The sequence below is a fragment of the Rhinopithecus roxellana genome, chromosome 6 (assembly GCF_007565055.1).
Source record: "Rhinopithecus roxellana isolate Shanxi Qingling chromosome 6, ASM756505v1, whole genome shotgun sequence".
NCBI lineage: Eukaryota > Metazoa > Chordata > Mammalia > Primates > Cercopithecidae > Rhinopithecus > Rhinopithecus roxellana.
In genome coordinates, this window is record NC_044554.1 from 99,936,076 (window position 1) to 100,006,224 (window position 70,149).

General features: G+C 47.4%; 2 protein-coding genes, 1 non-coding gene and 1 pseudogene across 9 annotated transcripts; 2 read left to right on the forward strand and 2 right to left on the reverse strand.

The window, feature by feature from the left end:
- Positions 1–22,204: 22,204 nt before the first annotated feature.
- Positions 22,205–22,276, reverse strand: TRNAE-UUC. Its single transcript has one exon. It is a non-coding gene; the product is annotated as a tRNA-Glu (tRNA).
- Positions 22,277–23,370: 1,094 nt separating this feature from the next.
- On the reverse strand, positions 23,371–27,720 carry LOC104677326 (coiled-coil domain-containing protein 115). Of its 2 annotated transcripts, none has more exons than XM_030932099.1 (4): positions 27,145–27,720; positions 26,929–27,032; positions 26,000–26,841; positions 23,371–24,307 (listed from the first exon to the last, which is right to left on the reverse strand). In XM_030932099.1, exons 1-3 carry the CDS (start codon positions 27,298–27,300, stop codon positions 26,763–26,765), a joined length of 339 nt encoding a protein of 112 aa, XP_030787959.1. In that variant the 5' UTR covers positions 27,301–27,720; the 3' UTR covers positions 23,371–24,307; positions 26,000–26,762. The 2 variants fall into 2 exon arrangements, with proteins under 2 accessions (XP_030787959.1, XP_030787958.1); XM_030932098.1 differs by having other exon boundaries at positions 27,103–27,720.
- Positions 27,721–28,026: 306 nt separating this feature from the next.
- On the forward strand, positions 28,027–31,658 carry LOC104668144 (annotated as a pseudogene). The gene is made up of 9 exons (XR_748776.2): positions 28,027–28,044; positions 28,179–28,286; positions 29,708–29,791; positions 30,449–30,558; positions 30,640–30,772; positions 30,850–31,004; positions 31,079–31,173; positions 31,262–31,335; positions 31,418–31,658. The product of XR_748776.2 is annotated as a U3 small nucleolar ribonucleoprotein protein IMP4-like (transcript).
- Positions 31,659–40,150: 8,492 nt separating this feature from the next.
- Positions 40,151–59,243, forward strand: LOC104678509 (tyrosine-protein phosphatase non-receptor type 18-like). 5 transcript variants are annotated; one of them, XM_030932095.1, is made up of 16 exons: positions 40,157–40,387; positions 42,634–42,742; positions 43,001–43,077; positions 43,165–43,260; positions 43,375–43,413; positions 52,837–52,905; positions 53,769–53,831; positions 54,052–54,194; positions 54,560–54,626; positions 54,708–54,785; positions 54,875–54,964; positions 55,199–55,287; positions 55,725–55,727; positions 56,236–56,447; positions 56,826–56,900; positions 57,094–58,477. In XM_030932095.1, exons 1-16 carry the CDS (start codon positions 40,298–40,300, stop codon positions 57,159–57,161), a joined length of 1,368 nt encoding a protein of 455 aa, XP_030787955.1. In that variant the 5' UTR covers positions 40,157–40,297; the 3' UTR covers positions 57,162–58,477. The 5 variants fall into 5 exon arrangements, 2 of the variants coding, with proteins under 2 accessions (XP_030787955.1, XP_030787957.1); XR_004057919.1 differs by lacking the exon at positions 55,725–55,727 and having other exon boundaries at positions 40,154–40,387; positions 56,032–56,900; positions 57,094–59,243; XR_004057917.1 differs by lacking the exon at positions 55,725–55,727 and having other exon boundaries at positions 40,151–40,387; positions 54,875–55,287; positions 56,032–56,900; positions 57,094–59,243.
- Positions 59,244–70,149: the final 10,906 nt, after the last annotated feature.

The following is a 70,149-nucleotide window of genomic DNA, read 5'->3' on the forward strand; positions in this document are numbered from 1 at the left end:
AATGAGATACCATCTCATGCCAGTTAGAATGGCAATCATTAAAAAGTCAGGAAACAACAGGTGCTAGAGAGGATATGGAGAAATAGGAACACCTTTACACTGTTGGTGGGAGTATAAATTAGCTCAACCATTGTGGAAGACAGTGTGGCGACTCCTCAAGGATCTAGAACCAGAAATACCATTTGACTCAACAATTCCATTACTGGGTTATAAGGATTTAAATTTCCAAAGGATTGTAAATCATTCTACTATAAAGACACATGCACATGTTTATTGCAGTGCTATTCACAATAGCAAAGACTTGGAACCAACCCAAATGCCCATCAATGATAGACTGGATAAAGAAAATGTGGCACATACACACCATGGAATACTCTGCAGCCATATAAAACGATGAGTTCATGTCCTTTGCAGGGACATGGATGAAGCTGGAAACCATCATTCTCAGCAAACTAACACAGGAACAGAAAACCAAAAGCCACATGTTCTCAATCATAAGTGGGAGTTGAACAATGAGAACACATGGGCACAGGGAGGAGAACATCACACACCGGGGCCTGTCAAGGGGTAGGGGGCTAGGGGAGGGATAGCACTGGGAGAAATACCTAATGTAGATGACGGGTTGATGGATGCAGCAAACCACCATGGCACACGTATACCTATGTAACAAACCTGCATGTTCTGCACATGTATCTCAGAACTTAAAGGATAATTTTTAAAAAATCAAATTAAGATATTACAAAGTTTTTAGATGTTTGTCTTACTTTAATATTTGTTTTCTTTAGTTTAGCATGCAACCATCCAAAACTAAATCATCCCCAACCTCAGGCATCTTAGCATAGTGTAGTTACTCAGAAGTCTCAGCTTTGTTTCCTCTTCCAGTACAACCCACTTTTAGAATGTCAGCAAGTCCTCTCCTGGTTTTCTTTTCTCCATTCCTATATCTTAGTTAAAGCTTTTACATCTTCACCATGCAGACCACAAAGACCACTAAAAATGAGACAGATAATAGACATGGGCTCCCATTTCTGGGTTCTGGGACCAAAGTTTAAATAAGAGGCTCGACATAATGCTATTAATTGGTAGTGGACTTAGACTTTATTGAAAGAGCATAACTCAAGTCTTGAGACAGAAATTGAAAACAATTATACAGGAAAATACTGTAGAGTTCAGTAGTCTAGAAAGCTCTGTTACAGGCCAGGCACCGTGGCTTATGTCTGTAATCCCAGCACTTCGGGAGGCTGAGGCAGGTGGATCATCTGAGGTCAGGAGTTCAAGACCAGCCTGGCCAACATGGTGAAACCCCATCTCCACTAAAAACTGAAAAAATCAAGCCAGGCATGATGGTGTGCACCTGTAATCCCAGTTACTCGGGAGAGTAATCAGTTACTCGGGAGAGGCAGGAGAATCACTTGAACCCGGGAGATTGAGGTTGCAGTGAGCCTAGATAGCACCACTGTACTTAAGTTTGGTTGACAGAATGAGATGAAAGAAAAGAAAAGGAAAAAAGAAAGAGAAAGAAAAGGAAAGAAGAAAGAAAGAAAAAGAAAGAAAGAAAGAGAAAGAAGAGACACAGAAAGAGAAAGAAAGCAAGAAAGAAAGAAAGAGAAAGAAAGAAAGAGAAAGAAAGGAAGGAGGGAGGGAAGGAAGGAAGGAAGGAAGGAAGGAAGGAAGGAAGGAAGGAAGGAAGGGAGGGAGGGAAAGAAGGGAAGGAAAGGTAGGAAAGGAAAAAGAGAAAGAAAGAAAGAAAGAAAGCTCTATTTCAGAAAGCAATGTGAATTGGAATTGCTTTATGGTCATAAAGGAAATATGTTGGCCACTCTGAGGCCACACTTCCAGGCACTAGTTTTAGTCTTACTCCGGCTATATAACCCTTTCAGGTCAGCACAAGGGTCAAAAAAACCAGCCAGTGTTCAGAATGAACACGCATTTGAGAATTGTAAGAAGGAGAACTCACATCTAAAGTCTAGAAGAACAAGTCCTAGGTCTTCTGGCCGTAATTCATTTGTTACTGATACCATATGATGGCAATGACATTCTATGTTGTAAGAGCAATGCTTGCTGCCAAGACACAAAACCTTGTATAAAGCTTTCTGGTTTTGGCCCCTCGTGTAACAAATATATAATTCTGGTTATTTTCATTTATTTATTTATTTATTTATTTATTTATTTATTTATTTATTTTTATACCTCCCACAGCCTTGCCAATTCTCCCTTTATTTATTTATTTATTTATTTTTTAATTTTATTATATTATTTATTTATTTATTTATTTATTTTATTTATTTTTTTTTTTTTGAGACGGAGTCTCGCTCTGTTGCCCAGGCTGGAGTGCAGTGGCCAGATCTCAGCTCACTGCAAGCTCCGCCTCCCGGGTTCACGCCATTCTCCTGCCTCAGCCTCCCCAGTAGCTGGGACTACAGGCGCCCGCCACCTCGCCTGGCTAGTTTTTTGTATTTTTTAGTAGAGACAGGGTTTCACCGTGTTAGCCAGGATGGTCTCGATCTCCTGACCTCGTGATCTGCCCGTCTCGGCCTCCCAAAGTGCTGGGATTACAGGCTTGAGCCACCGCGCCCGGCCTATTTATTTATTTTTGAGTCCGAGTCTTGCTCTGTTGCCCAGGCTGGAGTGCAGTGGCGCGATCTCAGCTCACTGCAAGTTCCGCCTCCCGGGTTTATGCCATTCTCCTGCCTCAGCCTCCCGAGTAGCTGGGACTACAGGCGCCGCCACCTCACCTGGCTAGTTTTTTTTGTATTTTTTAGTAGAGACGGGGTTTCACCGTGTTAGCCAGGATGGTCTTGATCTCCTGACCTCGTGATCCCCCCTTGTCGGCCTCCCAAAGTGCTGGGATTACAGGCTTGAGCCACCATGCCCTGCCTATTTTTTTTTTTTTTTTTTTTAGATAGAGTCTCACTCTGTCACCAGGCTGGAGTACAGTGGTGTGATCTTGGCTCACTGCAACCTCTGACTCCCTGGTTCAAGCGATTCTCCTGCCTCAGCCTCCTGAGTAGCTAAGATTACAGGCATGCGCCACCATGCCCAGCTCATTTTTGTATTTTTAGTAGAGATGGGGTTTCACCGTGTTAGCCAGTATGGTCTCAATCTCCTGACCTCGGGATCCGCGGCCCCAGCCTCCCAAAGTGCTGGGATTACAGGCGTAAGCCACTGCGCCCGGCGGCCATTGCTCCCTTTAATCTCCAGCTATTCATCCCAAGATGGTCAAGACAACTATTTAAAAAGATGTTTAGAGACTATCTCCTTTAATATTGCAAGAAGACAGAAAGTAACGATTTGTCCTCTAATTTATCTCATAGGTGAAACTTTACTTCTGTCTTTTTTCTAAGAAGTACCACCAGAATACAGTCCTAAAACTTAATGGTTGAGAGACATGACTATAGAATTTGCTTTATGTTGATGTTATGGGGGCTTCCTTCTAACTCAGATGAATTTACTCAGAAAATGGCAAATGGCTTCCCCACCCACCCAAGCATGGAAGAATAAGTTATAAGTTGCATTCACTTGCTGAGGATAACTTAAGTATTTAGAATTGCAATGATGTGCTGAACTCAAATAGTTGAAACAAGTAACTTCTGGCACAGCAGGTACTTATGTCAGCAATTGGCTTATTCCTTGACGCCAATGTTTTGGCTTTGTTTGGTGAACTGGTGGTTGAATTGATCCTTACTTGCTATTCAGACTGCCTCTGATCTTTCTGAGAGCCAGAACCATCTGATGGCTCATTTTACATTCATCAGAAAGGTCCTTAATCTTTAAATACACCAGTTCAAGCACAGAGTCAGAAGATTAGATGGGGAGATGAAAGGTGGATCACTTTGGGAGGCTGAAGTGGGTGGACAGCTTGAGCTCGGGAGTTTGAGACCAGCCTGGGCAACATAGGGAAACCCCGTGTCTATGAAAAACTACAAAAAATTAGGCAGACTTTGCGGTGCACGCTTGTATTCCCAGCTACCCAGGAGGCTGAGGTGGGAGGATCTGAGCCCAGAAGGTCGAGGCATCAGTGAGCTGTGGTTGCATCACTGCACTACAGCCTGGGCAACAGAGTGAGACCCTGTCTCAAAAAAAGGTCCCTCCCAGGATCAACCATTTGTCTACAAGGAGTAAGGAGACTTCTACATCTTGGCAGTACTTGAAGATGGTAGGAAATTATCATATCACATTCTGTTACAGTTTGGGGGCTACTTCAAAAGAAATTTCTTAATGCAATACTTTCACAAGAAAAGATAATGTGCTACCAGTGCTATCATTATATGAGTGAGAGAAGGGGAGTGATTAATGTGCTACAGACTCTTCTCACTAGCATCTAAGGACATGGAACCTGTGCAGCACACCCTTCCCTCTCCCAGCCACATGGAATCAGTCCTTCGCCATGTCCTTATTGACTTCACAAATTATCCATATGCATTGTGGTTACATTAGAAAGTATAGATAAGAAAAGATACTTTACTAATCTCATAACTCATATAATTTCAAGTGTCTTACAGGGTCAAGTGTTCTTCCAGTTATAATTGCTGCATAACAAACCACCCCAATCTCAGTGCCATACAATTGTATTACAATTGCAACATTTGTATTCCCAGATTTTACAGGTCAGGAGTTTAGTCTGGACACAGGGCAGACTGCTTGTATGTCTGCTATGCCACATCTGGGGCATTTGCTTGGAAGACTGAAAGTTTAGATGTGACAGCAGCTGGGAGCAGGAATCACCTGTGTGCATCTTCATTCACATGCCTGGTTGTTGATGCTGATTATTGGCTGGGACCCCAGATGGACTACTGATCAAACTGCCTCTGCACAGCCTCTGCACATGGGTTATTCTGTCCTCCTCACAGCGTGTATAGCAGATGGGTTCTAAGAACAAATGTCCTAAGTAGGCAAGGCAGAAGTGCAAGGCATTCTTACCATCTAGCTTGGAAGGCACCATGGCATTACTTCCATTCTGCTCTGTTGGTCAAAATAGTCACAAAATTCTGCCCAGCATGACACTACAGGTTTTTCTTTGGGGGCTCAGAATAAAAACACAGAATAGCCTCTGCCTGTTTATCTCTTATTTTTTGGAGGAGTTTTGTGTTACAAACAAAAATTTAGAGATATTGTCCTATTTCCCAGCTACCAAAGTCAACTGCGAAGAAGAGGCATTTACATCCCTCTATAGCAGTACCAAGAAGACAGGTATCCTTGACTAAATAAGCAAGGCAAAATTACTCTTTCCAGACTTTGATTTGGGAGTTAGCAGATAGAATTCAGGCAAAAGTTCTTCTGTTGGTGTTACCTACAAAGCAACAAGTTTGAGAACTCTGTGTTCCAACTTGGGAGCTAGTCAGTCTCCCAGATGTGGGGATATTTGGAGAGCAAGCTTGTGAAGAAGGCCAAGGAAACAGAAAGGACAGCCCTTAAGATACACTTTACCGAAGATATATCACTCAGACAAGATGCCCAGAAAGTTCAGGATTAACAGAGGTCTGGAGTCTTGTAACTCACTTCCTATGGAAGTTTATTGTTCACAACAAACTTCACAATTGTTGTGTCACTGTTGTTCACAACGGTAACCAAGCAGCCTCAATTCTCCAATCCTGCAGAGGGCTAAAGAACACCTATTACTCCCTGGAGCTTAATAGAGATGAAATCTTAGGATACAACTGTGGTATACGTGCTTAGGATGACCAGGAAGATGGTTATAATTGTTATGCCCTAGTTTAGGTGAAAACTACATGTAAGATATTGTGAGGTCCTTGAGTGGTTAGATGACTAAGGTATTAGTCATCCTGGAAGAAAATCTGGATCGATTACATGTCAGATGAATTAGATGCATTAAAATAAAAAGAGAAGCCGGAAAGTTGTCCTAGCAACCTAGCAAATCAGTCCATCCTTGCTTAGCACAGCTCCAATATTACACAGATTTCAGTTACCACAGTTTAGTCCAATGACACCAGTCCCCCAACAACACAGTTCTGATATCAGTTGCTATGGTCAATTAACTATGAATAATTGCATAAAGGAGAAACTCCACTGCTAGACCTTCAACCCATAAATTGCTACATATATACCAGAGGCACATTATGATCAGTGACCAATCATGTCACTTCTTTCAACTGGTGATTGGTCACCACACATCCGTTTCTTTTTTTTTTTTTTTGAGACAGAGTCTTGTGTCTCACTCTGTCACCAGGCTGGAGTGCAGTGGTGCGATCTCGGCGCACTGCAACCTCTGCCTCCCAGGTTCAAGTGATTATCCTGCCTCAGCCTCCCGAGTAGCTGGGACTACAGGCGGGTGCCACCACGCCCAGCTAATTTTTGTATTTTTACTAGAGACAGAGTTTCACCGCGTTGGCCAGGATGGTCTTGATCTCTTGACCTCGTGATCCGCCCACCTCGGCCTCCCCAAGTGCTGGGATTACAGGTGTGAGCCACCGTGCTCAGCCCCACATCTTTTATTCAATTCACACACTGGCAGCAAACCATGTACCTGTGTTTTTTCCTTTTCTTCCAGTGATAAACCTGCATAACATTTCCAAAAACGGTTAATCAAAAGAGAAAATTGGCCAACAGTGAAGTGTCACAAAGATGAAAATACAGCAAATAAACAAAACTACAGAACTCTGAATGCTAGTTAATTTTATGCATCCACTTGGCTAAGCTAAGGGATGTCCAGACAGCTGGTAAAACATTATTTCTGGTGTGTCTGTGAGGGTGTTTGCAGAAGACATTACCACGTAAACAAGTAGACTGAGTACAGATCAGATCACCCTCACCAATGTGGGCAGGCATCATCTGAAAGAACAAGAAGGTGGAGGAAGGGCAAATTCGCTCTGTTGGAGCTGGGACATCCATCTTCTCCAGCACTTGGACATTGGCACTGTGGTTCTCCAGCCTTTGGACTTGGACTTTGGACTGAATTATTCCACTGGTTTTCTTGGTTCTCCAGAATGCAGATGGTGGAACTTCTCAGCTTCTGTAATTGTGTAAGCCAATTTCCATAGTAAAATAAATCTTCATATATACATAATCGAAATCTTTATATATCTTATAAATCTTCATATTTGTAAGATAAAATAAATCTTTATGTTTCTCTCTGTGTGTACTGTTTTCTGGAGAACACTGACTAATACACTCTGAAAGTGAAATTCAAATTGAGTGTAAATGGAGTTATGGAAGAAATAGTTATCGGTGGGAATACTGCCACTGTTTGAGACATTCCAAAGGAACTTAGGGAAGGCAGACTTAACAACATAAATGATGAAATAGATGTGTTCATTCATTTAAGGATAAAGATGTCCCAGGAAATTGACACTGGCAAAACGAAACAAACAAAACTCACATTAAAGGAATCCTCAGTGGTGTTTCGTGACATTGAAAGCACAAAGGCTAGGCGGGGCGCGGTGGCTCACGCCTGTAATCCCAGCACTTTGGGAGGCCAAGGCAGGCAGATCACGAGGTCAGGAGATCGAGAACATCCTTGCAAACACGGTGAAACCCCGTCTCTACTAAAAATACAGAAAAATTAGCCAGGCTTGGTGGCGGGCACCTGTAGTCCCAGCTACTCGAGGCTGAGGCAGGAGAATGGCATGAACCCGGTAGGTGGAGCTTGCAGTGAGCTGAGATCGCGCCACTGCACTCCAGCCTGGGCGACACAGCAAGACTCCACCTCAGAAGATAAATAAATAAATAAATAAAATAAAAAAATAAAGCACAAAGAATAAATAGTTGGAAGCTGATTCAAACTTAGAAAGGAGAGTGACAGTTTGTCGAGGTGTAGCTCACTCTGCACTGTAAGTACTAGGAGAAGAGGAGGGCCAGCATCATTCAAACTATACTCCATATGATTTTTACAAAGAAATAAAATATTGATTCGTATTTCTGATGTTTTAAATTACAGTATACGAAATATTAGTTTAGTATTTTTGAAAATGTTCCTGTACCTTTATAACCTACAACAGTTTGTAATGTTTTGACAAAATATTTTTATAAGTCACAGAACAGTTGGAACTTTCCCCTTTAATGCATGAGATCATGTTCCATTTTCTGTTTGCACAGTCAATTCTGTGGTCCCTCATTAGCAGGCAAAGCAGGGCCTCCCTATATATCTGTTCCAGGAAGTGACTGTGGGAAGGGAAATGAAATGGTATGTATGGAGTGAAGCAAAACTGCAAGGACCACAATTGAGCGGCTGGGAAGAACAAGGCTGGAGATGGTAGTCATTGTGCCTAGCAGAGAGAAAGGTAAAAAAGGTCTGAATCTTAGATTGTGCTGGTTTATGCACGATCGTTTAAAGATTTTTAAAAACAGATTAATCCTCACAAAGGAACAGTATAATTATTTAAGAAAAATCAGGCCAGGTGCAGTGGCTCAAGCCTGTAATCCCAGCACTTTGGGAGGCCGAGACGGGCGGATCACGAGGTCAGGAGATTGAGACTATCCTGGCTAACACGGTGAAACCCCGTCTCTACTAAAAAAATACAAAAAACTAGCCGGGCGAGGTGGCGGGCGCCTGTAGTCCCAGCTACTTGGGAGGCTGAGGCAGGAGAATGGCGTAAACCCGGGAGGTGGAGCTTGCAGTGAGCTGAGATCCTGCCACTGCACTCCAGCCCGGGCGACAGAGCAAGACTCTGTCTCAAAAAGAAAAAGAAGAAAAATCAGATGTGTGAAATACGGGATGTGATGGTGCACCAAGATTTGATAATTGGTGATATGATCAAGGAGAGAAGCACACAGACCACTGTGGGTCTATCTCAAAGGACACTTCTTAGTCTCATGCCATCTCGTATGCCAGTTACTCGTGATCTTTTAAGGACAGGTTAATCCTCATTGAGGATTTGCCTCTGATGACAAATATCTTCTTTAGGAGATGTTAGTTCAGTGATGTTATTTCAGCATTCAGGCCAACAAAGGCAGTCAGAAGAGGAATGCATGCCAAGTGTCCTAGAGGTCAGAAAAAAAGAAGAACTTGGTCTACAGGAAGAATTATGAATGACAGACTGCAGCAGAGCAAGAAGATGGTGCCCAGCAGAAGAGAATTGGAACAGATAGATTCCTGCTCTCTTAGAGCTTCAACGATGAAGTCTGTTGTTCTGTGGTTTGAGGAACACTCATCATTCGCCTTAGCTGGTTAACGTAATTTATTAAGTTGAATCAAGCACAAAAGGAAAAAGTTCTTTATAACAGGCCAGATTCCATGAGTGAAAATTGCTTGGAGTCAAACAGGGAGAAAATATGCCTCAGTGTTAAAGACTTTCCAGAGACTTCTTCCATTCCACTTTCCACCCCTCCTGAAATCACTCGCCAAAGAACTGCTTTGCTGGACACTAAAGTGGCCACAAACGTGTTTATAAGAAAACATTAGAATATAAAATTAATCATTGTCTCTTTTAGTTAACTTTTTTGGAGTGTGTGTGCAGGGTTAAAGGACAGATGCTATTAAGATGATAGACATCAGCCAGGTGCGGTGGCTCACATCTGTAATCTCAGCACTTTGGGAGGCCGAGGCGGATGGATCACCTGACGTTGGGAGTTTGAGACCAACCTGAACAACAAGGAGAAACCCCATCTCTACTAAAAATACAGTATTAGCTGGGTGTGGTGGCGCATGCCTGTAATCCCAGCTACTCCAGAGGCTGAGGCAGGAGAATTGCTTGAACCTGGGAGGCAGAGGTTGTGGTGAGCCAAGATCGCGCCATTGCACTCCAGCCTGGGCAACAAGAGCAAAACACCATCTCAAAAAAAAAAAAAAAAAAAAGAAAGAAAGAAAGAAAAGATGATAAACATCACTGAAAAGTTTGGAAGTACTACCATTTTCTATGACTAAGAGCTTTCCAAACAGCTGTAATTATCTGAAGGTCAATGAACTAAAAATGTCCATGTATCGGCTTTAGGCATAAAGGTCATTAATGCTTTAGGGGACTTTAAGTCTGGAAGAGGCTAACCTGACTCTCAGCTTCTGCAGTTCTCTATCTGATCACCCTGAGATCCTCTTCAACTGCCAGGCTCCTGGAAGGTCAGAGTCAAGTCAGTGACTGACTCCCTGACCAGCCACGCAGAGCCTAAAGTTACACCCTAGCTGGATTGGCATGGTCTTCTATGACTTATGTAGCCCCATCCGTGGATGAGGTCGCCACCCACCCAATCCCCCTCAAAAGATCAGTCTTCTATACTAGCTATGAAAAAAGAGAGGCAATGACAGTATTTTATTCCACCAGTGTTTGAAAAAAGTCTGCAACTTCTATGCAGGTATCCTAAAGCACCTAGGATTGCAGGGATGGATAGAAAGTCCTTCAATCACAACAGAATTCCTGTTTTGCTCTTTACAAAAGGAGAGAGGACAGGCTGACAGATGCTACGGGTGCCTTAGACTCACACACTGTCCATGAAGTGGGGACTGTCCTCTAATTCTAAAGGAATAGCTTTGGTGACCATTTTGCCATTGGTGCTATCTCTCAGGAAACTGACATTAACTACAATGTTTTAAACTTGTGCTATATCCAGAAGATATGCAGACATATAAAATATTTTGTTATTTAAATTCCACAAGCGTATAATGTAGGTATTATTTTCATTGCACAAATATGATAAATGAGACAATAATTTTCTCAAAGACACCCAATTAAGCTGCCTGACTGCAAAGAGTTTCAGGCAATAAGATTTAGATTCCTTTAGTTCATCATCTTCTAAAGACGATGCTTTAATCATTGTTCAGCTGGTTACTGATTGTACTGTTCTTTAAGCTCTTCCCCATGGGATCTGAAAAACCTGCTTCTAAGCATATCTGAAACGTTGTTTAATTTTCCATGTTATTTAGAGATGGGGTCTCACTATGCCGCCCGGGCCGGAGTGCCGTGGCCGTTCACAGGAAGGATCGTGGTGCACACTGTAGCATCAGACTCCTCACCTCACGACATCCTCCTGCCTCAGCCTCCTGAGTACAGGCTACAGGCATGTGCCACCGTGCCCAGCCATAGCTTGAAGTTTTCACCTACAATAACTGAAGTTCTTACCTTGCAACTTCAGACCATCTACTAAGAAATCATAGATATTACTTTGGGGAAAGAAATGCCTGGCTGCAAATAATTCCCTTAACGGACTTGAAGATAGTTCTGTTAGTGTCTTCCAAGCATAGTTTTCAACTCAGATCCAGTGCTCATGCAATACTCCTTATCTACTGTGTCTTTGTTTTCAAAAGTAATAATATATGAACTTGGAATAAATATGCTGTCCTTTTAAGAATTTACAGCCGGGTGCGGTGGCTCATGCCTGTAACCCCAGCACTTTGGGAGGCTGAGGTGGGCAGATCATGAGGTCAGGAGTTCAAGACCAGCCTGACCAACATGGTGAAACCCCGTCTCTACTAAAAATACAAAATTAGCTGGGTGTGGTGGTAGACACCTGTAATCCCAGCTACTCAGGAGGCTGAGGCAGGAGAATCACTTGAACATGGGAGCGGAGGTTGCAGTGAGTCGAGATCGCACCACTGCACTCATCTGGGTGACAGAGCGAGACTCCATCTCATAAAAAAAAAAAAAAAAGAAAGAAAAGGAAAAAGAAAGAATACATATATAAAAGACTCGTTTAACTCTGTGTCCCATAAGGTTGAATTCTAAGTCACTTTCATTAGTAATAAACGTGTGCAATATATATGATTTCGAACCTAAATAACAGTAACTGGTTGAGCAAGGATAAAATGCATCTCTGTGAAATCAATCTAGAATACCTTAGAATTTCACATGCTAGAGATCTTAAATTAAATGTCAACTCATTTGACAGATCCTTCTATGTGACAGGTTATCCTGTCACAATCTTGCCTTATATATTTGTCTCTTCTTAAAAAGAAACCAGACTTTCCCTACAGGAAGGCATTCCACCAGTCTTTTTGAGATGGAGTCTCACTCTGTCCCCCGGGCTGGAGTGCAGAGTGCAATGGCACGAACACATCTCGCTGCAACCTCCTCCTCCCATGTTCAAGCCATTCTCCTTTCTCAGCCTCCCAAGTAGCTGGGATTACAGGTGCACGTCCCCCTGCCCAGGAGAAGCCCTTTTAGTGGAGACAGGGCTTCAGCATGTTGGCCAGGCTGGTATTGAACCCCTGACCTCAACTGATCGTCCGCCTCGGCCTCCCAGAGTGCTGGGGTTACAGGTGTAAGCCATCACGCCTGGCCCATCAGTCTTTTTACTACAATATTCTCCAGGATATTTTCACAGGTGAAAAAGGCACTTAATACTCCTATTCTCTGCAGCATTTTTTAGCCCTCCTCAGAGAGTCTGATCCACCTGTTCTAATGCTCTGCCTGATGCTGAGAGAATGAGGAAATTTCATCTATTGAATGCCTATTAAAATGTATTAGGTACCTACCTATAAAGCACTCCATTTAGCTTTAGAGATGCAAAGGTGTTCAAAAGAAACTTGCTGGAACTCGGTAGGTGGGGAAGGCAGAAATAGACACAATAAATTATAGAACAGTTTATTACAATAAATTATAGAACAGTTTATTACAAAATTACAAATCAAACACTGAAGAAGCAGAGAAAGCAGCTGGAAATACATCCTAAACAGAAAAAATCTAGAGGGATGGTCTTTCCCTTGCACTAAGGTGCAACAGCATATAGAGGAGAGAAATACAGAGAGACGCTAAACAAAAACAAGGTTATAACCTGAGTTAACCAAGATGAGAGGAAGAGCAAAGAGTGAGGATCTCCCAAGGTCATTCCTGAGTTTTAACATAATCATACAGGAAAGCTTTCAACAGAATGCAAGGGGAATCAGAAGGCAACACCATCTCCCACTATCACCTACCAATTATATATGTACCTGTTCTTCGGCCCAGGCTGAAAACATGATTCTCAAGGAATATAAAAAACACAATGCTGCCTCAATTGACAAAGCACTGAAACAGAATGTCCCTCCCCATGTAATGATAAAAATGCCCCAAAGTCGGCCGGGCACGGTGGCCCACGCCTATAATCCCAGCACTTTGGGAAGCCGAGGCAGGCGGATCATGAGGTCAGGAGATCCAGAGCATCCTGGCTAACACGGTGAAATCCCGTCGCTACTAAAAACACAAAAAATTAGCCAGGCGAGGTGGCGGCGCCTGTAGTCCCAGCTACTCGGGAGGCTGAGGCAGGAGAATGGCGTGAACCCGGGAGGCGGAGCTTGCAGTGAGCCAAGATCGTACCACTGCACTCCATCCAGCCTGGGCGACAGAGCCAGACTCCGTCTCTCAAAAAAAAAAAAAAAAAAGCCCCAAAGTCAAGAGTCAATCAGCTAGGGCCTGTTGCAGTCTGTCCAAATGCAATAAAGGTAAGAGGCAGGCACAGTTCTTTACTTCTTCCCTAATTCCATTCACCCTCCCTCAGCTACCAAATTATGGTTTCTGATCCTGCAAGAGACAAATTTGCAAAGGGTGGTTGAGTTCCTATCTGACTGACACAGTTGTAAGATAATTGCCAGCAATCTTTATATGGCATTGAAAGGTGACAACGTGCTAGCAGCCCTTGCTCTCTCTGGGCGCCTCCTCAGTCTCCGTGTGCGTTCTGGCCGCGCTCTAGGAGTCCTTCGCCGCAGCTGCGCTGTGGGGGCCCCTCTCTGGGCCTGGCGAGGCCACAGCCCCGCTCCCTCTGCTAGCCGGGAGGTGAGGAGGGAGAGGCGCGGGTGGGAGCCGGAAACTGCAGACACATCGGAACATCTGAAGGCACAAACTCCGGACACACTATCTTTAAGAACGGTAACACTCACAGCAAGGGTCCAGGGCTTCATCCTCGAAGTGAGCGAGACCAAGAACCCACCAATTGCAGACACAGCATTTATTTTAAAACCAACTCCCTCAGGAGTACTTCTCTGCCCATAGCTGTCCTCACCTGTAATTGCTTTAACCTGAATGAACGCACTCCTTCCTGGCCTTTATTTTCTCATAGCTTGTGAGGAATCCAGAGATTCACTTTGAATTATACTCTTCTGAGGCCTCTTCACACCTTTAGGAGGCCCTTTCACACGGGATCTAAAGTGGATCCTGACTCCCCACAATGGCTCACTGTCTTGTGCCTTTGACCAACATGTGGGCCTCTGTAAACACTCAAGCATTCTTTGTCAAAACAAATTCGGAGAGTGCAGGCCAGGCTCAACACAGTAACAATTCTCCCTTTCTCAGACAAAGCAGCTCACCAGCCCTTCTCTCAGGCTTGATTTCCTGGATGAGTCAAGCTCCTGCTTCCAGAAACGCAGAACATTCACGTTAAGCTTTCAGAAGTAGAATTTGTTTAAGGAGTAAGTGTCCTCCCACCCTCCGTTTGGCAAGTTAGCAATTTTTTTTAATGAAATGCATTCTAACATTCATAACAGATTAGCCACCCATTATATTGTCATGCTGATGGAAGATGGAAATAGTTCAGAAAAAAATCACTTTTATATATAATTTTTCTGTTGTGAAAGGGGAGGAAAGATTATATTCCTGACTGAAATAAGGATTCATGGGTAACTGAGTGGGGACAGAAAGGTATTTGCATAGAAATAAAATATTTGTTTCGAAGGTACCAACTCTCCAAATCTTCATGTCCACTGCACAGTATTGTTTTTTCAACCCAAAGATCAAGTCTGTATTTCAACATATTTTATTAAAACATGACATTAAAATTAAGAAATATGCTCATAACTAAATGGATGTGGTTTTCAAAGTGACTGTAGAATTTTGTTTTCTAACAAGCAATGTATGAAGGTTATAGTTTCTCCACATCTTTTACATTACTTCTTATGGTCTGCCTCTTTATGTCCATTTTAAAATGTTATAACCATTTAAATTCTGATCGTAACTGAATTACAACTCTCTACTCTTAGATTTAAACATTGTATATGCAATTAATCTGAGGCATAATTACTGCATCTTAATTGTTTTCACTGATGTACATAAAATTATGATTTACCAACAACCAAATATTTTAGTATAAAAGATAAATGTTACTATCAAGAGATAATGGATATCCTTCAACAATTTTAGCTTACAAATTAAAAATGCTTCCCAAGAGCTAAGGAACAATTTTTATTCGCATCTGGTAGAGTCACCAACCATAGGATCATTACTTTCAACTTTACGACTGACATTTCTCAAGTACGCTGTTCTAAATCCTGGTTGTTCTTTTTTTAAATATGTGTGCTACTAGGTTGCTAATTTGCAATAGGTGTCATCACGGCAATAGACTGACAAAGTATCTCACACCCTTAATTCAAGAATGGATGGGAAAGCACTGCTGAAAGACTAGTGCTTCCATTCTTCGATGAAACTAGCAATGCATTCCTACCAAGAAGAGAGTTATTATCTCACTTCCAGTTTCTTTCTTCCCCTCAAGAACAACTTGAATCTCTTTGGCATCCAAAGTCTCAGAGGCCAATAAAGCCTCTGTTAGATTCTTAACACTCTTTTGCATGAGTGTTCAATATATGTTTTGCTCATTCATATGAGTCCTGAAATAGAAAAGCAGATACATAAAAAGCAGAAAATGTCGGCTGGGCGTGGTGACTCATGCTTGTAATCCTGGTATTTTGGGAGGCTAAGGCAGGTGGATCTCTTGACCCTCAGGAGTAGAGACCAGCCTGGGCAACATGGCGAAACCCCATCTCTACAAAAAATGCAAAAACAAATTAGCCAGGCATGGTATCACACTCCTGTAGTCCCAGCTACTCAGGAGGCTGAGGCAGGAGGATCACTCAAACCTGGAAGGCAGAGGTTGCAGTAAGATGAGATTGTGCCACTGCACTCCAGTCCAAGTGACAGAGGGCAGACCTTGTCTCAAAAAAGGAGGGGAGGGAGGGAGGGAGGGAGGGAAGAAAAAGAAAGAAAAGAAAGAAGGGAGGGGAAAGAAAGAGAAAGAAATGTAGGGGAAACAAAAACCAAACTCAGTGGGGAAAGCAATAAAAAATTTATCCTTAAAAATGTGAAATCTGTATATATAAAGCTTGGTTCTGTAGTGTAAATAATTTGTGCATCATAACATAAGTAGTAAGGAAAAGAGAATATGCATTCTGGAAAGGCCGAGACCGCCTCTTCTGAAAGTCTCTAAACCTTTCCATTATACAAACTTCCATATCCTTAACTAGTCTAAAGCATTTCTTGGACCTCCTCAAATTAAAACCTGGCTCTCTCCTGCCAAGACTACCTTTCCTAAGTGCTCTCAAGTGTTATTTCTTCACTTGAGGGTGAAACAGTCAGCTCTTTGTACCCATCAGTGTTTCCAGACTGTTACTAACCCATTCTCTTGTAGAAAGCAGTCTTCCTGTGAAGAGACCAAACCATTCAACCAAAGTTCTATCCAGTCCCCTTTGTTGTGCCATCTAAAAAATACCCTAATTACATTCTTCATTCACTAGGGACTCTGGCACTTAGCTCAGTATTCCTTTTCATTCCAAGACCTCCCTGAAAGGTAACTTCAACATCCAGATGGAACACATAGCCAACCTCTCCACTGAGCTACAGACCCACATAACCATTTCTACCTTGAAATCTTTAACCAAGATGGCTAAAATTCAACATGTATAAAACTAAACTCATGAAGCTGGGCACAGCACACACCTGTAGTCCCAGCTACTCAGGAGGCTGAGGTGGGAGGATGGGATCCTTTCAGCCTAGGAATTCAAGTCCAGGGTGGCAAGCATAGCAAAACCCTATCTCCAAAACACAAAAATCTACCCACTTCCAGCCCAGTTTAGTCTCCAGTTTCTGCAGTGAAAGGCACAAACAGTTGCATGAGGCAGAAATCTGGAAAACAGCTTTAATTGCTCTTTGACCCCTCACATCCAAACATTGCAAAGACACACTAATTCCACTACATCAGTCTCTCTTGAACTCACCCACATTTCTTCATTTCTACTTTCACCAACCTAACCTAACCATCACTGCTCTACAAGGCCAGCCTTCAGGGCTTCCCATTCCTGAATCAACGGCATGACCTCCTTGTTGGGGGTCTGGGGCAGGGCAGGAAGAAGGGTTCCCTCCCCTTTCATTTATTTTTTATTTTATTTTGTTTTTTGTTTTTGTTTTTGAGATGGAGCCTCGCTCTGTCGCCCAGGCTGGAGTGCGGTGGCGCGATCTCGGCTCACTGCAAGCTCCGCCTCCCGGGTTCCCGCCATTCTCCTGCCTCAGCCTCCCGTGTAGCCTGGACTACAGGCGCCGCCACCTCGCCCGGCTGATTTTTTGAATTTTTAGTAGAGACGGGGTTTCACCGTGTTGGCCGGGATGGTCTCGATCTCCGGACCTCGTGATCCACCTGCTTCGGCCTCCCAAAGTGCTGGGATTCCAGGCTGAGCAGCCGCGCCCGGCCTTCATTTTTCAGGAAGCACCGCGCCAGCGGCCTCCGCGGGTGTGAGCCCTTGTCCTGCACGGGGTGCGAGGGACACGCTGCGACAGCATCAAGGCAGACAACACCAGAGCAGTCCATAAATACTATCAAGGACTCGAGGGATGCCCTGGATCCGGGAAGAGGCTGCAGGCGCCCCAACCCCGTGAGCGACCAGGCCCCGGGCGGTGCTGGCAGCGCAGCCGCCGGCTGTACTGTGCGGTGGAATGGGCCGTAAAAAGTCACTGTGTTTCCAGCCATGTGTCCGCGTCCCCTGATGAGCCACTCAGCCGGCTCCATGGCACCTGGACGAGAGCCACAGCCCCTCACTCCTTGCCCGCCTCTGTAAGCCCGTGGAGTCTTTTGACAACCAGAAGTAGCCAATTTGAGCTGCCCGAAGCGCTTGATACCTTGGTTTAGGAGAAACTCGGGATGACTCAAAGTTTCACAATTTGGGAATGAGATTCCCCAGAAACCCTGTAGACAGCAAAAAATAGCTGCGTCCCGGACTGGTGCTGCCACGGGGTGGGGCCAGTCTGTAAGCAAGGGCGGCCTAGTGGCTGTCATTGTAGCCCACCAAACCACTCTGCTTGCTGGGCCCACTGCTTCAGTAGATTTTATTATTATTTAGGTAACATTATTCAGATTAGGAAATGACTGATACTGAAAAGATAGGATATGAGTGACCCTGAAACATTTTACCCACAGTTCCCGAGAGAGCATGTGTTATGGGGTGGGGAGGGAGTTGATTAGGGCAGGTGTGCAGAACTCAGAGTGAGAGAGTCCAGTGGTTGCAAGTATGAACTGAATTGGGTGCCCAAGAAGGGAAACTGGCCTCTAGCCAGGGCCTCAAAAGTGGGTCAAGGCAGCATTTTAAAAACTTTGTTATAGGAATCCACTGGTTTTGCAGTTTGTCCCTCCAAGTGCTCTGTCTTGGGTTGAACAGTGTCAAAAAGAAAAAAAAAATCGTGTCTACCCACAGCCTCAGAATATGATTTTATTTGGGAATAGAATCTTGCAGATGTGATTAAGATGATTTGTACTGGATTACAGCAGGTTCTTCTTTCTGTTGTTGTTGGTGGTGGTGGTGTTGTTGTTGTTGTTTCACCCTTGTTGCCCAGGCTGGAGTGCAGTGGCGCTATCTCGGCTCACAGCAACTTCCGCCTCCCGGGTTCAAGTGATTCTTCTGCCTCAGCCTCCGGAGTAGCTGGGATTACAGGCATGCACCACCATGCCCAGCTAATTTTGTATTTTCAGTAGAGACGGGGTTTCTCCATGTTGGTCAGGCTGGTCTCCAACTCTCGACCTCAGGTGATCCACCTGACTCGGCCTCCCAAATTGCTGAGATTATAGGCGTGAGCCACTACGCCCAGCTTAGAGTAGGTTCTATATCTAGTGACTGCTGTTCTTGCAGGAGGAAGAGAGGACACATGGATACATATGGAGAAGAAGGCCTCGTGAAGGATGGGGCCAGAGATCAGAGTGCTGTAGCTACAACTCAAGGAACGCCAAGGACTTTCAGAACCACCAGAAGCTAGGACAAGCAGAAAAGGGCTTCTTCTCTAGAGCCTTCAGAGGACACATGGGTCTGCCAGCACCTGGATTCCAGACTTCTGACTTTCAGAACTGTGAGAGGATAAATTACAAAGTTTGTGTTAAATTACTGTGGCAGCCTAGGAAAGTAATACAGACATTGGTGCCAGGAAGTAGGATGTTTCTGTAACTAATACTTAAAATGTGGAAGGAGCTTTGGAATCAGGGAGAGGCTGGAAGAAGTGTGAGGCACGTGATAGAAAAAGCCTAGAATCCATTGAGGAAACAGCTGGTTGAGATGTGAACAGTAATTCCAATGAAAACTCAGAAGGAAGTGAGAAGACCCGTAGAGAAGCTTCTATTCTCTTAGCAGGGGTCTCCAACCCCCAGGCCAAGGACTGGTGCAGGTCCCTGGCCTATTAGGAACCAGGCCACACAGCAGGAGGTGAGCGGCCAGCAATCTAGCATTACCGTCTGAGCTCCGCCTCTTGTCAAACCAGCAAGGCATTAGATTCTCATAGGAGCACGAACACTACTGGGAAGTGTGCATGCCAGGGATTGAAGCTGTGCAGTCCTTATGAGAATCTAACTAATGCCTGATGATCTAAGGTGGAATAGTTTCATCCTGAAACCAGCCTGTCATCCCCCCAACCCCCCAGCCCCTGTCCCTGGTGCCAAAAAGGTTGGGGACTGATGCTCTTAGAGAATATATATATTGTCATGAACAGAATGTTGGTAGAAACATAATGTTGAAGGTGCTTCTGGTGAGGTCTTAGAAAGAAATGAGGAACATGTTCTTTGACATTTGAGTAAAAGAGGTCTTTGTTATAAAGTGGTAGAGAACTTGACTAAATTGTGTTCTGTTGTTATATGGAAAGTAGACATAAATAATAAGCTTAGATATTAAAAGCTTGGATATTTAGTTGAGGAGATTTCTAAGGGCAGTGTCAAAGGTGCACCTGCTTGTTGCTAGTAGGAACTGTGAGAGGAAAAAGGTACATTGAGTAAAGAACAGTCAAGCAGAAAGGAGCTGGCACTTAATGATTTAGGGGCTCTCAGGATGTCCAGATTACAAAGACTACAAAAATCAGGAAACTCACCGTTAGAAAGTGTACTCTGGAAAGAGGACCAAGGGTGTGGCTGGATAACATTTTGCTAAAGAGATTGGACATGTGACTCACGGAACCACTCCACCATCTCAGCAGAAGCCAGAAATAGAGATGGGGTTACCAAGGAAAGATCTGTGGAAGGCCCGTTTGTCTGTTGGCTGAAACCCCAAGAATTATGCAGGAGACAAAGGTTTTGAGACTCTGATAGCAATAGAAACATGGCAGCCTTGACTCTAAGGGGCAGAGATGGAATGGAATAAAGGAAGGCCATGGGGCTTCCAAAATTCCACAGGCAGGCAAGTGACTGATGGAGGCATTCTGCTGCAGAAATGTTTGATCTCCCATCTTGTAATTTTCTGTTGAAAGCCAAACATGCACTGAGGTGAGAGGAACTGAGGTAAATAGGCTTTTACTGTGATGTTTGATATTTATCTGACTAAGGAGCAAGACTGTTTCTTGTTTGCTGTAGTTTTAATGTCAGAGGCTAAAATTTCCTCTAGTGTCCTTGTTTTTGCATCCCCTGTTGCCTTTGGGTTTCCCTAGAGTCTTACATAAATTCTGGGCCTTTGCAGTTCTTTCAGCTGTAATCCCCTGTTAATGTATCGGAGCCGTAAGTGATGTGGCAGTGAGATGTGGGGACAGTGGGGAGTGGTCTATAAACCCATGATCAGGGCCCAGTCTTGTTGTGAACCAGTGGTCCCTAGGCTGTGCCCCTCACAAGTGCTTCTCAGCTTTTTTTATTTGAGATTGGAAGACTAGAGAGGACTGGAGGTGGATATTTTCCTTCCCTTGGGTTGGGTGGGCTCTGGTAGTTGCTCTGACTTTAAGCCTTTGTTAAGGAGAACAGGACATGTTCTGCTGTGCATTTCAAAGTGGTTACACTTCCCTCCCCTTGCCAGAAGCTCCAGCAGATTTTTCTCTGATTTTCACCCAAGAACCTAATAGAATTCCTGGAGATAAAACCCATGAGAATGTGGGGGCCCCTCAAGGCTAGGTCCCCAGCATTTTCCTCTCTCATGCTTACATGCCCAGGCTCCGGCAGTTAGTCAGCTACCCTTTAAGCTTCCCTACAAGTTGCTGGCTGCAGCAGTAGCTTCTGCACCTGGCAAGCTGTGGCTTTGTATTTGCCTTTCCTTCTAATTTTCAGGGTAGTGGTTTGCCACGTGACCTCAATTTTCTGAGGGATCTGAGAGTTGTTGATTTTCCAGTTCGGCTTTTTTCTTGTAAGAATGAAAGTGATGATTTTGAAGCTCTTTATGTGCCCAGAACAATAATTTTCATTGGTATGCTTACTAGCGATAATTATAAAAATAATTATAAAAAACAAAGGCAGGAATGAATGAATGAATGTGGCAGTAATTCCTGAAGACATGACCTCAGCCCTACATATAATCTCCCTGAATTAATTGAGCAAGCAAGCCGAAAAACTGTGTCTTTTTTAGGTAAGAGGTCTGACTCTGCGGCCCAGGCAGGAGGGTACTGGCGTGACCTCGGCTCACTGCAGCCTCAACCTCCTGGGCTCAGGTGAACCTCCAGCCTCAGCCTCCTTAGCAGCTGGGACTGAAGGTACCCACTCACCCAGCTGGGTTCTCCTTTAAAAGGGATGTGTATCTTTGCTGGCAGGAAGGCATCACTGAAGTTTGAAGTTGGTTTTCTGCTGAGGCAGTGGAGTCAAGCCTGGACTGTCCGTGTGAGAAAAAAGGAACCCTGACTACTGGACCAAACAAAGCAGCAGCAAGAGAGAAAAATAAATTTTTCCAGAGTGCTATGCTCCCAGCAGACTGCCTAGGACTTCCTCTCCCCGCCTTGCAGAGGCTGCTCATGGACCCGAGGTGGCCCCTGCCAACCTGAGCCAGTGCACTGGAGCACGATGGGGGCCCTGTGGGGACCTGTCTTCTGCTGGGGGTTCCACAGCAACACATTTTGAGTATTTTCAATGTTATCGGGCATTTCACTAATTCCAATATTCACACCTGTGATGCACATGGCATCTAATATACTCAGTAAGCTATTGATGGTCAAAACAACTAGCTAATGCTGTGATGAAAATGGTCACTGCCATCAAAACACACAGCCATGGGGCCCGGATCTCCCTGGGCGTTTCTCCAAGTTCAAATGAAGAGGAAATACCCAATCTGTCCTGGAGCATTCTAGTGGCAAAAAGTCAAAGTTCTTCTGGTGAACATTTTCAAGTTGAAAGAAAAAAAAATACACCTGCAGAAGAAAAGCCACTTCTGTTCCCATACCGGGAGTCGAACCCGGGCCGCCTGGGTGAAAACCAGGAATCCTAACCGCTAGACCATATGGGAACCTCGGAGAGATGGCGCCACCATGTCTGTATACATGACATGCAGCAGCTTCGCAGCAAGCACCTCCCAGCTACCACTGTGCAGCGCTGCGCAACTGCTGTCCCTGTGGAAACCGGTGGACTGCAGCCTGCCAGACTCCGTGCAGGGACCCCGTCTCCCGACTTAGCCCTGGTGGGACAAGGGCCCCCCCCCCACCCCGCCCCACCCGGCAGGCAGAACCCCCTTTCCTGGCGGTCTCCCCCAGAGCTGGAGTTAGGGCAGAAGATCAGGACAGCGAGTTAAGGATGCTTTGCTGAAGATTTGCTGTCTTCATCAATCCCATTTGCAGAGCCCATGGCCCCACCCCCACCCGACCTGCGAGTCCAGCCCGGAGCCCGCAGTGGGCGGTGCCTGCCCACCCCAGTGCCCGCCCACGACCAGCAGCCAAGGACGTGCTCCATGGGCTCGCACCTCCTCGTTGAAGAATTTGTGGCCCCAGCAAAACTGACTTATTTTTTTCCTTACTTTGGCTTCAGAATCTCACTAACGGGCACCTTGTGGATAGGATCTTGTTATGAAAGGAAACCTTTGGTGAGGGCTGGGGGCAGATAGCCTTTTTTCCTGCAGTCACGGGGGTTCCATTTGAGTTCCTCCCTTAGTCTTTTCCCTGACAACTCAAGGTCAACAGGCCAATAAACCACCCCTCAGCCAATGGCAAATCTGCCCTACAGGGATTATGTTAAAGTTCAAGAAGTAAAACAATGTAGTACGGGTGTGTTGACAGTAATGTCCACCGAACAGAATGAAAACCCCCAAATTACATTGGGTTTACACTGGAGTTAGTAAAACAAAAGGGCAGCATTAACCAACACACAGCACGTGGGCGGACGGTGGAAAAGCTGGCCATGACTCACTGGATGTTTCAACCGAAACCACAGAGGTTCTTGAAAATGCTGGAGAATTCCCTGATTGCCTTATCAGTTACAAGCCCAAATTCAGAATCATGTGACAGCTGGATACATTCAACTGTATGTACAAATAATGATCAAAAAACACAAAGGTTGGGTAGTGGGTACCATAGCTTTCACCGTAGTTATTCACTTAAGCTATTCAACTGTTCTGTGTGGTTTCATGTAATATGTTTTATTTTATAATAAAAAGTCAAAAAAATCACAACCAAAAAGATAAACTGGAAAATAAGACTTACATCTCATACATATGAACATAGGACCAATTACCTCTAAACATAAACAGCTCCTAGAAATTATTGCAAAGATCAACAACCCAGTAGAAAAATGAAGTTCCCAAAACAGAAAACACAAGTGGCCCTTCCAAAAAATGAAGAGAGGCTCAGCCTCTTATGGTAAGATAAAGAGACAGGATTTTAAAAACCTAGGCCTCTTCCTAGAGTTCCCTTAAAAATCTAGGCCGGATCATTTTTACTTCCTGGCCTAGACCCTGCCAAGGGCTGCCCAGCTACTCAGGTGTTTGTATCCTTGTGGACTCAAGTCATATTGTCCTGATCTTTTGGCCCAGTACGGGTTTCTCCTCCAGCAAAGACAATTTGGAGGATGTAGTAAGCATGAGGCACTACTTCCTGTCCCCCACCACCTCCCTTCGCACAGTGTTCTGTCATCCAGCCACGAAACCACAGCTGAGTGATCCAAGAGGCAGTTCCAGTTGTTGACTAACGTGTACCTGCCCACATGAGTGTGTCCTATGGGAACTCAGGCCTCGGAATGGTTTCAAAATAGTGGACTTTCAAAATTAGTTTGCCTCTTCAAACTTCACACCTAAGGAAACATACAGAGCAGGGACAGAGTGGGCATTAGCTGGTGTGGGGTAGGGGCAAGAGCTATTTGTGAAGGAAGAAGGCCTGAGATCAAATAGCGATGTCAGAGAACAGCTGAGCTCACTGCCCTGCCTCTGTGCGTGCATGTCAGGCAGCCCCAGGCTCCAGCTGCTTGAGTTTCTCTTGCAGCCCCCGGAGCTGGCTTCGACTCCAGTCAATGCGGTTCTGGAGGCTGGCTATGTCTGCGGCCAGCTGCAGGCCTGGAGGAAAGGAGAGAAGGTTAGGATGGTATCTGTGGTATAACACAGGACCCAGGAGGATCTGGACATCCCCAGAAATTGGAAAGGCTCCAGGCCTCTCTGCCCCCTACACTTGTCCCAAAACATTCCAGGTACAGCCCTGCATTGGCTGCTCCAGAACCTCTGCAGTCTTACGCCTCCTTCAGGTCTTTGCTAAAATGTCACCTCCTCAGACTTCCTGGACCCATTATATCACCCACCAGGAACTAAAAATTCACAGACAGTATTACCATCTCATGCCCTCATTTCCTTCCTTCCCCTATTACTACAGCCTCTCGCTCCCCTCACCTGCTCTCCCTCCACTTCTTTTCTCTGCCCCAACAGTAGTCCACACTCTGGATCCACCTCTAGGTGGCTTGTGCTGATGTCTCTGCTGGAACAGCTGCTGCCCAGTCCTCCGGGCAGCTCTCAGTCTTCAGCCTCCTGTTCAGCAGCAGGGCTGACCACACATTGGATCACTTGCTCCAGGAAACACTTTCTCTTCTTGGCCTCCAGGACACCTGCTCCCAGGTGTTGCTCCTAAGTTTCCTTGACTGGCTTCTCCCCTCCTCTCCCTCACCTCCCGTCCATACTCCCCAGGCCCTCTGCTGATCTCATCCTATCTCAGCTTTAAACCAGTGTTTGTGTCAAAAACTTTGGAATTTAAACAGTGCTATGTAGTGCACTCCCAAATCTCTGTCCAGCCCAGGCCTTTCCCAAACTCCAGAGGGAGGTATGTGCCCAAGCGCCCACTCAGACTGTCCAGCAGGACATCAGTAGACACCACACAGACCACACCAACTCCTGCCTTCCGGCATCCCCTCAGCTGCCCACAGCGGGTGAGGGTCACTCCATCCTCCAGGGGTTCTGGGTGGAGATCGCGGGCTCTCCTGGACTCCTTTCCTTCCCTTACTCCCATATCTTATCTGTCAGCAAATTCTGAGGCTTCTACTCTTAAAACCTGTGCAGGTTCCCACCACTTACCTCCTCCTCCAGTGACACCATCTGCTTCTTGCACTGGCTGCTCCCTGACTCCCGCTTCCTCCCTCTGCTCTGTGTCCCCGCCCAGCACCCAAGGATTCCTGTGACCCTGTGCAGCCAGTCGAACCATCCTCTGCTCAGAGCCTCTCTGTGCAGTCCCACAGTCTTCATCTGACTCCACTCTAGGCCACCAGCCTCGGCACACACCTGATATATATGGCTTCAGGGCTTTTGTCCTGGCTAGTTCCTCCATCTAGAGCACCATTCCCCAAAATCACCCACAAAGCTTTTCCTTCACCTCCTCAGAGAGACCTCCCCTGGCCACCCTTCATAAAATAGCTCCCCTGGCCCACTCCTGGCCCACTCCATTATGTGTTTTTCGTAACAATTTTCACATCCTGACTTACTACTTATTTGCACATTGCCTTTCTCTGCTCCTAAACATTACATGAAAAAGTGTATTTTTCTCTTTTGTTCTCTGCTGTATCCCCAGCAGCTAGCATGAACCCGAATGCTGCCAACAACCAGTAGATGCTTTAGGAAAAAAACAATGGGTGTACAACAGAAGTTTGGATGGAGAAAAACCTGCAAAGCCTTTCACAGACTAACCCCAGCCATGGCAGCAGTGCTCAAGTGTTCCCTGTGGATAGAGGGTCTGAGGGCCACACAGCCAAACGACAGGGTACCACTCACCATCCCAGAAGCTGGCTTGAGCCTGACGTAGACTGTGAGGAACCAGGATTCCAAACCAGTTCAGGGGGTCCCGAGGGGCCTCAGAGGACTGCGGTTCTGGGGTCATTAGTGGGGACCCTTGCGCCTCCGCAAAGCTGAGGAAAGAAAGGTTGGAGTAGGCTGGGATCTTACTCCCTGGCCTTTATCAGTCTTGGTGACAATGTTGAGCTTGATCTGAGCTCATGATTCTAGAAAACACTGTTGGTTGGAAAATTCCAACTTTGGGGTTCCAGGAAACAGCTTACCACAAAACACAGCCTTTCCCCCTTGTGATTCAGATGAGACTGCTTTGTCCCCTCTTTCCCGTGACTCCTGTAGGACCCGCTGATGACCCTGTTTGCCTGTGACACTGATCCTTACCCATTGGACCTGAACATGCTGACAGACCAGACACAGACGTTCCAACTCCCCATTCTTTGTCTCAGGAATGATTAACTGGGATTAGAAGTTTGTCCCTCTGAAACTAGCTAGACACACAGATGAGTATTTTCTGTTCAGCTGACTGAAACTTATGTGATTCTAAAACTATTCCCAGTGTAAAGCAACTGCCCAACTTCTCTACTCCTCCCTATAAAAGTCTAAGGACAAAACCACCCGACAAAAACATTTTCTTCTTCAGCTCTGGGATGCTCTCTCTTATCGCAAAAACCTAATTAAAACCATCTCCATCATTTGCATTTTGTCTTTGACATTGGAAAGGGGTTCTGCAGAAGGAAGAGGGGGCTCACCTGCTTCGCGAGGCCCCTGGGGCGTGGACACCAGATCTCACCACCTTGAACTTCTGGAGTCCCTCCTGGGCCTCGCTGAAGGACAAGAAGGGAGGATGGGGCTTTGGCAGCCCGGGCCTGGAGCGCGCCCGCCCACCCAGCCCAGCATGGACGCTTCCTCACCTGGCCTGGAGGCAGACCTGGGGCTCCATGTGGGAAGCATACTGCAGGGGCCCCACTGACTTGGTGCCCATCGCGTAGCGAGCCTTGGCCAGCGAGAGCCAGCCCTGCAAGGAGAGGACAGCGGTGAGACTCAGTTTACGCCCTTGTGCACTCCTGCCCGCCCCAGGCGCCTACCTCCTCCCCCCGGGCGTTCAACACCGCTCGCTTCCCCTCCACCTCCTCCATGTCCCCAAGCAGCTGCAGGAGCAGCGAGTCCAGCTCCGCTCGCACGTCAAGCGCCGCCATGGACACACAATCAGATCCGGACCCGCCACCTTCCCTGTCACCGCCCGCGGTTGGCAGGACAGCCAATGGGCACACGAGATCTTCCATCGAGGGGCGTTCCCAGCTGGGGATCCCCACGCCGGCAGCACCTAGGCCTCCGGGTCAGCTCCTTTAAGGGCAAGCGCACTTAGAGAAGCAGCACGGAAGCAACGGATCAACTGGTTTCTCCAATCAGCCCCCGAGTGCATCAACCAGCCGGACTGTCGGCTGGGGTCATAGGTGGTTCTGAGTCCTTCCGGAAGCTGCCCAACCTTAGAACTCGGGCCACTGCTGTGGCGGTGGAAGAAGGCGAAGCTGTGCAGAAACCATTTTGGTTGAGGGAAGAGTGGTTTTAAAGTTAATTTGGAAAGGAGCCGGCAAGCAACCTCCAGATCAGTCGGTGGGAGATTTTTACAGCTGATGAACTGTTTCGAGCTGCTAATTATGATTGTTTTAGCGGTTCATCATCTTGAAACCGTGCATTCTGCAGGGCGGTGGTGGGCGGGAAGGGTGGGGATGGGGAAGCCTCCAGCGGACATCTTTATTAGCTGCAGTCGGAAGCCACGTGTGACATTCTGTATCCAGTCTATTGGTTGTCCCAAGGAGAACGCCCTGCTGGAATGGCCAATCGCCTTGCCATGCCCCCTCCCCGCCCGCCCTATTCGCCATCTTAACACAGGGCATTCCCGACAGCTGCAGGCACCAGTGAAGCGTCTAAGGGACCATCTTGGTTGAGGGCGGAAGTGAGGACTGTGTCGCGCCAGAGGAACCCACAGATTCTCCTGGACCCACGTGGAAGCGGCGCTCAAGATGGTAGGAGAATGGTTGAGCTCCTGTTTCGGAGCTCCGGGACGCGTGAAGTGCTGGGGATGTGGCCCTGGGGCCTTGGAACCTCGGGGGCTCCGGGGCTCGGGAGCTAGGAGTGACTGGGCCCGCTGTTCCCACAGCTGCGCCGCGAGGCCCGCCTGCGCCGCGAGTACCTGTACCGCAAGGCCCGGGAGGAGGCGCAGCGCTCAGCCCAGGAGAGGAAGGAGGGCTGAGGCACGCGCTCGAAGGTACGGGGGTCGGCCCCGCGGACGTCTGCGCTGTAAACCCCCCGCACTTACTTCTGTTCTTTCACTTACAAGCTTCTTTCCAAATGCTTGCCGGCCGTTTTCCTTGCCCATTGGATTCTCCTGTTGGTTTTGAGTGTTCCTTCCAGTGTGACAGTGTTACTTACTTGTCGTTGACGTTGCAGTACCCGGGTTTTGCAGCTTGCCCGCTGTGTACAGTGTGTCAAGTTTGTCCCAAGTTTTAAAGACTTTACCTTGTCCTATAGACATTCTCTCTAGAGCAGTGGCTCACGCCTGTAATCCCAGCACTGTGGGAGGCCGAGGTGGGCGGATCATGAGGTCAGGAGTTCGAGACCAGCCTGACCAACATGGTGAAACCCCATCTGTACTAAAAATACAAAAATTAGCTGGTCCTGGTGGCACGCACCTGTAATCCCAGCTACTCAGGAGGCAGAGGCAGGAATCGCTTGAACCTGGGAGCAGAGGTTGCAGTGAGGCAAGAGCATGCCACTGCACTCCAGCCTGGGCAAAACAGCAAGACTCTGTCTCAAAAAAAGAAAACAAAGTTTCTCTAAAGACTATCTGGATAGCGCTGATGCTGCAGACTGCACTGCCCATCCTCCCTGCAAGAGTTCCTCTGAGCTCCGGGGAGAATAGTGGTGCCCGAGTGCGTGCCTGAAGCGCTGTGCTCTGCGGTGGGCAGCCTGTGGCCCAGGGCCTGCTGAAGCCATGCCCTTGAGGCACTGTGGGCATCACGACCAGCGGTTTTGCTGTCTTGAGAGCTTAAAGGTCTCTGGTCCACCTTCATACATACAGAACAGTCTATATTTCTTTTCAAAAGTAATTTTTAAAGTCGAGCACCATGGCTCACTCCTGTAATCCCAGCACTTTGGGAGGCTGACGGATCACTTGAAGTCAGGAATTCGAGACCAGCTTGGCCAACATGGTGAAACGCTGTCTCTACTGAAAATACAAAAATTAACCGAATGTAGTGGCGGGTGCCTGTAATCCCAGCTACTCTGCAGGCTGAGGCAGGAGAATCGCTTGAACCTGGGAGGCGGAGGTTGCAGTGAGCTGAGATCATGCCACTGCACTCCAGCCTGGGTGATGGGTTACACTCTTTCTCAAAAAAAAAAAAAAAAATCAATTTTTAGATTTCTGCCTGATTATAAAAGCAATACAATATGTTTAGATATTTTAGAAAGTCCTCAAGTCATGAGACTAAAGAAAATGAAGTCCTAGTAACCACTGTTTACGGGCTGGCCTGTAGAAAGTTTTGTCACCTCTATCCCTGCTGTATCCAAGCCCAGAAAGGACTGAGGTATTTTTATTTCAAGCGTGTACAGGCTTGTAAGCTGTGGTGTATTGGGTGAGCTGAGGGCTCCATGCTTGTGACCCACTCAGCCCCTCTCTCCTCTCTGCAGAAAACCGCCTGATTCCCACTGAGTTACGCCGAGAGGCTCTGGCCTTACAGGGGTCCCTGGAGTTTGATGATGCAGGAGGTGAAGGTAACTATACAAGGTAGCCCTCCCCAACACTGAGCTGGCTGGTCTCCCATCGCTCCTCAGACACACTGGGCACTGTCCCTTCAGAGGAAACTGCTCCTGGAACTGTCTCCTATGCCCTTGTCACTGCACAGATGGCATCGCACGGCTCTCCCTGAGTGTGCCCTGTCCCACTTACATGGCACACATGGGCCACTGACTCCGTGCCTTGCTTGTTAATTCCCTCCCCCACCGGAGTGCCTGCCAGGGCAAGATGGTGTCCCTCACACATCATTGGTGCCCATACATTTAATTCACTGTATTATTCAAGAAACAAGAAAGGAATTCCAAACATTATAGATATTTGTTTTGAGGGAAAGGAGTTTGTCACTGTTGGCCTTAGCAGAGTATGGACTTCGTTGTGTAATACAGTAGCTGCTAGCCTCATGTGATTAATATAGCTTAAGTGAACTACAATTAAACAAAAGATTCTGTTCCTCCGCCACATTTGTGCTCGGCAGCCAGAGTAGTTGGAGGCCGTGCTCTTGCCCGTTGTGCATGTGGAGTATTCCTGTTCTTGAAGGCTTTAGCAGACAGCGCCATCCTGGCGGTCTTGGCTGCCCCCAAGTTAGCATTTCATTCCCAAGATTGTCATGTTCTTGCCCCTCGTGCCCCTGACAGGTGTGACCAGCCACGTGGATGATGAATACTGACGGGCAGGAGTCGAGGATCCCAAGGTTATCATCACTACCTCCCGAGACCCCAGTTCCCGCCTCAAGATGTTTGCAAAGGTACTGGTGAGCAGGGAGTGACGGGGAGACGCCCAGGACACACAGCCCCATTCCTGACTGCACACTGCTATCCATGCCCAGGAGCTGAAGCTGGTGTTCCCAGGCGCCCAGCGAATGAACCGAGGTTGACATGAAGTGGGGGCACTGGTGCGAGCCTGCAAAGCCAACGGTGTCACCGATCTGCTGGTTGTTCATGAGCATCGGGGCACACCTGGTGAGGCTGGAGAGAGAGTCGGGGTGGGAGCCGTCTGAGGGCAGACGGGGTCTCTGACAGCCACCTTTCCCTGCCAGTGGGGCTCATCGTCAGCCACCTGCCCTTTGGCCCTACTGCCTACTTCACGCTGTGCAACGTGGTCATGCGGCATGACATCCCAGACCTGGGCACCATGTCGGAGGCCAAGCCCCACCTCATCACACATGGCTTCTCTTCCCGCCTGGGCAAGCAGGTGAGTCTGGGGGCCTTCAGGCTGGGGCTGCGGGCCAGGCCAGGCATTTGCCACTCTCTTTCCCTGTGCCCCAGATCTCTGACATCCTCCGATACCTATTTCCCGTGCCCAAAGATGACAGCCACCGGGTCATCACCTTCGCAAACCAGGACGACTACATATCATTCCGGTGGGTCCACAGGCCATGCCCCGGGAGAGCGTCCCCACCCTGTGTACCTCGTGCTGCTTGCCTTTGACCCACAGCTGTTCCCTCCCAGGCACCACGTGTACAAGAAGATAGACCACCGCAACGTGGAGCTCACTGAGGTCGGGCCCCGCTTTGAGCTGAAGCGTGAGTTTGAGGCTGAATCCCATGTCTGGGGTCGGGAGGTGAGGCTGGCAGTGCCAGGGCTGATGGCCATCCCTGCCTGCAGTGTACATGATCCGCCTGGGCACGCTGGAGCAGGAGGCCACAGCAGACGTGGAGTGGCGCTGGCACCCTTACACCAATACCGCACGCAAGAGGGTCTTCCTGAGCGCCGAGTGAGCCCACTCACCACTCAGTCAGGACGAGGACTTGGAACTCAGGATGGGGCTGTCACAGACAGGCCTGCCGAGCTGGGATGTGGAACTGTGGTGGGTGGAGAGGTCTGAATAAACCATCTGTGTCACGGCCCTGCCTGCCTCTGAGTGGTCAGGCCAGGTCTGCAGGGCAAAGTCCATCGGGGTCCCTTTGGGTGGGGACCTGACGGCTGTGGGACGTGCTTGGGCCTGGAGTCAGTGTGGGGGTTAACATGGTCAGATATTTGATGCTGACATCCCCTCAAGAGTCAGGGTCCTGTGAGCTCTTCAGCAGGTAGATGTGGGTAGCAGGGCCAGTTCGTGTCATGGGCAGCCCACCAACTTAACTCACTGAGTGGGAGCCGCCAGCGCAGAGGTGACAGGCCAAACCCGGTGCTCAGCGGCTGATTCCTCGTATGAGTGGCATCATGTGGTGTTTGTCCTGTGTCTGACTTATTTCTATTAACATAATGTCCTCCGGGTTCCTCCATGTTATTGCAAATAATAGGATTTTTTTGTAAAAAATATATATGCCACATTTTCTTACCAATCCATCCGCCAACAGACACTTAGACATTTTCATAGTTTGGCAGTTGTGGAAATGCTGCAGTAATCATGGGAGTACAGCTGTCTTTTCAAGATAATGATTTCATCTCCTTTTTATACGTATACCCAGAAGTGGGATTGCTGCATCAAATGCTGGTTATTTTTAACTTTTTGAGGAACCTCCAAACTGGTTTCCATAAAGGCTGTACTAATTTCCATTTCCACCAGCAGTTCACTAGGGTTCCCTTTTCTCCACATCCTTACCAACATTTTTTATCTTGTGTTTTTTAATAACAGCCATCCTAACAGGTATGAGGTGATCTCGCATTGCGGTTTTGATTTGCATTTCCCTAACGGTGATACTGAGCATTTTTGCATACACTAGGTCGTTTGTTCTTTGTTGTTGACATGAGTCCCTTGTATAATTTGGATACTGCTGTGGCCTGAGTGTTTGTGTCCCCCAGAAATTCATATAGTGAAATCTCATCCCTATGGTCAACAGTTTAGGGAAGCGATTAGGTCATGAGGACTCTGCCCTCGTGCTCTTATAAAAGATGGCCGCGGGAGCTCTTTTGCCCCTCCTGCCATGTGAGGACACAGCTAGAAGCTTCCTCTGGTGAGGAAGACCCCCTCACCAGACACCGAATCTGCTGGAGCCACCATCTTGGACTTCCCAGCCTCCAGAGCTGCGAGAAATAAATGTCTGTTGTTTAAGCTACCCAGTCTGTGGTATTTTGTTATAACAGCCCAAATTGAGACAGATAGTAACCCTTTATCAGATACATGGTTTGCAAATAGTTTTCCCCATTGTGTAGATGCAGCCATCGAGAAGCTCCTCAGGATAGACATTAAATACAAAGAAGCATGGTGTGAACCACCATGTGTAATATGCTGTCAGTGTGCAAAAGGCAGGGAGGGCCCTGCACTTATGTGTTATGTGCGGCAACATCCCCAGAAGGCTGGACGCCTTGCTGGAGCACTGGGCACCCCGGGAGGAGGGAGGTTCTTTACCGTAATGTTAGTGGGTGAACATTTTACCCACTTCTTGACCACGGAGACCTGCCCTCTGAGTTCTCTGCCCATTTTTCTTTGGGGTGCAGGTGGACACTTGGAAGACATCCTCATGATAGAAAAGCATACAGAAGGCCTGGTGCAGTGGCTCACACCTGTAATCCCAGCACTTTGGGAGGTCAAGGCAGGAGGCTCGCTTGAAGCCAGGAGTTTGAGACCAGCCTGGGCAATATAGGGAGAGCTCATCTCTACAAAACATTTTTAAAAACACACACAAGTGCACATGGTGAAAAGTAAACCATCATCCTCCTTCCACCCCAAACAATCCATCCCTACTCTCCAGAGATCATCGGTATTGACTTTTTAAAGAAGCTGGACTGGTATTTTTTATTCATGGTATCCATAAATTTGTTGACTGTTAGTTATATTTTAACCTGAAAGGGATCATGTGCATGCCACTCTGAAGCTTGCATCTTACTCTTTAATGACAACTGGATGCCACAGGGTGCCAAGGCTGTCTAGTACACATGAATCTGCCTCCTTCCTTGTGGCTACATTGTTGGGTGGCTTCCTGTTTTTATCCCCACAAATACTGCTTCAAGAGCATCATTGAACATACTTCTGTGCATATTTATGTAAGTGTATCTGATGAATACGTTCCTATCCAGGAATTCTGCCTTTAAAATGATAGAGGCCGGGTGTGGTGGCTCACACCTGTAATCCCAGCACTTCGGGAGGCTGAGGCGGGTGGATCACCTGAGGTCAGGAGTTCAAGACCAGCCAGGCCAACATGGTGAAACACCATCTCTACTAAAAATACAAAAAATTGGCTGGGCATGGTGGTGTGTGCCTGTAATCCCAGCTACTCAGAAGGCTGAGGCAGGAGAATCACTTGAACCTGGGAGATAGAGGTTGCAGTGAGGCAAGAGCACACCACTGCACTCCAGCCTGTGCAACAAGAGCAAGACTCTGTCTCAATAAAAAGAAAAAACTAAAATAAAATGATAGTAGAGGTTCTGTCTCTCCACAGGCACCATCACAAGATGTGAGCAGCTGCCCCCCAGGTCAGCCCTGGGCATCATGTGAGGTTTTAACCTCTGTCAAGCACTAGGTGCAAAATGTTTTCCCCCAATTGCATTTGCGTTTCTTTAGTTACTCTGGAGGTTGTGCCTCTTTTCAAATACTTACTGGCTGTGTGTGTATATATTTCTATGACCGATCTGCTCTCCTTATAGATGCAATTGTTCACCTCTAGATTGATTGTTTTAAATCTTGTTAGTTGTGGAAAATTTGAAATACACAAGGGCAGAGAAGATGGTATAGTGAGTTGCTGAGCTGGTTTTGATGTGAGCCAGTCTTCATAGCCCACCCACTCCCTGTATCCAGTCCACCAGTTTATTTTGAAGTAGATCTCAGACATCACAGCATTTCATCCATATGCATTTCCATGTATATCGCTAAAAGGTAAGGACTCAATAACAACCAAAAAAATTACATTTAAAATTATCAATGATTATTCCTTCATATCACCAGATATCCAGTTAATGTTCAGCTTGCCTTGATGAGAGTGTGTTAGTTTCAACTAAGATTGACATCAGGTCCATTCATTGCAAATGATGGACAAGTCTCAAGTCTGTTTTTAAAAACAGCTTTATTGAGATAGTCAACATATTACACAATTCACAGCGCAGGCTGAACTCTCAGCCTTGTGCGCCCGTCCCTGTGCATCAATGAGTTTTTAAAAATTGTGTTCACAGGGCTGTGTAACCATCACCACAATCTAATTTTAGAACATTTTTTCTACCCCCCTGCCCCGCCCCGGAGAGAAACCCCATACCCATTAGCTGTCACTCCAGTCCCCTCCCTCCCACCAGGTCCCCAGCCCCTCTGGCAACCACTAATCTACTTTTGGCCAGATTCTGCTGAGACATTACAACAAGAATTTCTTTTTTTTTTTTTTTTTTTTTTTGATACAGATTCTCGATCTGTCACCCAGACTGAAGTTCAGTGGAGCAATCTCCACTCACTGATAGCTCTGCCTCCCGGGTTCACGCCTTTCTTCTGTCTCAGCCTCCCGAGTAGCTGGGACTACAGGTGCCTGCCACTGTGCCAGGGTAATTTTTTGTATTTTTAGTAGAGATGGGGTTTCACTGTGTTAGCCAGGATGGTCTCAATCTCTTGATCTCATGATCTGCCTGCCTCAGCCTCCCAAACTGCTGGGATTACAGGTGTAAGCCACTGCACCTGGCCTTAGAACAGGATTTCTTTTTTTAAATAAATACTTTTGGTCTCTATAGATTTGCCATTTCTGAACATTTCATGTAAATGGAATAATGTCTTTTCTGACTGGCTTCTTCCCCTTAGAATAATGTTTTCTAAGCTTATTCACAGTAACTCATGTCAGCACTTCATTTCTTTTCATTGCCAAATAATATTCCATGTATGTCCCTATACGTGGGGCATTATTATATGCCACATTTGATCCATCAGTTGATGAAATTTAGGTTGTTTCCCACATTTGGGCCACTGTGAACAGTGCTGCTATGAGCATTTGTGTGTTAAGTCCTGAGTCTCTATAAGATTGTCTGTTTCTTTGCAGTTTACTCAATTAGGAAACTGGTTTGTCTTAATAGACCTTTCACGGTCTGGATGTTGCTGATCTCAACACCGTAGCGTCATTTAACATTTTGTGTGCCGTTGTGTTTCCTCTGAATTAGTATTGAGATCTAGAGGCTCAATCCGACATACGTTCAAATTTTTTTTAGCAGGAATACTTGATGGGGGTGTTATGTTCTTTCAGGAGTCGCAGTGCCTGCCTGGGAGTTGTTTTTCTGATGTCAGTAGGCAGCATTATTGCTTAACTCCATTAATTGATTAGGGGTTCAAACTTGGTGCCTAGTTCTCAAGAAATTAATATGGGAGCTTTTTGCATTATAGTTTCAAATTCATTAAAATGGTGTGTGGAAGTACTTAGGATATATTTTTTTCTTTTTTTGAGATAGTCTCGTTCTGTCACCCAGGCTGGAGTGCAGTGGCCTCCACTGCAGTGGAGTGCAGTGGCTCACTGCAAGCTCTGCTTCTGGGGTTCAAGCAATTCTCCTGCCTCAGCCTCCTGAGTAGCTGGGACTACAGGCGCCGCCACCACGCCCGGCTAATTTTTTTGTATTTTTAGTAGAGATGAGGTTTCACTGTGTTAGCCAGGATGGTCTTGACCTCCTGACCTCGTGATCCACCTGCCTCGGCTTCCCAAAGTGCTAGGATTACAGGCGTGAGCCACCATGCCTGGCCTACTTAGTGTATTTTAACTAGCTACCTTATTAAATTTTCTTGTAAGTCCTTACAGTTTTTCATAAGAGTTTCTAAAATTTTGTAGCTGATTATGCTATATGCCAATTAGCATTTCTGATGGGCCCCTCCCTCCTTTCTCCTTGCCACCCTGCATTGCCTAGGACTTCAGAACACCCTGGTCAGCAGCAGCAGTGAGGAATCCTTCCAGAGGTGTTTACACTCACCCAATCATGGATGCACACTCATGTCTCTCTGGGGTTACAATTGATGGGCAGACAGCCACACACACGGATCCATGCATCCCTTTGGCTGTCCTGGGAACTACACTCAGCTGTGATCCATGGGCTGTGCAATCAGGGCCCGCAGATGGCCCTTATCTGTGCAGGACCCTGGCAGGCATTTGCTGACAATATCGTGGCCATTTGGTCTTTTCTAAATAAAGCACCGCATACAGAGGAAGTGTGCTGAGACTGGGCTAGCATTAGGTATAGAACCTGCAGGCCGAGGAGGCAGCAGCCTGACCCGGCCTGTCAGTCGTGGAAGTCCCACAGGGCTACCAGAGTTGCTGTTAGAGCACTTGTCTGCCTGAGTTTATTTCCTCCAGGGGCACATCAGGGGCCTGCTCTGGGCAATGCAGATGCCCAGGCTCTGCCCTGGAGAAGTGGGGGAAAGTTGTTATGAGCATTTTAAAGATGGGGAAGAGGGCTTTCCCCTCTATTCCCAGTGGTTTCCCCTCCTTTCTGAAGCAGAATTGCAGGACAGCTCCTGAGGGCAGCAATCAGCCTCCACAAAGAGCTGGGGCTTCTGGGGTTTGGTCTAGCGCTGAGAAGGGGAAGGGTGGCTTTCTCTTTGGCCTGTTTCCCCTGCACTGAGCTGCTGACCCTTTCCCAGGGAGGGACCAGGAGGAATCTTTGATTCGGAACACTGAAGCCTGGCACACCTGAGGGGAGTTAATGGAGACAGGAACAAAGGCTCTCCCAGGGGACTTACAGCTCTCAGGCATCAGACAGCAGGGGGCACGGCCATGGCTTCCTCTGGCACTGAAGAGGGGTGCCTTTTTCCTGTTTGCTAAATGCCAGACTTGTGGATGGACCAACAGGACAGCTCGACCAGCTTGGAGGTTTTTAACAGAATGAAACAATGGGAAAATGTTTTCAAATTTCTACCCCCCCCCTTCTGCTTTTGTTTTAACAAAAACAAAAAGGAGGTGGGTGTGGCAGTCTCAGAAAAGGAAACTAGCAGTGTAATAATAATATTAATAGCACCAAGTGTATACTGCAAGCCAAGTGCTGTTCTATCTAAATGCTTTATATACAATGATTTCCTTAAATTCTCACAATAAAGCAACAAGAAGAGACACAGTCCTACAGAAGAGGAAACTGAGACACAGAAATTAAATGACTTGCCCAAGGTCATACTGAGAAAGTCATGGTGCCAGAATTCTGACTCAAACATTTTGGTTCCAGTCTTCTGCCTTTTTTAAACTAAGCAAAAAAGGAAGCTGGGGAAGAACTGTACCCTGGAGATGCCAGCAGTCTCCAAGGAGCCCCCCGTAAATGTCCAGGAGGAACGGATGTCTGCCAGCAGTCTCCAAGGAGCTCCCCGTAAACGTCCCGGAGGAAGGGATGTCTGCCAGCAGTCTCCACTGTAGTTTCTCTTTTCCCCTTTGCAGCCTCAGAGCAGGCTGAACTCACAGCCTTGTGCACCTGTCCCTGTGCATCTTTCTCTCGGCTCTGTTGAGCGACCCATCTGGCCACACTGACTGGTGGGCAGGTGACAGACTGGCACATAGCACGTGGGCTTTGGCATGCTTGGGGTCTCTGCAGCAGTGCCAGCTGCTCCCGTTGTGAGAGACTGCCGCCGGCAGTGTGAACAGGAGGGCCACCAGCAGCAGTGAGTCTCATCGCAAGAACACGGCCGTCAGTCCTCCACGAGAGAAAAGCTGGGGTGGGCCAGGGCCTCTGGAAGATGTGGGGTCTTCCTATCCCCCACACCCAGCCTGAGCTGAACAGAGGGCAAACTAAGAGTTTGGATGTTTGGAGAGACATGAGGGATGGTCAGGTGCCAGGAGGACAGGTGGGTTTAACAACAAGGGGGCTTGGAGTGAGGGTGAACACCAGGGCAGGAAGACACTCAAAGCAGCTGGAAGTAGAAATGGCAGACCACAACCTGAGCCACTTAATGTTCACAAGCCACGAGGCAGCATCTGGCTAGTCACTCAGATCCTCTAATAGACAAACCACCAAACACACACACACACACACACACACACACACACACACCCTGGCTGGACAGACTTCCAGATGGACAGGATCCCAGGGAAACACCCAGCGGGACAAACAGACGGATTACTGACAGATGGGAAGACCCTCAGCCAGATATCCAAATAGACCTATGGCCAGAGAGACACCTGAGCCCCCTAGCCAGGCAAAGGTCAGAATCTCTCAAGGACAGGCTCCCTCCCCGAAATGGACAGAGACGTTACCCCAGAGGAGAGAACACACCACCCACCTAGTCAACCAGACCTTCAGCTGGACAACATGCCCTCCACCAGTCAGACAGACCTCAGCCTGTGAGGACAGACCCTCAACAGGATCCCTGCTGCTGGACAGAGATCCTCTAGCCCATAATGACTGCCCTTAATAACCATGTGTGCTCAGGGGCTTAGCCTCCATAACTTTCCCAGCAAATGAACTTATTTTCTGAAAGCTCACTGATGCGTCTGTATTCTACCTCCCTGGCTCTCCATGGCCATCCACAAACCCTCAGTGATTACACTGAGAGTCACTATCGTGCACTGAGCAGAGCTCTCAATGACTTTCCAGACTCTTCTGACCCTTCAGTTACTAACACTTTAAATCCCAGTGGTCCCACGATTACTTTCACTTCTTGTCCCAAGTAGCCACTGGCCTCCCAATGACTGTCATTAATATCCACTGACACCCTCCCATGAACATCCAAGGGACCCCAACTGACTTCCAGTGAATTCCCTATCACCACCATCCTAAATGATTACTATTGACCTCCGACCTCCCTCAGAATGCTCCAAGACCAAACTGATAAATGATGACCATGGATTTCACAGCGACCCCTGCAGACCTCACAATAAATCAAACAGCCCTAGCTGCTGACCCCACAGACGCACTTTGATCCCTCCATCACTTAAGCCAAGGTCAGCAAACCACAGCTTGTAGGCCACACACACACACTAGAATAATTCATGACACATGAAAATTACACGAAATTCTAATTTCTTTGTTCATAAATAGTTTCACTGGGACACAGCCACACTGTAGATTGTCTGCTTTCACGCTGCCACAGCTGAGTTAAGCAGCTGGGGCAGAGATAGCAAAGCCAAAACCACTTCCTACCAGGGCCTTTAGGAAAGTGTGCCTTCAATACTCCGATGGCTCCTAGTGAATTCAATTCACCACCTGACATCCTGCCCCTGTTGACCCTTCAAAGACTCAGGCACACATCCAGGCCCCAATGCTACCTTTCAACCCCTCAACGACCTCCAGCCAGTGTCTGCTGACGCCCCTTCCACTGACACCCCCTCTTAATTCTTCCCACTGGGCGAGAAGGGGACTAACCTAGGCCTGTCCTTGAAGAGACCCAGGTGCCAGTCCGTTCTCTCCAGCCTCCCCTCGGTGATCCTGGAAGCTGGCCGGGCGGCTCCCCTCCAGCTCCGCACACTTTCTGCGGATGGGCGTGAAGGCCGAGCGCCCGGGGTGGGGCTCTGAACACCGTGGCTGGGGCGCCCTGCCCGCCGCTCTGCGCTTCCATTGGCTGCCCAGGCCCGGGCGGGGGCTCCCTCTCCGGCCTCCGCCTCCCGCGGGGTCCACACTCGCAGCGCGGAGCGCGGCGGCCGGGCTGGACCTCGCTGGACCTCGCTGGCCCGCGGCGCCATGAGCCGCAGTCTGGACGCCGCGCGGAGCTTCCTGGAGCGGCTGGAAGCGCGGGGCCGGGAGGGGCCCGTCCTCGCCGGCGAGTTCAGAGTGAGTGGCGCGCCCCGGCCCTGGCCCCGCGGACTTCGGTCCTTCGCCCCCGGCGGGCTCTGCCTTTCTATCTCGGTGTCCCGGGTGTCTCCCCGCCTCGGGGCATCTCTCCGTGTGTCTCTCCCCAGCACTTCTCTGTCGCTCTTGCTGCCTCCGTCTTCACCCTCTGCCCACCGGCCCCGGAGCGCGGCCAGGCCTGGACGGACCGTGCACACCGGGGTCCGCGTCGCGCTACCAGAACAACCCGGCTGCGGGGGGGCGGGCGCCGCAGGGGAGGGGGGGCCCTGCTAGGCTGGACAGCCCCGGCCCCGCCGCTCCTGGCGACCTGACTGTCCCCTGTGACCACAGCAAGGAAGGGGCTGCAGCAGGGCAAGAGGAACGCGGAGGCCGTGGCGTGGTGAGGGTGTGAACGCGGGGCCCGAATCCCCGTGTGGTCCCGGCGGTCTACCTGGCCCCTCTGACCTCGGCTTCTCCCTTGGTGAAATGGGGACATGAATGACCAAAGGATTAAATGGTGCGGGTGAAAAGCGCTTAGCACATAGTGGGCGCGCACTTCGCAGGGGCATTCGTCACTGCCTGTAAAGATTCTAAACGTGGGCCAGGTGCAGTGGCTCACGCCTGTAATCCCAGCACTTTGGGAGGCCGAGGTGGGAGGATCGCTTGAGCTCAGGAGTTCAAGACCAGCCTGGGCAACACAGCGAAACTCCTTCTCTACTAAAAATACAAAAATCAACTTTGCGTGGGCACGCGCCTGTAATCCCAGCTACTAGGGGGCAGAGACAGGGGACTCGCTTGAACCTGGGAGGCAGAAGTTGCAGTGAGCTGAGATGGTGCCCCCTGCACAGCTGAGATGGTGCCACGGCACTCCAGCCTGGGCGACAGAGGGAGACCCCATCTCAAACCAAACCAAACCAAACAAAAAGTCTAAACGTTACAATACGGGTAGTGCAAGCCCAGCGTTAGGAAGGCTCACACAGCATGCTAGGCACTGCACACTACAGTCAATGACCTGTTTAAAGTGTAATAGCTTACATACCAGACATAGAAACATACCTCACAAATGTGTAAACTGATATATGGTGATGCATATCAAGTTTAGCAATAAATGACAAATACATAAAAATAGTATAAATGACCGTTTATACAATAAACATTGTATAACTGCATAAAACAATACAACCAATGAATATAACAAAAATTATAATTGTAAAATGACCAAAGTTACTTGATAACTTCGTAAGTAAATATACAATATGTAACAGATAATTATCAATCTAAGTAATTTACACACATGTAGAAACATTGTATATAAGAAACTAAGAAATGCATAATAAATGTAAAATACATAATTACACAATATAAGAATGTGTGTAACAAACATGAACATAATACCCATGTGATATATGACATCAGGCGACTGGGTGGGTTCTGAACCGTGCACAGCGCCCAGGGCCTCACATGCCGAAGGCTGGGTGGTGAGGGCACCCCTGCTCCCCAAGCCTGCCTCCCGCATGTGCAGGAATCACTGGGCTGTTCTAGGTGCTCCCACTACACAAGGGCATCATGAGGGCTTCGATGACCCAATGGACCAAGTAAAGCACTTAGAATAGTGGCTGGCACACAGCCACTATTCTAAGTGGCATGGGTGTTACTTATTATCATTGAGATTATGAATACCTGATGATGATGGTAATACACGATTCACTAATTATTATTATAATCTCCCAGTAACACAGTGCCTATGGTATCTTGTACATAATATGTCATCCATTATAATGCCTATGCATTGTACGTTCTCTTATGTTTAGTTATATAACCCTTAATATATTTCATCGCAGTTATTGCTTACAGGACAGTGTTACAGATTGAGTGTGCAGGGGGTGGGTGCCGAGAGGTCTGAGTTCAACCCTCACCATGTGACTTCCTGGTTGGGAACTTCCACAAGTCGCTGAACCACGTGGTGCATAAACTTCCCGGCCTGCACAATGGGGGTCTCAATAATAGTACCCATGTCGTAGGAACCTGTGATTATTACAAGCCCTTAGCACAGAGACTGGCACAGAGAAGGTGCTCTGGTCGCTATTTCTGTATCATTATTATTAGGCAGGCCCGGTGCCATCGGGGTCTGCACTCACCTCCCCAGGCCACTGGCTTTGTATCCTGAGCGTGCCTAGGTGGCCCGGGACTCTGACCTGGCTCCTCTCCTGTCTCCTCCCCTCCCCGGCCCACTCATGATGCTCTACCAGGACATCCAGGCCCGCTCGGCCGCCTGGAAGGCTGATGGCATGTGCTCCACCAAGGCCGGCAGTCGGCCAGAGAATGTGAGGAAGATCCGCTACAAAGACGTGCTGCCATGTAAGTCGGGGCTTCGGTAGGGAGCTGGTGCAGCCGCGCACGCACCGCCACTGTCCAGGCATCAGTGTACACTGGAGTCACCCACTGCGCTCTCCTCCCAGAGCCTCACCCTCTGCACTGCTCAGCAGCCCACCAGGGCACCTTGGTGGGATCTCTGCAGGTGTGTGGTCCCCTGCTAGCTTTCAGCCAGGGGGCTGTCAGACCCTCAGTCACCCTATCCTCCCCAAACTCCACGTTTCTCACCTTATCTGCTGACAGATGATCAGACGCGAGTAATCCTCTCCCTGCTCCAGGAAGAGGGACACAGCGACTACATTAATGGCAACTTCATCCGGGTGAGGGTTGGGGTCGCGGAAGGAGATGGACTGGGAGTGGCTGGGGGTGGGCAGCAGAATCTCAGTAGTGAATTCGGCCTTCACCAGGGCGTGGATGGAAGCCTGGCCTACATTGCCACTCAAGGACCCTTGCCTCACACCCTGCTAGACTTCTGGAGACTGGTCTGGGAGTTTGGGGTCAAGGTCAGCACTTGGGGCCAGGGCACAATGGTGGGGTCAACATCTAAGTAACCCCTCGGCGTTTCCCTGGCCCCCTCCCCCAAATCACCTTCCTCTCCCCTGACCCACCTTGTCTAGGTGATCCTGATGGCCTGCCGAGAGATAGAGAACGGGCGGGTAGGTGTCCTCTGCCCCCAGGTTTCATGTCCTCATGCAAGGAGGAGGGAGGAGGGATCTTGCTGGCTTCTCCTTGACCCCAGGACACGAGGGTCCAGCTCTTGGAGTGACCTTACTGTGGCTCTGTGGGAAGCCCCATTGTTCCTCTAAGTTTCTGTTCATCTGTTATTCATCCCCCAGTGTTGGCAACCCCTCTCCTGCTGGGCTTCCCAGCCATTTCACACCTTAGACCATAAGGCCCTATTCTGACTTCTTCCCCTGAAGGCTCTGACCTCTCTTTCCACCTCTCTCCCCCTTGTTCACTCCACTCTAACAACTCTGGTCTCTGCTGTTCCCCACATGTTCCAGGGATGGCTGTGCCTCAGGGCCTGTGCCTTGGCTATTCCTTCAGCCTAGGACATCCTTCCCCATGGCTTGCTCTATCACCTCCTTCAGGTCTTTGCTCAAATGTTAACTCCTCAATGAGACCTTCCTGGGTGGCTCTTCACACCATTTTAAACTCTCAGAACTTCCACTCTCCCTCCTTTGTCCTACTTTTCCTTTTTTCTTCACAGCTCTTGCAAACTCCTAACACACTGGATAATCTACAAATGTATTATGAACATTGTTTATTCTTAAACTCCCTGATTTAGAAGGTAAGATCCATTAAGTCCAGGGATTTTTGTTTTGCCTGTTAACATAAATTTGTTACTAAATAAATAAATGCATGTCAACAATGAAGGCTGAAGGCACATAGCTTCATGTGGTTTCTACATTCTTGCCTGCTCCATGGATGGGGTGAGGGTTCCCTGGGGTAACTAGCTGATGATGGAGCCTGTATGATCTGTAGTGATGTCTCTTTCTCATTCCTGATTTTGGTAATTTGTGTTCTCTCTCTCTGTATTTCTGTTTCATCTATCTTGCTATCTCTTTTTTCATGCTCCTACCTTTTTTTTGTAAACAATGTATTAGAACACAGCCACACTCATTTATTTACGTATTGTCTATGCCTGCTTTTATGCTACATTGGCAGAGTTGAGTAGTTGCAAGGTGAATAAATTATATGGCCTGTAAATTCTAAAGTATTTATCTGACCCTTTATAAAAGTGTCAGCCAATCTTTGGACTAGAGATTTTTTAATTATTTTTTCAAAGAAACTGCTTTGGTTGTATTCATTTGTATTCATTTTCTCTATTGCTTTTTTCATTTTCCACTTTTTTTTTTTTTTTTTTTTTTTTTTTTTTGGAGACAGAGTCTTGCTCTGTTGCCCAGACTGGAGTGCAGTGGTGCAGTCTTAGCTCACTGCAACCTCTGCCTGCCAAGTTCAAGCAGTTCTCCTGCCCCAGACTCCTGAGTAGCTAGGAATACAGGCACATGCTACCATGCCCAACTAATTCATTTTCTACTTTAATTTCAAGTGTACTTGAAAACAACATGTATTCTGCTGTGGTTGGCTGGAGTGTCCCGCAAATACCAATTAGGTCAATTGACAGACTTTTTTGAAAGACACTTTTATATCTTTACTGTGTATTTTATATCTTTACTGATTTATTTTCTCTGAATGTATAGATTGCTTAGAGAAGAGTGTTGAAATTACCAACTGTTGAATACATATCAATTAGGTCAAGTTTCTCAACAGCACTATTCAAGTCTTATTTCTGACAATTTTTTTGGTCTGCTTGTCCTATTATTTCCTGAAAGAGGAATGTTGAAATCTACTGTAATATTCTTTCAGTTTTACTTTTCATGTTTTGAAACTTTATGACTGAGTACATACACATTTAGGATTATGTCTTCCTAATGATTGGATCCCTTTTCTAATATGTAATGACTCTCTTTATTTCTGTTAATATTTTTTTCTGAAGTGTACTTTGATATTAATATAACCATTTAAATTTCTTTCTTTTCTTTCTTTTTTTTTTTTTTTTTCTGGAGATGTAGTTAACCACTTGTTGCCCAGGCTAGAGTGCAATGGCGTGATCTTGGCTCACTGCAACCTCTGCCTCCCAGGTTCAAGCGATTCTCCTGTCTCACCCTCCCAAGTAGCTGGGATTGCAGGTGCCTGCCACCACGCCCAGCTAATTTTTGTATTTTTAGTAGAGATGGGGTTTCACCACGTTGGCCAGGCTGGTCTCAAACACCTGACCTCAGGTGATCCACCTGCCTCAGCCTCGCAAAGTCCTGAGATTACAGGCATGAGCCACCACTCCCTGCCTTAAATTTCTTTAGAGTTTGCATATGTCTTTTCCCATTCTTTTACTTTATATCTATGTTCATCTTTAATTTTTAGTGTGTTTCTTGTAGGTGGTGTATCGTAGGGACTTTTTTTTTTTTTTTTTTTTTTTAAAGAGGGGAATGGTGTGGTGCAATCATAGTTCACTGTAACCTTGAACTCCTGGGCTCAAGTGATCTTCCTAGCTCAGCCTCCCTAAGGAGTTGGGACTACAGGCATACACCACCATGCCTGATTAATTGTTTTTTATTTCTTATAGAGATTAAGTCTCACTGTATAATTCAGGCTGGTCTCGAACTCCTGGCCTCAAGCTGTCCTTCCACTTCAGCTTCCCAAAGTGCTAAGATTACAGGCATGAGCCACTGCATCTAGCCAGGACTTACTTTTAAATCTAATCTGACAGTCTCTGCCTTTAATTGGAATATTTAGCCTTTAATGTAATTATCAATAATGTTGGGTTTAGACCTACCTTTCTGGCTATTTGTTTTCTATTTGCTCTGTTTGTTCTTTTATTCTGTCTTTCAGAGTGAGAATTTTTTATTAATCTATTGCATAGTAATTATTCCCTTATTAGCTATACATCTGTATTTTAAATATTTAGTGGTGGCTTTAGGGTTTACAATATATATCTTTAACTTATAGTCTATAGTCAGATAATATTATACATTTCATGTAAAATGTCAGAACTTTACTGTAGTATATTTCAATTGCCCCTTTTCCATACTTCGTGCTATTGTTACTATATATTTTAGTTCTATATATAAAATATACTCCAAAGTACACTGCTATTGTGTTTGCTTTAGAATATCCTTTTTAAACATCTTTATTGATTGATATACAATTCAGTCATTTAAAGTGTACAGTTCCATCATTTTTCTATATTCCTGAGTTATGCAACTATTACCACAGTAAGTTTTTGAACATTTTCATCATTCCATGAAAAAATCCAGGCCAGGCATGGTGGCTCACGCCTGTAATCCCAGCACTTTGGGAGGCTGAGGCCGGTGGATCACAAGGTCAGGAGATCAAGACCATCCTGGCCAACATAGTGAAACCCTGTCTCTACTAAAAATGCAAAGATTAGCTGGGCGTGGTGGCAGGTGCCTGTAATCCCAGCGACTCAGGAGGCTGAGGCAGGAGAATAGCTTCAACCAGGGAGTTGGAGGTCACAGTGAGCCAAGATCGCCCTACTGCACTGCAGCCTGGCGACAGAGCAAGACTCTTGTTTCTTTTTTTTTTTCTTTTTTTTTTTTGAGACGGAGTCTCGCTCTGTAGCCCAGGCTGGAGTGCAGTGGCCAGATCTCAGCTCACTGCAAGCTCCGCCTCCTGGGTTTACGCCATTCTCCTGCCTCAGCCTTCCCAGTAGCTGGGACTACAGGCACCCGCCACCTCGCCCGGCTAGTTTTTTGTATTTTTTTAGTAGAGACGGGGTTTCACCGTGTTAACCAGGATGGTCTCGATCTCCTGACCTTGTGATCCGCCCCTCTCGGCCTCCCAAAGTGCTGGGATTACAGGCTTGAGCCACCGCGCCCGGCCAAGACTCTTGTTTCTAAAGAAAAAAAAAAAACAATAGATAAATAAATAAGAAAAAAGAAAAATCCTATATCTATTAGCAGTCACTCCCCATTTCCCACCAACCATTACAGCCCTAGACAATCCCTAATCTATTTTTGTCTTTATAGATTGGCTTACTTTGGATATTTCATATAAATGCAATCATATAATATATAGCCTTTTTTTGCCTAGCATTTCTGTTTGTTTGTTTGTTTGTTTTGCTGAAGACTATTCCAATGAATGGATCCATTACATTTTACTTATCAGTTGATAGAATTTGGGTTCTTTCTACTTTTTGGCTATTATGAACAGTGCTGCTATCAACACTGATATACAAGTCTCTGTGTAGATGTGTGTTTTCATGTCTCTTGGGTATTGCTGGGAATTGCTGGGTCATATGGAAACTGTATTTTTAACATTTTGAGGAACTGCCAAACTGTTTTCCACAGTGGCAGCATCATTTGACATTTCCACGGCAATGTTTGAGGGCCCCCATTTCTTCTCCCCGATGCTTGTTACTGTCTTTCTGTTTTTACAGCCATCCTAGGGGATGTGAAGCGTTATGCCATTGTGTCTTTCTTTAAATGATGTGGTAAAATATACATAACATAAAATTTGCCATTTTATAGGTGCTCAGTGAGCAATGTTAAAAATAATTTTGCCATTTAAACAATTTCAAGTGTACAATTCAATTGAATTAGGTACATTCACAATGGATGTAACCATTCCTACTGTCTATTTTCAGAACATGTTCATCACCCCAAACAGAAATTCTGTACTCATTAAACAATAACTCCCCATTTCCCCATTTCCAGGTAGCCTCTATTCTCCTTTCTGTCCCTATGAATTTGCCCATTCTGGGTACCTTGTGCAAGTGGAATCAGGAATATACTAATATACAATACTTGCCCTTTTTTCAAGGTTCATCCATGTTGCAGTGTGTATCAGAATTTCACAGTTTTCAAGGCCAAATAATATTTCATTGTACGTATATATCACATTTTGTTTATCCATTCACCTGTTGGACATCTGGGTTGTTTGTACCTTTTGGCTATTGTAAATAATGCTGCTACAAACATTGGTATACAGGCCGGGCACGGTGGCTTACGCCTGTAATCCCAGCACTTTGGGAGGCCGAGGCAGGTGGATAACGAGGTCAGGAGGTGGAGACCAGCCTGGCTAACATGGTGAAACCCCATCTCTACTAAAAATACAAAAACTTAGCCGGGTGTGGTGGCAGGCACCTGTAGTTCCAGCTACTCGGGAGGCTGAGGCAGGAGAATGGCATGAACCCATGAGGTGGAGCTTGCAGTGAGCTGAGATCGCACCACTGCACTCCTGCCTGGGAGACAAAGCGAGACTCCATCTCAGAAAAAAAAAAAAAATTGGTATACAAGTATCTGTTTGAATCCCTGTTTTCAGTTCCTTGGGTATACACCAAGAGTGGAATTGCTGGATCATGTGATAACTCTATGTTTAACATTTTGTTTTCCACAGTGGCTGTACCATTTCACGTTCCCATCAACAGAGAGAGAGAGAGAGGGAGGGACATGTGTAGTTTAATGACAGGGATATGGTCTGCATTGTTAGACTATCTTCTCTTTGGGAACATCACAGAGTATACTTACACAAACATAGATGGTATATACATTTTTATTTATATATATTTTTTCATATGGAAAACCAAATGTCCCAGCACCATTACTATCAGTCATTTCCCCAACTTAATATGCAATGCCAATATCAAGTGCCATGTGTCAGGTTTCTACATATACTCCATTATAATCTATGGCACCACCATCGTATATGTGATCTGTTGTTAACCAAAACATTGTGTGGCATATGACAATGACATATATGTCACCCTAATGAGTGGGAAGTGGTACCTCATGGTGGTTTTGGTCTTCATGTACTTATTCGTCCATCTGTATATCTTCTCTGGACAGATGTCTATTCAGGTCATTTATTCATTTTAAAATTGGGTTATTTGAGGTTGTCTTTTATTATTAAGTTGTAAGAGTTATTCTGGGTATAAGTCCCTTATCAGTACATGATTTAAAATGTCTTTCCCATTCTGTGGGTTGTCATTTCACTTTCTTGATGGTGTGTTTTGAGGCACAAACATTTTGTGAAATTTTAATTCCAATCTATTGTGTTGCTGTGCTTTTGGTGTATCTAAGAAGCCATCGCCTAATCAGAGGTCATAAAGACTTACTCCTGTTTTTCCTTCTAAGTGTGTTGTAGTTTTCTTGCTTACATTTAGGTGTCAGATTTACTTTGGGTGAACTTTTCTATGTGATGTGAGATAGGGGTCCACATTCACTCTTTTGCATGTGACTATCCAGTTATTCCAGAACCATTTGTTGAAAAGACTATATGCTTTGCCCATTGAATGGTCTTGGCCCCTGTGTTGAAAATTAATTGGCCATAAATATAAGGGTTTATTTCTAAACTCTCAATTTTATTAAGTTGATTGATGTGTTTATCTTTGTGCCAGTATAACATAGCTTTGATTATTATACCTTTGTAGAAGTTCTGAAATCAGGAAGTATGAGTCTTCCAAATTTGTTCTTTTTTCAAGATTGTTTTGGCTATTTTGGGTAGGTCCCTTGCCATGCAGAAGAGTTAAACATAGCAAGCATAACTGTTTATGCTTTGAAAGGCCTTCCTGTACACTCTTGGGTGGCCTCTAGAAACCTAGCTTTCTGATAACTGTGCTCACTATGCCTAAACTGTTAATACAAACAATATGCTTTATGCAGAACACCTGTTCTCCTGCTGGTAGTCTGACATTTTGGTACAGCCTAGGCAGAGTGTGCCTACATGCTGTGCAGAAGGTGCCCCAATAAAAATCCTGAGCACTGAATTTCTAATGAACTTCATTATAAAAGACCGTTGGGTTTTGTCAAATTTTGTTCTTCACATCCATTCAGATGATCATTTGCTTTGTATTCTACTAATATGGTGTATGACATTGACTTTCATACGTTGAACCAATCTTACATTCCTGGGATTAACCCCATTTAGTCATGGTGTTTAACACTTTGCTAGTATTTCGTTGAGAATTTTTGTTTCTGTGTTTGTGAGATATTGGTTAGTAGTTTTCTTTTCTTGTGATGTCTTTGGTTTTGGTGGTAGCATAATACTTGCCTCACACAATATGTTGGGAAATGGTTCCTCTCAGTTTTTTTGCAAGAGTTTGTGAAGGGCTGGTATAAATTCCTCTTTGATAAAATTCACTAGGTTATTTTTTCAAAGATGTTTAAAATGACAGAAATATCTTTTACATTTAGTCCCTAATTTTTCTCCCTACTCTGCTACTTTGTGTGGATCTGTATTTCCATTTGTATCATGTTCCTTTTGTATGCAGAGCTTACTTATTCTATTTATTTAAGAGTTAGGGTCTCACTCTCACACAGGCTGGAATGCAGCATGCAGTCACTACTCACTGCAGCCTCAAACTCCTGGGCTTAAGCCATCTTCCCACTTCAGCCTGCCAAGTAGTTGGGAGTACAGGTGTGCCACCACACTCAGCTAATTAAAAAAAAAATTTTTGTTTTAGATACAGGCTAGTTATGTTGCCAACACACCTAGCTAATTTAATTTTTTTTTTTTTTTTTAAGATACAGGCTGTGTTGCTCAGGCTGGTGTTGAAGTGCCCATAAGCAATCCTCCTGCCTTAGCCTCTCAAATAGCTGGGATTACAGGCAGCAGCCACTGTCTATAAGTATCTGAAGAGCTTACGCTAATATTTCTCAGAGTGCAAATTTGTTTGTGATGAATTCCCTCAGCTTTTGTCTGAAAAGGTTTTCAGCATTTTTTGGATATTATACCATTGACTTGCAGTTTCTGACAAAATGTTGCTATAATTCTGAACTTTGTTCCTCAGTATGTGATGTGCCTTTATGTGCATAATGCTTTTATGATTTTCTCTTCTGGGGCCGGGTGCAGTGGCTCATGACTGTAATCCCAGCACTTTGGGAGGCCAAGGCGGGTGGATCACTTGACGTCAGGAGCTGAGACCAGCCTGGTCAACCTGATGAAATCCCGTCTCTACTAAAAATATTTTTAAAAAGTTGGGTGTGGTGGTGTGTGTCTGTAATCCCAGCAACTGGGGAGCCTGAGGCAGGAGAATCGCTTGAACCCAGGAGATGGAGGTTGCAGTGAGCCAAGATTGCGCCACTGCACTCCAAGCCTGGGTGACAGAGCAAGTGTCTCAAAAAAAAAAAAAATCTTCTTTTTCAGTAATTTGATCATGATCTGCCTTGGTGTGACTTTCTTTAGGTTTATTCTCCCTCTGATTCATGGACTTTCTTGAATTTGTGGATTCATAGTTTCATCGAATTTGGGAAAATTTTCACCTATTATTTCTTCACATAAATTTCTGTTATCCCCCCTTTCTCCTTTCCTTCTGGACTCCATGTGCACATACAATAGACTGTCTGGTATATTTCTACAGAGAACTGATTCTCTTCATTTTTTTCATTTCATTTTGAATTATTTATATGGCTATGTTTTTATGTCTATTGATCTTTTCTTCTAGTGTCTACTCTGCTATTAGTGGATTTTTCATTTCATACATCTTATTCTTCTTCTTTATAAATTCCATTCAGGTATTTTTTCTATCTTTCATTCCACTCTGCAGCATGTTCATGTTTTCCTTTTCATCTTTGAGTATATTTGTACTAGCTCTTTTAAGAGTTTTCACTTCTTTCCTGAACTGTCATTTCTGGACCCTTTCCTACTGACTGATTTTTCTCCTGGTTATGGGTCACAATTTCCTGCTTCTTTGTATATCCAGTACAATTTTATTGGATGCTTGATATTTTGAATTTTGCACAGGTAAGTGTTGGATTGTTTTCTTTAGAGTGTTTTGCCTTTTTAGGAACTTTTGGATGCTGATCAAGTAGCCTCTGTTCTAGAATTAATTTAGCCATACTTCTAATGTGTGGGCATTCTGGGTTCCCTACTAAATGCCCCTTATAGTTGATAATGCCTCTACACTCTAGCTAGAAGGAATGTGAATTCTGTCTCATAGTGAGCGCAAGGAAATGTTCATCATACAGATCCCTACTATTCTTTCATGGGAAGTTATTCTTGCCTGGCCTCATAGGGTTTCATGCTGTATATATTCAGATTATTCAACCAAAGAATCAAGGAGGGGACTTCTATGCAAGTTTTTCTTTTATTTGCATAGCTCTGTTCCTTGCAGGACTCAGCCCTGCAAATTCTAGCTGCCTTGGCCTCCTTGAGCCATGGTCTCTGGCTCAGCTCTGTGGGATCATTAGACGCATGTCTTACAGCCTGGTGACACTTCCATGCAATAAGCCAGGGTGGTCTGTTCAGTGACCACAGTACTGCAACGCCTGGCAACCAGTGTCTGAAAATAGCGGCTCATGTATTTTGTCCAGTTTCTAGTTGCTTACAGCGGGAGGGTATCCTGGACTGTATTTCCCCTGCATGGTCAGCAGCGCACCTCCATTGAGTCTGCATGTGTTTAATCTGATGGCTCTGTTGGCTGGCCTCTGTTATAGGTTGTAAGTATAGCTGCCTGTGCTTAAACCACGAGCACTTGGGGTGTCTTGTGGCAGGATTGAGCTAGCTCTAAAGCTGACTCCCTCTTCCCACTCCCTGCCTTTTGTCCCTTACCTTTGCAGAAAAGGTGTGAGCGGTACTGGGCCCAGGAGCAGGAGCCAGTGCAGACTGGGATTTTCTGCATCACTCTGGTGAGCTGTGGGAGGTTTCAAGGAAGATTCCCAGGGTGGAAAGGCTTTGGGTTGGGCCTAAAAGGATGAATGATTTAACCCACAGTCCACTCACACTGCAGGAAACCCTCTGGTGTTAGCCTGCAGATAGTTAGCACTTAATATAGGGATAGCCTTTGCTTTTTTATTTTGGCTACAATCACAGTTATCTCTGTCATGTAAATGTGTCTGGTAAGGTTCTTGGAAGTCTTCTCTTACCATTTCAAAAGAGCTTGGGGGAACTCTCAAGTCATACATAACCGTTAGTACTTAATAAATACAATAAAAGTTTCAGTTTAGAAAATAATCTCTTTTCACTGCAAAAGGGCTTGTGTTTTTATAGTAGTTCCTCTTTTTCTCCTGTGTCAAATGTTTCCTTAATGAAAGCTTTGGGGAAGTTTGGGCTATATGATTTTTTTTTTTTTGAAACGGATTCTTGCTCTGTTACCCAGGTTGGATTGCAGTGGCGCAATCTCTGCTCACTGCAAGCTCTGCCGCCTCCCAGGTTCACACCATTCTCCTGTCTCAGCCTCCCGAGTAGCTGGGACTACAGGCGCCGCCACCTCGCCCGGCTAGTTTGTTTGTATTTTTAGTAGAGACGGGGTTTCACCGTGTTAGCCAGGATGGTCTCGATCTCCTGACCTCGTGATCCGCCCGCCTTGGCCTCCCAAAGTGTTGGGATTACAGGTGTGAGCCACCGCCCCCGGCCGGGCTATGTGAATTTTTAAAATGTTTTCTGTATTTGATTTTTTAATCAGGAATGCTTTGCTTTCTATAAATGTCTTTTGGTACCTGTGATCTTTCTTCTCCTCCCTCTTCTTACTTGCCCCACCCCCCTTACTCAGATAAAGGAGAAGTGGCTGAATGAGGACATCATGCTGAGGACCCTCAAGGTCACATTCCAGAAGGTACTGTGACAAGGAAGGAGGAGGCAAAGGGGCTCCTGAAAGGGGAGAGATTTCCTCCCCTGTAAAAATTGGCATCATACTAGTACCCACCTCCTCAGTTATTCTCTGGTAGATATAAATGGAAGATGCCTAGAAGTGGGCCTGGTGTATAGTAGGTACCCAATTAATGCTTTTTTTTTTTTTTTTCTAAGTCTTTTGCTCATCTTTTTCTGTGTTTCAGGAGTCCCGTTCTGTGTCCCAGCTACAGTATATGTCCTGGCCAGACCGTGGGGTCCCCAGCAGTCCTGACCACATGCTTGCCATGGTGGAGGAAGCCCGTTGCCTCCAGGGATCTGGCCCTGAACCCCTCTGTGTCCACTGCAGGTTCTGGAAATGGGCTTCAGGAGGGTCTGGTGAGGCAGAGGGGACAGGGCAGGGAGGGGAGTGCAGGGCATGGGGCTAGTCTTGTCGTCTGAGTGCCTATTTTGAGAAACCTTGCTCGCCTCCATGGACTGTAATTGTGAGCACTTACTCAGCATAGACTCAGCTGGGGAATAAGCACACAGCTGCTGCTCAACAAAATGTAAGTGATTAAAAAGGTTTTCCTTGCTCAGATATAATCTGGAGATTCTGGGAATCAAGAGGCTCCGCAAGGGATCCATTAGGACCCTCATCCCCATCCCCAAATGCCCTGTCTAAAAGGGGTTGTGGTCAGGACCTGACCAGGCATGCTCTGATTCTCTTGTCAGTGCGGGCTGTGGGCGAACAGGTGTCCTGTGCACCGTGGATTACGTGAGGCAGCTGCTCCTGACCCAGGTACGATGCAGGCATCCTGTGTGTGCAGTGTGCTGCCCATGACCTCGTGTCCTGCTCAAGTGCCTTGTCTGTCTGCCCCAGATGATCCCACCTGACTTCAGCCTCTTTGATGTGGTCCTTGAGATGAGGAAGCAGCGGCCTGCGGCCGTGCAGACAGAGGTGAACGCTGGGTCTCCTAATCTTCAGGGACAGTGGCCCGCTGCTGTCATTCCCTGCCTTCCCTTCCTGATGGTCCCTCACCCCAACAGGAGCAGTACAGGTTCCTGTACCACACGGTGGCCCAGATGTTCTGCTCCATGATCCAGAATGCCAGCCTCCACTACCAGAACATCAAAGAGGTACAGAGGCCCCTTTCCCACTCTCCTGTCCACCATCAGCACCCTCAGAGACCAGGACCCCAAGCAGGGTCCAGCCCCCGGGACTCCTGGGAGCAGGCACTGCCTATGACATCCACCTGTGCCCTCCTCCGGGCATCCTTATCAGGCTCTCCCGTCTCAAGCTTTCTCCCAGAGCCCCGTGAGAGGCCTGGCCAGCTTCCTCCCTCAGGAGCCTCCCCTCCTGTTTTTCCTCAGAATTGTGCCCCACTCTACGACGATGCCCTCTTCCTCCGGACTCCCCAGGCACTTCTCGCCATACCCCGCCCACCAGGAGGGGTCCTCAGGTACCCGGCTCCATTCCCACATTCTTCCCTACCCAATTTCTCAGGCTAACCCCTTCCTCATCCTTGGAACACCAGTCCGTTCCTTGTTCACTTCGCCAAGTGCTCTCTGGCCCTTTCTTTAAATTGAGCCCTGGGAACCCACTCCAAGATGATTCATTCATCACAGTGGTCCCCTTGCCTCTGCCTCTAAGGCTTGCTCTGTCTTCTGAGTTAGGCCTTTCCTGGATCCTCCAGTGAAACCTTAATTCAGGTAGCTCACGCCTGTAATCCCAGCACTCACGGAGGCCAAGGAGGGTGGATCACTTGAGGCCAGTTGGAGACCAGCCTGGTTAACATGGTGAAACCCTGTCTCTACTAGAAACACAAAAATTAGCCAGGCGTGCTGGCGGGAGCCTATAATCCCAGCTACTTCGGAGGCTGAGGCAGGAGAGTCCCAGAAGGTGGAGGTTGCAGTAAACGGAGATTGCACCACAGCAGTCCAGCCTGGGCGACGGAGCTGGATCCTGTCTCAAAAAGCAACAAAAAACAATTCAGCAAATAATTCTAGACGCTGCCCTCTTGTCAGGCTGCACGTTGAGTGCTGCGGGCATGGGATTGGGCCGCCTTCGCACGGAGACTTAAGGCTCTTGTCCTCGCGGCCATCCTTTCCTGTCCTCTATGCCACTTCCGCATTCTTGTATTCAGTAGACACTGACACAGAAATGCCACCCCTCAAACCAACACTCTGCTCCAATTACCTTTCAGGCCGACCCCGTTCCTCCTTCATCCACCTAACGTGCAGGGCGCTAGGGACACAGAAGCGAGGCCCGCACCCAGGGAGCCCTCCCTCCCGTCTAGCGCACCGCCTCGACGGGAAGGAAGCCCGTGGTTTGCGCACTGAGCAGCCTTCCCACTCCCGCCCTGCCCAGCACCGCCGTTTCACTTCCTCCCGGCCCTCCCTGCCTGCAGTATCTCGGTGCACGGGTCCCCGGGCCACGCCATGGCTGACACCTACGCGGTGGTGCAGAAGCGCGGGGCTCCAGCGGGCGCCGGGCCGGGGACGGAGACCGGGACGGTGGCGCGCAGCGCGGAGGAGGTGCCGCTCTACAGCCAGGTGACGCCGCGCGCCCAGCGGCCCGGGGCGCACGCGGAAGACGTGCGGGGCACGGTGCCTGGCCGCGGTGAGTCGAGGCTTGCTCCTTCTCAGGGAACCATCCTGCTGTGGTCCGCAAGGCCCCGGGGGCCGGGAACACCCCCAGCCCCCATGCTAACCTGGCCACGCCCCGACGCTGAGGTCGCGGCGTCCCTGGCCACGCCCCGGAAGCGCCCCCTGGCGGTCGCGGTCCCGGTCCCGGGGCAGAGTTCCGGGCGACACTAGCTTGCTTGTCTCGGCCGCGCCCAAAGGCTCGAGGCCACGTTCGGGGTGTGCGCCTTCTCCCGCCAGGCGCCCTCGGCCCTCCTCTTCGGGCCTCGGGGGAAGCATCCCCGCCAGGGGTGAGGTCTTGGGACTCCCTGGGGCTTCCGGAGCTGACTTGTGGCGGGGGGTCTCCTGCCCTCAGTTCCTGCTGACCAAAGTCCTGCAGCATCTGGAGCCTACGAGGACGTGGCGGGTGGAGCTCAGACTGGTGGGCTAGGTAAGTCAAGGAAAGCCTGGGTTGCTGGGATTTTGCGGCTTTGAGTGAACCCCAGGAGTCTGGGGTTGAGGGATGGGGCATGGAGCTCAGTCCTGTGGATGTCCTGGAGGCAGGGGGATGGCCTTCTTCGTGTTTGCCAGCCTCTGCACACCGCAGCTTCTTCCTGAGACCCACGGTACCCTTCCTCTCCCAGGTTTCAACCTGCGCATTGGGAGGCCGAAGGGGCCGCGGGACCCCCCTGCTGAGTGGACCCGGGTGTGAGTCTGCGCCAGCTCCTGCCTGTTGCCTCGTGTGAGCTCGGACTGCTGATGTCCCGGCGCTGCTGAGCGCCGTGTGCAGAATGGAAACAGTGCGCCTGAATCAAAATAAAAGTTCCTCAGGGTGGGAAATGTAGGGGCTTTGCCCCAGTGACTGTAGAATTCAAGTCTTGAGGCTGGAGGAGGTAGGTTTGGTATAATGGCTGGTGAGGCTACACGGAGCAGATTCAAGAAAGAAGATCGGGAAGGGGCCTGGCCCCTGAGTTACCAAGGGAAGAATGGACAGATGAGCTTCCAGAGACTGCTGTCCTCACCACATAACGCACTGGTCCATCCTCAGCACCTGAGCCTGCCTCACTTGAACACTCAGGGGACCACACAGAGAAATGGATGGACCCCTCGCCATCCAGGCAGACCGATAAAAAGACCTCCAGATAGGCAGACAGACGGATGGATCACCAACCTGGACAGACAGCCAAACCTTCAGAGATACAGTCCGCAGGTGGACAAAGGGACCCCCAGCCGGAGAGACCACCAAACAGAGCCCCCGAAAGACAGACATCTCTGCCAGCTGGACAGCCAGGTGGACCCCTAAGTTAGACAGATGTAAACAGATCCTCAGCTGAACAGACACACAGACTTCTCAGCCCTACCCCCATCCCCCAGGTGGGCTGGCTGGCTGAAAAGACCTTCTGGCCAGACAGACTCCTAACCAACCAGATGGACTGTCAGACAGACATCAGCCACATGGAATCCTGACATCCCAGCCAGCCGGCCAGACTCTCATCTTGATGGGTGAACCCCAGTTGGTTGGTCAGATGTGATCCTCCAGATTGACAGAGAAGTCCCCCAAATGAGTACATATCTCCAGCTATTCAGACAGATGGACCTCCAGCAATTCAGGCCCTATCTAGACCCCAGCCAAACAGACCCCCAACCAGACTGACCCCTTGCTGTTCACACAGCCTCCCGAGTAGCTGGGACTACAGGTCTAATTTTTTTTTTTTTTTTTTTTTTTTTTTTTTTTTTTTTTTAGAGATGAGTTTGCCATGTTGCCCAGGCTAGTCTCGAACTCCTGAGCTAAAGCAATCCTCCTGCCTTAGCCTCCCAAAGTGCTGAGATTATAGGTGTGAGCCACCAGGCTCAGCCCTGTAAGATTTGAAACACTTTAAATGGCCCACAGTAGGGTTCCTGCTAGGATAAAACATTAAGCAGCTGTTAAAAAAAAAAAAAAAAAAAAAAACCCGCCTCTGTGCACTGGTGTGGACAAATCTCCAAGTCACTGCAAAATGGAAAAATAAAAGATGCTCTTTCCTGGAACCTCAAGGGTCCCGCCCCTCTCACCTTCAGGTCTCTGGACCTCTGACTGACACTGTGCCTGCCCAGGTCCCTGTCTGTACCGCCACAGTGCCCTGGGTCCCACGTACACCCCTGTCCTGCCCTTCTCTGGGTGAGGGCTGGCCTTCCCCTGCCTCTGCCTGGCTGCATCTTTGGTCGATCTCAAGTGCCTTGGCATGAATTCCACTCCTGCAGCCTTTAATCAGGGAATGATGGGGGATGTGTTCATACCCCCACCCCACCCCTTGGCCGGGTGATGCTGAGATGTGGATTTTTAACAGTTCCCAGACTTTTCCAGGAGGCTTGGGTTTGGGTGCCCACAGTGGGAGGTGGTGTGATACCTTCGCTGGCTGCCTTTCTTTCCTGTTCTCTGTGCCCCTACTTCCCACTCTAGAACTGCCCCGTTTCTCTGTTTTCGTGAAAGAGCTGGCCCTGTGCTGCCTCCCACTCTCCCAATGCCCCTGCCTCTCCTGTGAGCCTGCTGCTGGTGAGGTCGGTGCTGACCTGTGTGTTGCTGGATAATGAGTCATTTATCTCTGGAGGAGAGGAAAGGCAGGTCCTCCACAGCCCTGATAAAATCTTCAAGTCTTCCAGTTTCAGGTCCTTCTCCTGGGATGCAAACCTACTGCCTGCCCAGGTGGCATGGTCCACATCCCCTCTTCTTGGGAATAGGGGCATGGGAAAGTGACTGAAGATACTGTTCTGGCTGCTGTGTTCACTGTGAGTAACAAATTGTCCATTTCTCCGATTCAGAGGTCTGTTTTTTGTTTGTTTGTTTGTTTTTCCCCCAAGATGAAGTCTTGCTCTGTCGCCCAGGCTGGAGTGCAGTGGCGTAATCTTGGCTCACTGCAACCTGTCTCCGCCTCCCAGGTTCAAGCAATTCTCCTGCCTCAGCCTCTCGAGTAGCTGGGATTAAACGCATGCACCACTATGCCCAGCCAATTTTTGTATTTTTAGTAGAGATGGGGGTTTCACCATGTTGGCCAGGATGGTCTCGAACTCCTGACCTCGTGATCTACCCGCCCCTGCCTCATGAAGTGCTGGAATTACTGGTGTGAGTCACTGCGGCCGGCCTTGGTCTGGTGTTTTGTATACATGTGCATGTGATGTGGAGCTGTGCAGGCCATCTTGTCAGCGTGCGAGGAGGGTTCAGTCTCTGAGCCTTCTTGGTTTCTGACTTCAGACCCAGTAGCCTCCCTCCTGGCCCAGCATGGCAAGCACAGTTTCCACTTAGACATTTGCCCTGGTTATTCTCTCTGCCTTAGATACGTTTCTCCCAGATTCTGCCTCTAATATATTTGAACATTTACCTCTTAATATTGTTTTGTTTCCTATTGTCTCTCCTGACAAGAATGTAAGCTGCATGAGGGCAGGAGTGTTTGTTTGCTTTGTGGCTACTGTCCCAGCTCCTAGAACAGCGCTGACACATAGGAAGCGTGCAGGCTGATTTATCTCACACCATTTACTCCAGGCTTCCTCACTCGTGGTAAAATATGATACCTTGTCTCAAACATTCTCTTCCCCTTTCCAGACCCATGTCTTTGCTCATGTAGATCACTGCTTCAGGCTGACATGAAAACTGTTCTCTTGTTAAGAAAGCTCAGCAATGGGAGTGGCAATCCTCCACCCGTCTCTTGCTCTCCTACAGTCTTTCCTGGAGGTAGTGGGTTGAATGGTGGCCCCCAAAAAGATAGGTCCAAGTTCTAACTTCTAGAACCTGTGAATGCAACCTTATTTGGAAAAAGGGTCTTCGCAAATGTAATTAAAACACCTGGAGATGAAATCATCCTGGATTTAGGATGGGCCCTAAACCCAATGACTGATATCTTTATAAGAGAAAGGAGAGGGAGACGCAGAGACGGAGAGAAGAAGGTCATTGGAGATGGAGGCGGAGATGCGGGTGAAGTGTCTGCAAACCGAGGAATGCCAAAGATTGCCAGCAAACTCCTGGGGGCCAGGAGAGAGGCCTGGCCGATTCTCCCTCACAGACAGTGGAGGGAACCACCCTGCTGACACCTCAGTTTCAGGCTTTGGGACCTCAGAATTGTAAGAGAATAAACATCTGCTGTTTTGAGCCACACGGTTTATAGTCATTTATTATGGCGGCCATGGGAAACTCACACACTGGGTATCCAAGAGTGCCAGGCCTGGCTGCTCCTGAACTGGGCATCTCAGAGCTGTGTTTGCAGTAGGACACTTCAGTAGGTGATGTTTCCCTCTGGATATACCCTGAGCTCAGGGCTCCTCTTCCGCAGTGCAGCCCACTGGGTGCACCCATCTGTCTGGGCTCACAACCCCCCATGGGGCACCATATTCGTGTTGCTTGGTTTCTGACCCAGTAGGGGCAGTGAAGGCTCAGCTGTCAGTGTCCAAGTAGGATCGGATCTGATGACGCCTCCTTTTCACAGGAGTTAGTTACTCCTCCCTCCTTTCTGCTTTCAACATCCCCTGCCTTGACTTCTCTCCTTTGCATGGCTATTCGTTTGTCTTAGACTATGACATCCTGAGAGAAAACTAGGCCCTGTTTGTGGCTAGGTTTGTTGTCTCCCCCAGGGGCAGAGAGCTGCTTTACGTAATTGATGAAAACTTTGTTTCTGTTTTCTAACTCTCGATTCAGTGCTCTTTTCACATACTCCCAAGCTTACATGTCCCTGCCACCTTCAGAAACAAAACATGATATTAAAAGTTGCTGCTGGATATTGGGCAGCTGATATCTGACCTCATGCAGCAGAAGGGGAGGGTGAGGAATTGCCACTTGACATAGGGATCCCCTGAGCTTCCCTGACATTAACATGATGCGGGGGGGGGCGGGGGCTTGATAAAAAACAAAGCACAGTCTGGAGCTCAGGGCTGCTGCTGAGAGTCTAATGGCTTCTCAGCCCCTGGTAACCTTACCCTTCAGGCCCCGCTCCTGCCTCCTCTCCTGCCTCCCACCCACAGCCAGCGCTCCACCAAACTTCACTGCCTTCCTGGAGTGCTCCTCCCTACTCTCTCCTTCGGCCCAGTCTCCTTCATCCCAGGAGACCCAGCTCACATCTCACCTGCCCTGGGGATGTGGGGCCTTCTCCCTCTGCAGAACTTCTCTTCCCCAACACTGCTCTGCAGAGCACCTGGTGTCCACCTCATCACACCCCTGCCCTGCGCCAGCAGGATCCAGGGCTACAGGCAGGTGCTGTGGGTCAGGGATGGGTCTTGCTCCTCTTCGTCACCTACGTGTTTGGAGCTTCCCCTGCACAGAGCAGTGCTCCCCAAATGGTTGTGGATTTTAACTCAGTCAGGGTGATTGCTCAGTTGTGTACCAGAGAAATGGTCTTGTTGGAAAGAGCCTGCAGAATGCCAATTGCAGCCTCAGTGAAGATGATAGAAGACGCCACTAAGCAACGATGGCTTATAACTCTTTGTTCAGTAATAGCTAAGTTTGGCCCAAACAAGGTCAACATCTGAATAAACTATGCAGTAAGTGAAAATTGTTTTATTTATTTTATGGCATATTTATTTTAGAATATATACAAAGTGGTCGAGGAGCCATGAATCCTTAAGAAAATATGAAAAAGACAAGTGTTTATAAAGCCATACCAGCATCCAATCAACGTCAGAAGCTTTAAGAGCTGAGAAGTGTCCAAACATCAAGTGTACTTGAGAAGTGATTTCCACTGATTTCCACTGGATTCCATTGCCCTCAAGTCGACCCTGGCCCTGCAGCCTTACTTTTGAGGATGACTTCTCCAAGAGGTCTGTCTGCCTGTCTGTCTGTTTGGGGACAGATGATTGATGAGGTCAGCAAACTGAAAGTTGTGACCTCTCCAGCCCTAAACCTTTTTCAGGTACCAGAAATGGGAATTTTTATATTATCTCATTTAACATGTCTTGGAGAGCAGGACCCCAGGGTGCTTTTGTTTTATTTTTGCTTTTGTTTCTGTTTCTGTTTTGAGATGGAGTCTCGCTCTGTTGCCCAGGCTGGAGTGCAGTGGCTCAGTCTCAGCTCACTGCAAGCTCCGCCTCCTGGGTTCACGCCATTCCCCCGCCTCAGCCTCCTGAGGACCCCAGGTTTTTAAGTCTTTGGGTTCTCTCATAGGTTTAGCACTGAGTTGTTAATCAATAAACATTTTTGGAATTTAATAAGAAAAGAAAACTCTTGGTGGGAAAGAGCTCTAAAGTTGAACTTTCTGCACCCTGACCTTGAAACCGGTCAAAGAGCCCCACCAGAGTTTGGGATCAGTAGCTCTGCCGCTACCAGCCAGTGTTTCAAATTTGCATTGTCGTATGTACAGTGGATGCCTTTAAGTAAAGCAGTCAGCATCCAGAATATCAGCAATTACTTGGAATATTTTGGTGAGATAGCCGAGTTCCCCAGCAATGAGCCTGATGTATACACACCATCCCCAGTGTTGACACTGGGAAAATGGGAGAATCTCATGATCTCCCTGAACCTGGGGCAAATGTGTTTGGTCCCTTCTTCACTGAGGCTGAACAAAGCCCGTTCCAACCCTGCAATACAGAAATGTGGCCCAAGGTGCTGAGTGAGTGGGAGGAAGTAGTCACTGCATAGGCCGCTGGCAACTGTTCGTTCAGAGTCCTTTGTTCATTTGTTTTTGCATAGACAAACCTGACCCCGTAGGCATACTCACTTCATCAGCTCCTGTGTCCCACATACCAGCAACAGAATAATGTGCCCAAGAAGTGTTCTCTGAGTGACTGAACTTTCCTGCTGTTCAGGCAGTCTAATGATGGGTCAAGAGAGCCTAAGAGGTATTTGAATTGAGGAGGATTTTGATTTCACTAGAATAACCAGACTTCAAGACATTTACCATTAACACCAACTACGTGCAGCTCTCACCATTAGTGTCTCTCTTGCTACACAAGTTTGTTGTTAAATTATATTTGTCTTTTTATTTTTTCCTGGAAAGGCAAGCTAGATGTCTAGGGGATTTGATGTCTGATAAATGCTTCTAGTTGAAGATGTATTACCAAGAAATTTAGACTCCCCAGGACTGAGTGGGGTAATGAGTGTATTTCTAGAATGGCTTCACCATTTGCTGGAAGACAGAATATGCTTCATGGCCATCTCCTACCAATTTTTGGCTCCTTACTTCTCCCCAATGCCCCACCCCTACTCTTTCCAACATCAGCTATTTTTATGTTTTCCCTAAGTCTGAAGCTTCTCGATATATGCAGTTTTGCAGAGACCCACAATATTGTTTTCTTCTAGACAGCTGAGTTCTGTGGTTCTAAGAGGAATAGCTAGTTCTAGCTTTACTGTGGAATTGAGGACATGGTGTTTGGGGTAGGTGAGAGAGACAGAAAATCATGATATGTTGGAAGTGGAATGCACCGTGTTTCCTAAATGAGGGAAAGGGGAGAGGAGGCAGGTATTGGTGGTGAGGAAATCAGTCAGGAGACAGTTACCAGTGGATGCAAAGAAGGATAAGGGCAACAGAAATGGAGGTGCGACTACAAAGTGGTGAAAGAACGTTGGCCACCTGCTCAGGATCAACGACCTGAAGACAAGCAGGTCAAAGCAGGGAGTTCCTGGCAGGTGAAATTTATGACAAGATAGAGTGCTTGTTGCAGTGGCTATTCTTTTTTTTTTTTTTTAGAGACAGGGTCTCATTCTGTCACTTCAGTCTGGAGTGCAGTGGCTGGATCATGGCTCACTGCAGCCTTGGCCACCTGGGCTCAAGCAGTCCTTGCACCTCCGCCTCCCCGGTTGATGGGACTGCAGGCATGTGCCACCATGCCCAGCCTAGTGTCTGTTCTTCAGGTTAGCAAGAGCAGGGTGGGTCTAGGGCTCTGAGCAGGACTGGCTGATTAAATGTCTTATTCACACTGCGGAAGCTCTTCTCCCGCATGAGAGTAAGGGATAAGCCCACATCCTGTGTGGCCTCTGGATGCCCTTTGAAGCTGTATCTGAGTTCCAGCTTAGGGAGCTAGAGCCACTGGGAGGGCAGAGCAGGCACGGGAGGGTCAGAGTTGCCAGCCTTGCTTTGGTTCCACAGGTTTAAGGGACAGAATTTGCTTCAGTGGCTTTGTCCCCACTGGGTCTTGTTCCCATATTCACACCCACAGGGGTGACACTCGGAATGTGTGGAAGGAGGAGCCAGGGTGTTGGGACAGGGCAGGCTGGGGGCAAGGCCACTTTTCTACCCCATGGACCTGCGAGGGGCTGGCATGCATTCAGCCCCTGCCTGTGTCTCTGGTCTGGAAGGAATTGTTGGCATTAAAGGATGTGCCAAGGACTACACTCAGGGAGCAGAGTGCAAGTGGGAGGCATAGGAGAGGATGCTGCACAGGGTGCTGGGGGCATGTGCAGCCGCTCACCTGACCTGCTGGACAGGCCTTGGCTCAGGCACTGGCCTGCGACCAGCACAGGCAGACCAGAGGAGTGGTCTCCCAGTCAGGAGTTAGGAAGTTGAGGACCAGGAGTTACTGGATTACCTAGAATACTCAGACTTAAAAAGCAAGCTGAGAAACTTGTTGTGTGTGCTTAGATGTGGTCATGTAAAGGCCTTGATGGAAAAAAAAAAAAGAGCAGAATGTAAAGTATATGTTGCAGGAGATGTGTAGACCCAGACCTGGGGTTGTGCTGTGCGTGAGGCGCCATGAGACACCCTGTTCTGGAGGAACCCGAATAGCCACACCCAGATTCTTGACTCCGGGAAGCTGTGAGATAAGAAGTATTGTTGTTCAAGCTTCTAAGTTTGGGGATAATTTGTTTTACACAGTAGATATGAAATGTAAAGCATGTTACCTGAAGGAACATGGCCTATTTGGGGACTCCCCCAGAATCCATCCTTTAGATCAGGAGCCCACCCAGGGTTTCCTTTCACCCTCTGGGGTCTGGTGACTCTCGTCCAAGATGCTCCTTCTCACCTGGCTTTAATTCCAGGGCCAGCCCGACCCCTGCCGGGGCCAAATCAGGTCTTTCTGCTACCAGAAAGTTCCTGAGCACAACTGAGCTGTCGTCTCACTGGAGAAGTCGTCCCCAGCTGGCAATCAACAGAGTGGATTTACAACTGTGCCCATGCCCTCTTGTCAGTCACCAAAACATGAACTTGGTTGTCACTGTTTGGTCCTCAGAAGCGCCGTCAGTTTGGAGTACATGGGAAATGTCCAACTTCTGGAGCTCAGCAGCTGGTAGTTACGCCTCATGAAGCCAGGCCCTGGAGCTTAGCCAGCCACCCTCTAGGACATGCTGTGTCATCTCCCTATATCATCGTCATGAGTCACAGAGAAAAGACAGACAAGTGCAGGTCTGTTCCCTAGGGAGTCAGTCCTGAGGAAGTATTTGTTGAATAAATAAAGATTTTCCCTTACATGACTGATAGTACGCTATATTTATAGGCGTGTGTCTCACTTCTCTATTTAGCACTGTCTTTGGGCCCGTGAGCCATCTTTGTAGGTCTGCAGCACACACCAGCTCATGGCGGCCGCTCGTGGCCGTGCCGTCCTCAGCCTTGTCTGCGCTCTGCCCTGCCCAGCATGGCCTGTGGCACATATTTGCTTTGTAAAACTTCTTTACTGCACCTGTATTTGGAGAGCATTTTCTCTATTAATAATAATGGTGAGATGTACATACACTTTTCTTATTTCTTTCTTTCTTTTTTTCTTTGAGTCTGTTGCCAGGCTGGAGTGCAGTGGCGTAATCTCGGCTCACTACAACCTTCGCCTCCCGGGTTCAAGCGATTCTCCTGCCTCAGCGTCCCGAGTAGCTGGGACTACAGGTGCGCACCACCACGCCCAGCTAATTTTTGTATATTTAGTAGAGACAGGGTTTCACCATGTTGGCCAGGATGCTCTTGATCTCTTCACCTCATGATCCACCCACCTCGGCTTCCCAAAGTGCTTGGGATTACAGGCACAAGTCACTGCGCCTGGCCTTACATTTTTCATTTGCATGTGTATCTATTTGCTTATGATTGATGCCCAAAAGTGGACTCCTTGGGTTAAAAGGCAGTGAGAAAGAGAACACCAGCCCCTGACATGCAGGAGCTGGGCCCTGTATTCTGCTAAATATAAACTATGTCATGGAACATAACGTGTCAGGCACGTCCACCCCGATCATGAGGGATCAAGGCAGGAATAAGCCCCTCCAGACTCACATCTGAACACAAATGCACCCTCCCTGCCAAAGAAGCCCTGATGCCCCGTGCTGCCTGCCTGAGCACTGCGGCTGCCTTGCGGGGCAGCTCTTGCCTGGCTTCCTTCCTCCTGCTTGTAAAGAAAGACTCCTGACTCTAGAGCTAGCCCCACTTCCTGACAGCATCCATCCAAGCAGAGCCCGGGTTCCTCAAATCCCCTTGCAGGTCACCCAAGCCCTAATCCTATCATCGTGTCTTTCTAACAACCTTGCTGAGTGGAACGCACGAGGCTCCCCAGGGCATGTGTTTTTCCTTGCTGCAACAAGAAACAAGCCCAGTCTATTAGCCCACAGTGTGTTCTGGTGGTCTCTGATTGAGGGGTAGGGGAGAGCATGATTAAGACATGTCAAGCCAAATTCTTTTTCCAAGAGGTTGCACCAATTTACATTCCCACTTGCAGCTGAATCTGCATCGTCTTCCTTCCAGAATTGTTGAGAAGATCAAATTAAATGAAATGAGGTGGTTTGACCAAACAAAGGCCTTTCTCCATGGGGAAGTTACTCTTCCTCAACAGAGAGCACCTTTCCAGGATCTTGCACCTGGAGGGGAGTTAGCCCTAAAGACCAAGGTTGGTGTTCAAATGAGATGGCAAATTTCACATCTCAAACGCCATCGCTCCAAATTCACTCATTCAATGAATATCAGTGTCTATGATGTGCCTTGGGGATAGATCAGTGAATAAATCAATGAAACCTCTGCCCTTTTTAACTAAGATTTATAGCAAGAAAGATGGTTGATAAATCTAAAATATGCATAAATAATGTTGGCATATTATTTGGTGCTGACCAATACCATAAAGAAAACTGGAGAGTGAGGGCGAGGAAGGCCCCTGGCAAGGGCAGACGGATTGGTCTTGGCCAGTGACCAGGGCCTCATGTCAGGGGGAGACCATGTGGAAATGAGGGCTGTTTGGGGAGTGAGGGGGGAAAACCCATTGAGTCACATCCACCTACTGACTATATTGTGTTCTTTGTCAGCTTAGAAAATACTACATATTTAATCCAGTTACCAAAATCATTTTAAAATGAAATTTGAGAAGTGGATTCTAATACTCACCTGCAAGAGAAAATGTCCAGGAATCGCTTTACATTTTAAGAGCTGTAGCAATTAAGGCTGGGCACAGTGGCTCATGCCTGTAATCTCAACACTTTGGGAGGCCTAGGCGGGTGGATCATGGGGTCAGGAGTTCAAGACCAGCCTGGCCAAGATGGTGAAACCCCATCTCTACTAAAACTAAAGAAAATTATCCAGGCGTGGTGGTGGGCCCCTGTAGTCCCAGCTACTTGGGAGGCTGAAGCAGGAGAATCGCTTGAACCAGGGAGATGAAGGTTGCAGTGAGCTGAGATCATGCCACTGCACTCCATCTCAAAAAAAAAAAAAAAAAAAAAAAAAGAACGATAGCAATTAAAATGGCAGAGACGGAGCAATGGAACAAAATGTAGGTCTGAATAAAGCCCATGTATATTGGGGATTACGGGATGTTTTGAATGGGCGGGAAAAGGGGATAGACTGGTGTTTAGAGAACTGATTACAAAGGTGGAAAAAAATAATTTGGCAGCTCTGTTTTTCACCATTAACAAATATAAATTTCACAAGGATTTTTTATTTTTTCTTTTTGAGATGGAGTCTTGCTCTGTCGCTTAGGCTGAAATACAATGTGGCACGATCTTGGCTCACTGCAACCTCTGCCTCCCAGGTTCAAGTGATTCTTCTGCCTCAGCCTCCCAAGTAGCTGGGACTACAGGCATGTGCCACCACACCTAGCTAATTTTTGTATTTTTGGTAACGACAAGGTTTCACCATATTGGCCAGGCTGGTCTTGAACTCCTGATCTCATGATCCACCTGCCTTGGCCTCCTAAAGTGCTGGGATTATAGGCGTGAGCCACCACACCTGGACAGATTTCACAAGGATTTTTAAAAAGCTAAACATTTAGGGCCGGGCGCATTGTCTCATTCTTGTTGCCCAGGCTGGAGTGCAATGGCATGATCTCAGCTCACTGCAACCTCCACCTCCCAAGTTCAAGCGATTCTCCTGCCTCAGCCTCCCAAGTAGCTGGGACTACAGGTGCCTGCCACCACACCCGGCTGATTTTTTGTTGTTATTATATTTTTAGCAAAGATGGGGTTTCACCATGTTGGCCATGATGGTCTCAATCTCTTGACCTTGTGATCTGCCCCCCTCAGCCTCCCAGAGTGCTTGATTACAGGTGTGAATCATTGCGCCCAGCCAGGAAGAATTTTTTAAAGGTTAAAATATATATATATATATGTGTGTGTGTGTGTATATACATGTCAACTAAAATTGGCTTACAATTCTAACTCTCCTTAATAATTATAGAACACTTAACTAGGGTCCCTAGATGAATTATCAGGCATTGTCAAGACTATTTGCCTTAAAAAGGGTCCAATATATTGCTCCCTTTGGGAAATGCTAGTGCACACCACAGATGGTGCAGGAACCCACTGGCAGAGTGGCCACTCTCTCTCCCACCCCCTGTCAGTGACATGACAAACAGCACCCCCACTTTTTACACTAGACCAGACCATGAAGAAACTAAGCTATGCTTCATTTTGTGCAAATCCGTTGCAACCAGATTTATAAGCCATCATGTGCGAAGTAATGATTTGTTTTTACCAAACTGTACAATAACATTTTTGGTTCCACATCTAAGAGCCAGGAACAGCCAGAAAGTGTTGGTTAGCTGATCCAGCTGTAAGGCACAGTCCCCTGCTCTGGTTCTGACAAGTACTGATGGCCACGCCTGGGAACTGAGGCAGCAAAGACCCTTCTCAGTGGCCACTCAGCCAGATGTCACGCAGGTCTGCGGTGCTGCTCATGGCCGTGCAGATACAGCTGCAAGGCCTGGAGGCCACACTTCAAAAATGGCCACAGGCAATTCTTATTCTTCTCCTCTGCCTCTTCCCACTATTTCTCTGTTTTCAATTCCTCTTTCTTATTTTGCACACAGAGTTCCCTGAGATATGCTTAACTCAGCTGGCTTAGCCATAGTCCAGCACAGGGCACTCAGCTGTGCCCTGTTCTCAAAGCAGCCCCATCACAGGCTGCTGGGCTTCCTAGAGCCAGCATCCTTTTGCAGCTGTCAGTTATCTAATACAGGTGCCACTAACCATGTGTGGCTATTTCAATTTGTTTATTAAAAGCAAATGAAAAATTTAAAAATCCAGTCCCTCCATTGCACCAGTCACATTTCAAGTGCTCAGTAAGCACACGTGGCTTGTGGCAGCCATGCTGGATCCAGGTCCAGAACATTCCACGGTGGCCGGAAGTGCTCCTGGACAGTGCTGCTGCTATCCCCAGCACTGAGGACAGTGGTTGCAAGTTATCCTCCCCTACAGCTTTGTTGATCGGCATGTCTGCAGAGCACAATGACAGTGACTGTTCCCCAGACCTTACCATCGGGGCTATTACCAAACTTGTCAGTCCTTGCTTATACTTATAAGATTTTTTTTTTTTGGCGTGAATTTGCAAGTGTTTAATTATCAGTGAGGCTGA

What these genes read in the sequence shown, in the direction of transcription:
- LOC104677326 (XM_030932098.1), bottom strand. Translation starts at nt 27,300, where the DNA reads ATGGAAGATCTCGTGTGCCCATTGGCTGTCCTGCCAACCGCGGGCGGT. An exon ending in TGAACGCCCGGGGGGAGGAG is followed by an intron (nt 27,033 to 27,102) that starts GTAGGCGCCTGG and finishes CTCTCCTTGCAG; the next exon opens with GGCTGGCTCTCGCTGGCCAA. An exon ending in CAGGTCTGCCTCCAGGCCAG is followed by an intron (nt 26,842 to 26,928) that starts GTGAGGAAGCGT and finishes CTTGTCCTTCAG; the next exon opens with CGAGGCCCAGGAGGGACTCC.
- LOC104678509 (XM_030932095.1), top strand. Translation starts at nt 40,298, where the DNA reads ATGAGCCGCAGTCTGGACGCCGCGCGGAGCTTCCTGGAGCGGCTGGAA. An exon ending in TTAATGGCAACTTCATCCGG is followed by an intron (nt 43,078 to 43,164) that starts GTGAGGGTTGGG and finishes GGCCTTCACCAG; the next exon opens with GGCGTGGATGGAAGCCTGGC. An exon ending in GGATTTTCTGCATCACTCTG is followed by an intron (nt 52,906 to 53,768) that starts GTGAGCTGTGGG and finishes CCCCTTACTCAG; the next exon opens with ATAAAGGAGAAGTGGCTGAA.